The 72089-nt window shown below is 43.8% G+C and overlaps 1 protein-coding gene across 1 annotated transcript; it reads right to left on the minus strand.

The window, feature by feature from the left end:
- Positions 1-7626: 7626 nt before the first annotated feature.
- On the minus strand, positions 7627-35804 carry LOC146817641 (trypsin-like). Its single transcript, XM_085611102.1, has 5 exons — positions 35698-35804; positions 29554-29722; positions 27431-27690; positions 15458-15594; positions 7627-7923 (listed from the first exon to the last, which is right to left on the minus strand). Exons 1-5 carry the CDS (start codon positions 35741-35743, stop codon positions 7771-7773), a joined length of 765 nt encoding a protein of 254 aa, XP_085467228.1. The 5' UTR covers positions 35744-35804; the 3' UTR covers positions 7627-7770.
- Between the last annotated feature and the right edge of the window lie 36285 nt (positions 35805-72089).

The following is a 72089-nucleotide window of genomic DNA, read 5'->3' on the forward strand; positions in this document are numbered from 1 at the left end:
TACATCACTTGCTAATGTTACCAGTGGAGCATGAGAACAAAATAAAATACCACAAGCTAACTGGAGAAGCATGCTTCGAAGTTTCAAGAGTGTTGAAGAAGATGCAAGTTCTCATTATTGATGAGGTGAGCATGGTATCAAACTTAATGCTTGCCTTTGTGCATTTAAGAATGCAACAAATTCTAAAGAGAGACTATGACGTGTTATTTGGAGGAAAACACGTCATAGTTTTTGGGGATCTTTTACAGCTCACTCCAGTTAAAGGACAACCCGTGTTTAATACTGTGACACATGAAGACACGAAGAAGTCATTAGGAAGCATTGGTAATGCGAATATTTGGTCGTTCTCTGAGTACAAAGAACTCACTACCAATATGAGGCAAGCAAACGATGAAGATTATGCAAGTATTCTGAAAGATATTAGAATTGGACTACTCACAGAAGTTGGCAAAAAAGCATTACAGAGTAGGATGCTACATCATTTATTTCCAAATGAAGAAATAGTTGCAGAGAAAATATACAAGAACATTGCTGAAAAAAATACTGTAATCTGCTTAATGCCAACACTACGTGAGTGATCAATATTCAATGAGGAACTTTTGAAATTGGAAAAGGAAGAGATTAAGAAAATGGAAGCAGAGGACAAAATTCAGCATGAAAGAATTACTATTACATTAACAGGCAAACTGAAAAATAAATTGGATTCACTAGAGAAGAACATTTCCAAAACAGCTGGATTAGAAAAAAATCTATATGTTTGCATGAATTGTCGTGTGATTTTAAGGAGAAATTTGGATGTAGAAAAAGGTTTAGTGAATGGAGCTATGGGAAGAGTTGTGGGTTTTATTAATCACCAGAAAAAAGTTGGAATTGAATGTTTAAAAATAAAATTTGATCAGATAGAAGAAGTTAAAGACATTTGTCGTTGTTCAGTTCATTTCTTGCTTATGAAAGACTTATATGTGCGTAGGAAGCAGTTTCCATTTTCTCTAGCATATGCTGTAACTATTCACAAGTCTCAAGGATTGACTGTAGATAGTGCTTTTGTAAACATTGGTTCTACTGTGTTCAAAGAAGGTATGGCATATGTTGCTCTGTCACGAGTAAAAACATTATCTGGTTTATTTATGATAGACTTTGATGACTCAAAAGTTAGTGCTGATACAAACTGTGTAAAGGAGTATAATAGATTAAGAAGAACCTATGCTCCTCATTTAGGTCAGTATCCTGTGATTGAAAAACATGTTGTTTCTCGGAAAAGGAGAATTGAAAATATCTGTAATGTGGATGAACAGAACAAAAAAAAAAGGACAGTGATGTGATAGCAAGGAAAAAGAAAAAGGACAGTGTTGAAGAGGTTGTTGGTTGCCATTTTGAAAATAGCTCTGGTGTCAACTGCTATGCAAATGTAGTGCTGAATGTTGTATTTTATCTTGAAAAGTTGCAAGAACAGATAGTAGTAAATCATGGAAAAAGATTCTGTTCTCTGCTGAGTCTCCTTTATGAGAAGCTAAGTAATGATAAAACTAAATTAGAAAGTGCTTCTGATGTTAGAAATCTTTTAGATGTATGTTCTGGATCTACACAGTTTAAAGAAAATGTCCAGCAAGATGCACAGGAATTCTTAATATATATACTGAGCGTACTTGAAGATGAAGGAGTAGAAGTAGAAAACTTATTTGGTGTCTCTTACAAATAGGAACATTGCTGTGAAAACTGTATGAACACATGCAGTAGTAATGTTGATTCTGAAAGGTTCATATTTTTACCATTACCACAAAGTAAATCAGTGACTTTTAGTAAATCAGTTAAAGATGCCAATCACAACATGGAATGTTCTGAATGTAAATCTGACATGTTTTCCACGTTATTTTTACAGAAATATGGTCAGTATGTAATTTTAATGATGCAACGTTGTAGAGCTGATGGTTCAAAATTGTATACTTTAATAAAGAAGTTTATAGGACAACAATTATCAATTTCTGGAAAAACTTTTGTTACAGTTGCAATAATTTTTCATGAAGGACCTACTGTAACTTCTGGACATTACACAGTTTATCTTAAATGTGAAAAAGGCTGGACACTGTGTAATGATTCCCAATTGATTTTCAAGCAACGTTTGCCTTATGATTTACCCGATTCTTACTTAATTTTTCTGAAACCTAAATTTTGAAAACTAAAAACTGCATCTGAAGAAAGCATTTTTTGTAATTTTAAAGGATTATAATTGAAGATTTCACTTAAAAAGGATTTTGAAATTACTATTTGGCCTAAAGGAAAAGTAATAAAAACAATTGTGGACTCCTTTGACAGATATTATTTTGGCATATGTGCTTTTGCAACAAGGTTTAAAGACGGTTTATCTAGAAAAATTTTATTCATCTAGAAAAGTATTTGTAATATATATGTAATATTTCTAACAAGGTATATTTTAGTGTGGATAGTTTTGGGGCTTTTTTGAAACAATCTTTCATATTGTTTTTTTTTTGCCCGCTGTTAAATGATGAATACAATTGTTTTCACTATTTTAAGTGAAAATTAAAAAATTCTGAAAACAGCAAAAAAAGGGCAAAAAATTGCTTTGTTAAATATGTAAAAACATGTAATGCTTTTTAAAATGTATGATTGAATATTAATACTTTTTTTCTTTGTTTGCAGAACTAGAAAGAAAAATTAAAAAATGAAATTCTGTTCCCTTGCAAATTACTAAAAATGTTTTTTTCAAAATAAGTTATTTTTAAAAAAAATAAGTTAAAAATATTTGTATTTCTCAATCCTCCCTTTTCATGCTTCCTTTTCTTCACCTCTCTTTGTACATTAAAATTTAAAAAAAAAAAAAAAATTAAAAAAATAAATCCCCCAAAAATTTTTGGGGGTTTAGTTTTTAAGTGGCTCTTAAAAGAGCCCTTGAGTTAATGTAGGGAAACAGGAAGAGAAAAACGAAAAAAAGTAAAAACATCTATGGCCTAGTGCACTCATGCGCATCAAATTTTCTCTGAAGGAGATCAAGACTGGTCTCCCCCACAGAAATAAGATGACCGCAATCAGTGCACCATGTGGACAACCTCGCCAAACAAGGTGGACCAACAAGAGGTGTGGAAGAAGGCGAAGGCACCATCGCAGAAGAAGTGCTCGCCTGAGCTGCCGAAGATGTGCTCGGCTGAGCTGCTGCAGATGTCGTCGGCTGAGCAGGTGTAGGGTTTGCTCCAGAAGCTCGACGAAAAGTCACTGGATGCATTTTGTCAACATGCCTCAACATAGTGTGAATACTAAAAGAATACTTCTTGTTAGGATTCCCACGTGACAAGACTTTTTGACAAAGTACACAAGTAACTTTTGGTGCATTCACCTTTTTTTGTCCCTCTGGGAAAGTAAAAAACTGCCATATAAAGCTGTCTTTCTGCTTCCTGTTCCTCTGTCTCTCAAGAGTGTCCTGTTCACTCTCTGAAGATGGTTGCTGCTCAGCCATTGTCTCTCAACAACAGATTAGCTCCTTCTCCAAGGGAATCAGAACTAATAATGAGGGGAGTAGGTGTGGTTTGGGAAGAATCTGGAACTGAAAGTACTTCAAACCAATCAAAAGTGATGATTCTTGATCACATGACTTGCCATGAGGGGATTGAGTGTGGTGTTGAAACAATCAGAAACTGAAAGTAATGAAAACCAATTAGAAGTGTTGTTTTATTATGCACATAACCCGAGGTGCGCGCACTGAGCAAGCTCCGAGCGCGCACGGTGTGATTACGCATGCGTGAACGCGTAGGAGCGCATGCGCATACATCATATGCGCGTACGTAACACGCATACGTTGCACACGCGTATACGCGAACGTAAGCGCGCGTAATTTAAGCCTATGCGGAAGTGAACCGCGTGGAGCGCGTACGACGCATGCGTACTGGGTGCGCGCTCCCAGCGCGCACTAAAACATATGTATGCGTACGTAAATAACGTACGACGGTATTCATAAAAAACTTACGGAAACGTACTAGGTGTGCGCTCTGAGCGCGCACCCCAAGAATTTATATAAAAAAAATTAAAAGTGGAGAAAACTTAATAGAAAAAATTAACTATGTTGTTCAACTTTATCCTAATTAAAAGTTAAAAAAAAATGAGCCAAAACAAATAAAAGGATGCAGATAATATATAAATGAATACAGAGGAATTTAAAAAAAAAAAAATATTTTAAAAATATAATTTAATAATTCAAAAATTAGCATTTAAAAAACCGTACAAATTCACTGAAAAAACCATAGGTTTCACACACGTTATAGTTAGGAATTAGCATTTAAAAAAACCTTGCAAATTCACTTAAAAAACTGTAGGTTTCACACACGTTATAGTTAGCTGGACATTTCTCTCGTAAAAAACCATTGAAATTCCCCCTTTATAGTTAGTTCAGCTAACTATAACTTGCGCGACCGCAATCCACTGCTGATGACGTCACATATTACATCACTCATGACATGGTCAGTGACATCACTCATGACATCACTGATGACATCTCTAGCGTAACGAGGGCACTGCGTTAAGTGGGCGCGCACGCCACAAATGGCGTAAAGTAACTTAGCATTTAAAAAAACGTACAAATTCACTGAAAAAACCATAGGTTTCACACACGTTATAGTTAGGAATTAGCATTTAAAAAACCTTGCAAATTCATTGAAAAAACCATAGGTTTCACACATGTTATAGTTAGCTGGACATTTTACTGATAAAAAAACAATGAAATTCCCCCGTTATAGTTACTGTAGGCAACTATAACTCACGCAACCGTAATCCTCTGCTGATGACATATGTGTCTTTATGAAAAAAAAATATTTGTAATATATGTATAGCTAAAATTTAATGGAAGAAGACATGGGCAAATAAGTGTCTAAATACAGTATTAGCATCAGCAGAGGATTACGGTCGCGTGAGTTCTAGTTGCCTACAGTAACTATAATGGGGGAATTTCATTGGTTTTTTATCAGTAAAATGTCCAGCTAACTATAACATGTGTGAAACCTATGGTTTTTTCAGTGAATATATATATATATATATATATATATATATATATATATATATATATATATATATATATATATATATATATATATATATATATATATATATATATATATATATATGCATAGCCTTGCTCTAAATTCTGCCAGAACATGATAAGACAATTTGTGATAAGAAACAATTCAGCAGTAAAACATAAGGATGCATACCATATGTGAAACCACCATGTTGATGCATGGACATCATTTTTTGGTTCGCAGCTGTGACCCCCGGCTTGCAGCTTGCGACCCCTGGCATTGCTTTTGCAACCACTAGCCTCGGAGCTGGCAAAATCAGTGTCAATAACACAGTGGACTCGTATTGTCATCAGGATCTGCTCTTCTTGATATCTGCCCATTTTTTAAAATTTATAATAATAGAATGTTATTGTGTATTATTCACTATTAGTGTAATACAAAATGGAGCAGCAGGAGCTCAAATGGGACCTTTGCCGGCAGCTGAGGTAAGTAAATGTATGTTGTGTGGATGTATGCGTGAGAGAGACAACAAGCATATGTGTAAGTGTATGTATTTATGTATGAGCATGTGTGTGTGAGAGAAAGTGAGTTAGTGAGAGTCATCAACAGGTGGTGAGTGAGAATGAGTGAAACTGAGTGTCAGTAGGGGAGTATGAGTTAGTCAGAGTGATTGAGAGTAAGAGTGACTGCAAGTGAGAGTGGGTAAGTGAGAATGAATGAGTGAGGATGAATTTGAGGAAGTGTTAGAGAGTGTTAGAGAGTGAGTGACAATGGGTGAGAGTGACAATACATGAGTGTAACTATGAGAGTGAGTAAGCATGAGAGAGTGAGGGTAAGAGTGAATGTAAGAGTGAGTGTGAATGAATGACTGAGAATTAGTGAGTCAGAGTAAGCGAAAGAATGTGAGAGTGAGTGAGAATGAGTGAATTAAGAGTGAGTGCAAGTAAGTAAGTGAAAATATATGAATTTCTCAGAGTAAGACTGAATGAGCATGAGTTCAAATTAGTTTGAATGAGGAAGGGTGAGTGTAAAGAAGTGAGTGAGACTGAATGACTGCAAGTGAGTGTGTATGAATAAGTGCGAGTTAGCAAATATAATTGAGTGTGAATGTGGTGTTATGCGTTTGAGTCCTCTACATTGGGGTATCTGAGAACACCAGCATTAGGTTAGAGGTTGACATAGGTCACCCTAACATAGTGGCACTATCTGAGACCAGATTGGCAAGATAGAAACCTGTTTTTCATCCTGATGAATGCTGTGGACTCATTAGAACCAATGGCAGAAACATGTTGACGACAATAGTGGTGATGGGGTAATAGTTCCCCTAATCCCTACACTGCAGGCAGCCTTTAATACCAAGTAATTCTCTATGAATAAATGTGATTTGGGGCAATGCATTGGTTTTTGACTCCGTTTTTGCACGGGCCCCCACTTAAATGATTAGATGTACCTCCCTGTCTTCAGGTGTAGGCCCACTCTCTATTAAACCGGGTTTTTAGAGAGCGAGGACTGCCTATGATGAAGCATGACACCTGGTGGTGTGTGAGCACAATCCTTAACATTTTCTGAGATGCCTAGCACTCTATCTATATAGTGCTTGTAGGAATACGGTTGCATAATGTAAGTGACCATTAATTCTGGGTAGCTTCTGCAGTAAGTTTGGAGGCTCGCTCACCCTGAAGACCCCGTAGCCTCTAGTTCCCTCCCTTGGATCGTTCTAAGGATCCTCTGTTAGTGAATACTTTTGAGTCTGCCAGTGTCCCTGGCATAATGTAAGTAATCATAAGTTTATAAAGGCACCCATGGCAAAATACTGGCATTTCATACTGGAGGCAATTCTCAGCATGATGGGCAGTTGTGGCAACAAACTGGCACTAGAATACTGGAGTAAATTCATCTCACAACAGACACCCCTGCACAAATGCTGGTACTAGTATACAAGAGATAATTCTTTGCATATGGGGCACACATGGACAAAATCTGATTTTGGCATACTTGAAGAAACTCTTGGCATAGTGGGCACCTAAGGCAAATTATGGTAGCACCGTGGAGGTAATACTTGCCATAAGAGAGGATAACTGTGGCATATGGGGGAGGGGAATCATAACAAAATACTGGCCCAATATTTGACATGAGGTTCAGCCATGGTACATGGACGGCAATAAAGGCAAAATTCTGGTACTGACATACTGCATGCAATTTTTGCATAAGAGGTAGCCATGACACATGAGGGCCACCAAGGGCAAAATGCTGACCCTGGCACAATGAAGGTCATTTTCGACATATGGGGTCACTCATAGCATATTTTGAAAAAATGGGGTCAGTTTGGTGAAACAGCGTCCATGTGTTGATGTAGCTATCCAGAAAGCTGAGGATTAAGCATGATTTACATAAAACAAAAGCAATCATGTGACTTTCATAGAAAAATAAACAACACTAGCAACAATGAACTGCACAATGCAGCCAACCTTTGGTGTATGAGATTAAAGTCAAGACTTTAGTGCAAGAGACATCTATAATTTGCACTATCATGGTGCTGTAGTGCTGGTGCAAGGAAATTACAACACAAGTTAATGGGTTTTCGGCGAATGAATAGTCTAGAGAATTTTTAGGTGCAACTTGAATGTTTATTAAGGAAGTACAGAGAATCATGTAGTTTACTGAACATATAGGAGAAGTCTTGTTATGACATTGTTTTGGGTGAACGAACAATTTTTGTTTTTAGTTTTGCTTATATAATGTCAAAGCGTTAATTGTTAGATATGACTTGATTGATCCACGCATTATAGTTGCAGACTTTGGTGTATACAGTTGGGGCGTCCTTCGAGGCGCACTTGCTAGGTCCCCAAGAGACAACACCCTGAAGCTGTCCGTTGCACTCCAGGGGTCCTCCTGAGTCTCCCTGCAAAAGAAATCCCAAAATTGGCCATTAGATACTGTAATTTGTGTTTCTTGACAAAACAGACGTCCCCTGGTGTAAAAACATTTATTGCAGCCTCTTAGCGAGGAATGGCCTAGGAGTGAACTTTTACATTTAGAATTTTTAACAAGTTAATACGTTTTTATAACTACCATTTTTGTTATGCAAAGATATATGAATGAATATTGCATTATCACTCAATAACCAACAGAAGGACAACTCAGTAAGGTCTGCAGCTGCCATCAGATTCTGGCAACATGATAAAATAACAATAGTCTGGGAAAGTGATGTCACACCACAATGAACACTACCAGTCCGTTTTTTGAAATATCACATGTGAAATAGGAATCTAGGCTTCCCATTGTTCCATAATCTGTTTTATGCAGGCATGAAGAGTTTCATGTGAATTGTGAATTTTGAAACCGCTTCTGTTTCAGCAAAGGGGCATTCCTGTGAGACTGTCTTCATTAGTCTTGCTTTCGCATGTCAAACCAGCAGATGCCAAGCAGTGCAGCCTCACGCGCACAGGCCGTCAAGCAAGCCACAGGCGTTGTAAATCCAGTGACCTCTGACCTTATGAGAGGGGCGGAAATGTGAAGGAACTACACGCATTTCCTTGTCTTTCTGGTGAACCACACGAGTAAAGTAGAAGGTGCAACCACAGTATCAATAATAAAATCAATAAATACATCAATAACAAATAACAACAACTATAATAATAATAGTAACAATAATAATACTGATAAATATTTCTAAAAACATAATAATTATTACAGTTATAATAATAATTGTCATTATTATTATAAGTATTATTGTTGTTATTATTGGTAATAAAAATAATAATGGTGCTGGACATATACAGGAGTATGTCATTCCTTATACACCTTCTGTGAGGCACTGATATGCCCACCTGATACACTTTTCTGATCTCAGGGGTTTGAAAAAGGAAGGCAGACCTGGATTGAAGAGACCTTTTGGGATCAATTGTCAAATAAACAAAGCACCTGATTCACACAGGGTCTCAAAGCATAGACACTAGCTTTCCAAAGTAATTTGATTGTGTTTTGGAAGCTGATGCAGCATTTGCAGTCTCCCGAGAGAGGTTGCGTACCTGGCGTTTAAGCAAGAGCTTTGCTGCGGCATTCTGTACCAGCTGAAGATGCTCAGTGGTGCCGGCAGAAGGTCCTAATTACAAAGCATCTGCATAATCTAGCAGAGTCCACCACCAGTAGCAAAAGGGGATAATGAGAGTTATCCGGTAGAAAAGGACAACATCTTCTGGAGAATCTTCAGTTGGAGGAAATGATGTGACCTTTGCCAAGTATGTTTCGAAGGAGAGTTCATCATCAAACACAGCCCACAGATTATTAACATTATTAACAGGCAAAGGTCAAAGGACTAGAGAGTCAGGCCACCCTCGAGGAATAGATCATAGGTGGACTGCCTAGAACTATCACCTCGGTTTTTATCTGAATTCAGTTTCGTCAGTTTCACTAAGCCACACACTAACAATTGGGGTGGCCGCATTCCTGTTATCATCTAGCCTGAGAATGATATGACTATTATCTCCGTAACACATCCTGAAGTGTCTGTGCTGCCCTTCTAAATCATGTGCTATACATTGGAACTCCCTATTGGGCCTATTTACCTTTTCTGTAAGTCCTTTGTAAATGGCGCCTTAAGTGCACTTATGACATGAAAAGTTAAATGTCAAACTGCTTAGTTTGTAAAATGACTTAATGGGGAAATCAGATTTACTTGAGCAGAAAAGAAACTTTGTAAAAATGTACTTAGGGCTGCCCGTGCTAGAACTAGTTTAAAACCAGTTCTACCATTTATCACACCACCAGCTTGAATATGCATCTTTGACAGCTAGAGTTCAGAACTCTAACTCAGAGTCTGCCTCTGGGCCTCGGAAAAGCCAATGAGTGTTAACTGTTGACCACGTAGCAGTCATTAGCTATCTAAGAGTGGATAGGTATAGCTGGCAAAACACTTTAGCACCACTATCTCTTTTGACTTAGAGATGACAGGGAGGACTTCTCCTATTCATTCCCAAAACTCGCCCACACAGCCTGTTCCCAGTCACAGTAGGGTGGGGGACCATTTCTGCCACATATCACACTTCAGAGCTGGAATACACATCTTTAACTGGGAGAGTAAACAGTAATAGGAAATTACGTTTCTGAGCGAATGTTAAGTTGCATATGTGGAATGTTGGGTGGCATTGGTCTCCTGCGTGGAACATTGGGGTGTGAGGTTCTAGGGATGATAGTTGCTGCCGACTGGTTTGGCTGACTGTGAAATAGAGCTTTTCTCTCCTTACCACAGTACACATATTTTCAGTGGCAATGGGTTGGCTGTCAGTCTCACCAGTCTTCTCCAGTGAGTCTTATCCTTTCCATCTCAAAAGGAACCTCTTTGTGTGGTGCGCTGAAGTGCCTTAGCAGTAGCTTTTAGCACAGTTGAGGACCCAGCACAATGGCGGCGTGCTGTTGTCCATGCAGGGCCCACAGCATATTTGGTGCCTTACTGTGGCAATTTATGGTGAGTCGCGTGTTTCCCTCTCACTGGAATGAGCAACCCAGAACCACACCTCCATGCCCTACTGCCTCTATAAACACAAGTTGTGTGTATGATGCCAGCAGCCATTTTGATAGATTGGGAAGCTTTCCATTCCATATGATAGCCTTGCCTGGCATGCATTCTCCACGTTCCAACTGGCAACCATTTTGTGCTGTTGGGTACTGAATCTGTTCCCAATCTGCCTCAGAAACTTAGTACGTGAGTTTTGGTGACCATCTTTATTTGAGAAGCTGTTCAGGTTTGCTGTGCATTGAGTTTGTGTTCACAGTGACAGGCACACCTAATAACTGTGACTAGTTTATCATACAATTGAGCAACTATGGTATTAGTGGCAGCAACTCACCCATGCTAGGCCACAATCATAGATAAGATACCAGCTAAACACAATGTTTACCCGTTTGGGAACTCCTCCACTTAATTGGCCACAGTGGAGTCAAGCATTTGAGGTATATTTGGAGACATTTAACAGTGACACATTCCCCTCTAAAAAGAAAAAAAGCACTGTTGATATTCAATCCACAAAAGAACTTCTGGATCGGCATACATTTTTACAGCATTCATATCTTCCTGGAGAGTTTATTGAGGACTTTGTAGCTGCCTTGAGTATGTTTACATCCACATGTAATTATGGGATTCAAGGTTGATTTTATGAATAAACAGCTATGTATGGACTAATAATACGAAAATCTAGGAAAGACTTCTAGCCAGTGCAGATCCCAACTTGGAAACAGCATTGACGATCTCTAGAAACATTAAACACTCGGAGCAAGGCATGAAGGAAATTAACAAAAGTTCTAAACCTTGAACTGAGGTTCAACTGATCTATAAACAATCTGATAGACTATCATCTGAGATAGAAAGCGGAAAGGCTCCGCAGAAAGTGGCCAATAGCAGCACCATGTCCACCCGGGACAAGACTGATGGATTGTGTTTACGATGTGACAGCAAGTCTCATTTGAGCATTGTTACATTTTGTGCTGCTGTCCACCAAACTTGTTGTTAGTACGGAAGAAAGGTAATTTCGCACTAGTATGTAAATCAATGTCAGGGCAAAAACAGAATAGTTCAGCGATGGTAAAGTCATTGGAGAATGACCTGTCTGAGGATGATGGCAATTGAATATTAACGCTAACTTCTCCAGGGCATGATGAAACTGTTGGTTTATCTACAATGAATGGGTGTCACAGAAGTCAACTTCCAGAGTGTGGAATTGCCATAAATGGGAAGATCAGTAAATTAATGGTGGATTCTGGTTCTCCTTTCACACTTATGAATGTGAAGGATTTTGAAGGGTTTCACAGGATACAATTACAAGCTCCACACATTGAAATATTTGCATATGGGGGAAGAAAGTATAAGTTATGGGTCAATTTGATGCTACATTGGAGTTTGAGGGCAGTTCCACCGAGCGAGGCTCCGATTTGTTAGGATGGAATTAACAGGGTGATTTGGACATGGTATTGGACCCAAATCATCCTAATGTGGTTATTTAAATGAAAAGAATGTATGATTCAAGCAGTGAATACATCGGTCAAATTGGTAGTGTGAGTGGGTAAGGAAGTATCCCAATGTGTTCAACGAACATTTAGGTAAATTGAAGAGTCCCCAACACCACATTATTTGCCTGGGCAGTTGTGCACATGGTGTGCTAGGTACCTTTGAGGCTACGTAATGAGCTGAAATCTGAACTTAAGAAATTGTGTGATCAGGGGATCTTTGAACCTATTGAAGTCTGCAAAGTCTGATAAGTCATTGAGGTTGTGTGTTGATTTAAGGCAACTGAACGCTAATATTTAGGTTGATCACCAACCATTGCCCCATATTAATGAACTGTTGCCAGCCCTTAAAGGGGCGGTGTTTTTTACATCATTGGATGTGTCAACTGCTTACCACCAGGTAGGGTTGTGTCAAGAATCCAAGTATCTTAAGTCTTTTGTCACGCTTGAAGGTGCGCATCCCTATTTTGAGATGCCATTGGGATTAACATCAGCTTGAGCTGTTTTTCAGAGATTGATGAGTACATTGTTAAAAGATTTTCCCAGAGTCACTTATTTTCAAGATGATATCTTGGTATATGGTCAAGATAAATCTGAACAGGACCAAAGGCATACTTTGACATACTGAGATCTAGTGGGTTGACATTAAAGAAGGATAACTACATGCTTTCTCTGGATGGGGTAAAACCCAAACTAACAATACTGGAAGCAATTGAGAAGGCTCCTAAACATCTCAACAGGGATCAACTTAGGTCTCTTTTGGACTTAATAGAATATTATGTCAAATTTGTGGGACATTTTTCAAGTAAGACAGCAAGATAAAGGGACCTGCTTAAGAAGAATGTAAAGTATATTTAGAATAATGAGTGTGACAAGGTGTTTGAGTCAATTAAACAAGACATTGTTATAGCATGCCCTCTTAAGCCATTCAATACTAATGACACCTGTATCATTTCCACTGATGCCAGCAATTTGGGCCTTGGGGACATATGTATGCAGAAGTGGAGCAATGTTGGTGGGAAAATCATTGCATTTGCTTCAAGTGCTTTGAGACGTACAGAGACCATTTATTCCATGATAGTGAAGGAGGCTCTTGGTTTGTGGTGGGGTGTGCAGTACTTCAAAGATTTTGTGTGGGGCAGCATGTTTATTCTAAGAATGGACCATAAACCATTGGTTGACCAATTTAGCACTAGTGAGGGTGGAAGAGCTGCCCCATGCATTGCCAAATGACAATATACTGCAAGTGTTTCACAACAAATTAGACTATGTGGTTGGTGCCAGGAATGTATTTACTGATTGTTTGTCCAGACTATTGTTATGTGAGTCTGAGCTGAAAATGATGTATGATGACTTGGTAAGGGTATGTGTGGTGAGTTCCATCGATGATACTATGAATGGTGCTCTTCCTATAGAAGAGTGGATGGAAGCCTTAGCAGTTGACAGTGAGATACAAAATGTGCTGGAATTTGTTGCCAGTCATTGGCCTCCTGCTAAAGAAGTTCAGGGGAACTAAATTCCATATTTAAGGGCTTCAGATGAGTTGCCAGTTGTAAATGGTGTTTTGCTTATGTGTGGATTGTTGGTAGTTGCGCAACAAGGTTCTAACTTTAATGTTGGTATTTGTGCCATGAAACCTAGGAATACCTGATGATTTTTTGTGGCTAGGGGTTGATATGCTGTGGAATGTTTTGTCTGTGAGTGTACAGTGTGAGTCATGAGTGATGAGACCCAGGGGACTGGTACAAGTCCTGTTACCCCCATAACCACAGCTAATTTGTCTTGGTATAAACTGCGTTTTGACATATCGGGACCATGCAGTGTCTTGGTAGGCTCACTAAAAATGCTTGCTTATTAATTGACTATTTTGCTAAGTGGCATGAAATCAAATTTGTGGACAGTGTGAATACTGGTGTAGTTATTGATCTATTTAAAGAAGTGTTTCTGAGAGAAGGGTATCCTTAGGAATTGGTGACCAACAATGGCACCCAGTTGGTGTCGCGGTAAATGGAAGAATTTTTAAATCTGTCTGACATAAAACACACCAGAACGTCTTTATATCATCCCCATAGCAATGGGTTGGTGGAAAGAAATAATCGTATTATTAAGAATCAGCTTGCATTTGGCGTTGGTGAATGCTTTGGAAAGGAAGTCTGTGATGAGGTATATGATTTGGGCCATCAGAAGCACACCTCATATAGGCACAGGTATGTCACCTTTCACTATGTTAAGGGTCAGGGATGTCGGAACAAAATTGAGCAAGAAATAGATATATCAAAAAAATGTTGATGTTGTGAAAGTTGGCAGTGTTGTGGATGTGAGATGTGAAGTGCAAAAGAAATACAGCACAATAGGCAAAAGTTGCAACAGATTGATTGTTAAGGCACCTGCTCAAGTTCAGAAAAGATTTTCCAGTTTTTCAGCATCTGTTCAAAAAATGAAGTGAAGGAACATGCAATAATTATCAAGAATGGATGGGTGTTGAAAAAGAGCTTCGTTTAATTGGTGCCCGACTCCAATCCCACCAATGTGCGTTAGAAAATGGGTGTGGGAACAGATGAATGTGGTGAAATTGAATGTGACCAGCACCAACCTAGATTCCTCAGAGAATTATAACTAGTCTTGTGAAGTCTAAGGATTTTGTTATGAAACAGTTATGTATCATTTTTTACCTACATGCGTATGGTACCTGTTGGTTCTCTCTTCGCCTTATGAGATTATGTTCGCGACATGTTTGTATTTACATTTGCCTTCTGTTAATGCTCATTTTATCATTGACTAGTTGGTTATGTTGATCAACTTAAGTTTATTTTGCATGCATGTCCCTTCCAAGTTCCCTATCCCACTATATGCAGTCCTATTCCATATGGTGCTTTTTTTTAATTTGCTGTTTTACTTTTATTATTTCTGTTAATTACATTCTTATATGTTTTGGTTGTGAAGGAAGGGGGTGTGTAGGGTTGCATATGTAGAATGTTGGGTGTTGTGGTAAATAAGCTGTATCTAAAATACAAACTGATCACAACATTGGTGGGTTAATAGCCAGCGCTAAATAAAACTCTGCAAATAACTAAATAAATAAATATTGAGAAAAGTCAATGGAAATATGGTGTCTTCAGTAAAACCTTCTTAGCATATTCCTTGCAGACAGGAAGATCTGTCAAAATGTGACAGATATCTTGTCGGCTGTATTACAAGTGCCATAGGCTGTAATAAACAGTGGGTGAGTTGTACTCTTAACTGTCTCAAGTAGAATGGGGGCAGGACTTTGCTCTCCTTGGCAAGTAACAACACCGGTTTAGCAATGTTTTATAAGCATACTGGGTCACAAAGCTAGAACGTGTTTCAGTTTTTGCAACCTTATATCTCATTCAAATTAACAAAGGACAAAGTTCTGTACTGTAGGCATGAGCAGGGTCGGATGTCTCTCTTACCCCACAGGAACTCCGTCCTCCCTGCATGAATCCAGCACACACCATGTTGTCTGTGTAGTAGTAGGGATGGGCCTGCTTGCACTGTGTACTGGAGATAATTGGCAGATCCAGACACTGGAGAACCCGGGGATAAACCACTGGAAGAAAAACACAACGTTGGAAGAAAATAGTTTAGATTCAACGAAAGATACACTAGGAGCAGACCAAATATAAATGTGTGAGGTTTGCAAATTCTGCAACCAGTGTGAAGTGCAAACATTACAACACTTGATCAAAATGTTTGATGCTAATTAATTTGGTGAGAGAAATCTTTCTTTAAATTGATCTTCTGCTGGGGTGTTTAATCTGCAAAATCTACTGTATGGGATCTTTTTTCTAGCAGTACACTCTTTGTAACTTACATTTACAGATGAAAAAAGTTACACGCTTATTGATCAAAATATTTGTGAAGCAACGTTGAAGAAACGTCTCGTTTCGTGTGTTTTATACCTTCTGTTTCGTTTTATTGTTCATCCAGCAACTGTTAATGAGCAAAAGAAAGTGTAGTGAAGCAGCACATGCTATATGGCAATATGTTATTTCTAGAATCCTACACACCTCCTAGGCAACTTCAAGGTCAGAACTTTAGGGACAGGAGTATCATGATTTGGCTGTCAAAGGTCAATTTAGGGAGCTTCTAAAAATGTTTTAAGTGAAAATGGCTTTATTTCCGCTTTCTCCAGCTGAGAAAATCTATCACTTCAATGCAAGTCAATGGAGAAGTTACTTCCTGCCAGTAGAGTAGCCTGGAGTAACAGACGCATGAGTTACAGGTGAAGTTGAGAGAGGATCGAATTTATTTCATCTTGAATACTGCAAACAAATTTAAATATATTCATTGTAGGGAAAAAAGTATCTAGAGCATTGATTCTTAAACTGGGTCCACATACTCCTGGGGCCCACGGCACCTACTCTACTCAGGGGGTTCATGACTACTTAGAAAATAAATGGACATCAGCAGATTAATAAACTATTTAAACAGAAGAAATTTATATGTAAATTATAAAATTATAAAATGTACAGTAAATATGAAGGACTCTGAAATTGGAGGCAAAAAATAGAGCTTTATGAGGTCTTTGGTGGAGGAACTCCATATGAAACGAGGTAGGAGGGATACACAACTTGAACGGCCTGGATGCCTGGGTGGCCCTGGAGGAAAGATTTGCAGCCCCTGCAGATACACCTTTAAATGGGGAGAGCACACGCATGGAAAATTAGAGGTCCTTTGGCCCTTTGCATTATGCTGTGATTGGATGTGTCCCTTGGAGGTTTAACTGTAATGTCACTGATCGAGTGCCTCCTGCAAATCTATTATTGTTAATGCAATAGAATATCCCTCCAGTTGCTCGCTATGTACTGTGAGTAAGCGCTGCACTGATGGTTGTCATTGATATGTTGAAACTGAATAAATAAAGGATTTTGTTTTTAAAATAGAGCCCTATTTACAAAGGTAAATTTACTAGAGTACACCTACTCATGTGTAAATTAACTACTGTAGCTAATAGTAACTTTGCAATTATTTGCTATTGACCATTTCCTAGTATAAAGTTACCGAGGTGCAGACTGATGTATCTCCACCCTGGGTGGAAACTTCTACACCAGAATTTCCGAGTGCAAAGTTACTACTCGTAATGTTTAACACATAGGTGAAGAGTTCCTTCATCGTGGCAGAGATCTTCCTATTTAAAAGCATACAGAAAATGATTAACGTTTATTATTATTTAAACAAAACTATTAAAAGGTTTTAATATAAAATATGGATGCAAAATGATTGCGTACATTTATTTTCATGCTCAAATTAATAAAATAAAATGTTGTCACACATTAACTTAAATGTTTAATAGTTAATTAAAGTACATTTTATTTTTATATATTATTTTAAGCAATAATAAAAAAAACCACTTACAATAATAATTTTATTTGCAGTTAAGATATATCAAAATATATTAAGATTTATGCATATAAATATTGTGAATTATTTTTTTAACAAACGTTCAACTTTATATGTTTAATATTACATTTTATAATAATTAATAATCCAAGGCAGAGCTGGAGTACATGTGCTACTTTTTTGGGGCCATTTTGGCCATAGTAACTTTATCAGTTTAGTTTGTGAATAGCAATGAAATTACTCTTTTGTGGATCGGGTGTTTGTATTTCAATGTCCTTCCTTAATCCCATTCTTAGCCCTCATAAAACTATCCGATTTAGGTGAAGGTATTCCCATTTTCCTTTCAATCCTCCCTCTCCTTCCCACAATTAATACTAAGATGTAGACCCATGTATGTGGACATTTCCCCACATGTCAGAGACCTTTGCACACAAAAAAGATAGGAGTGGTGGAGTTGGAGTCTCTGCATGTACATTAGTGAATAGTATTTTATTGTAGTACTACTTCAAATAACACAAAGTGCAGTTTTTGAAAAAGCCCCAAAGTTGGTAGCCTTAGCTTGATTTTTGGGAACAGCACGAGCCGAGCGTATAGAGACAAGTATGGATGACTGTGGCATCAAATGAAGTAATGCTATGCACAGACAAAAAGAGAACATCCATTACGAGCAAAAAAGACATATTGCTTCATCTTTTAGAAATAAAAACACATTTTGTGTGCTACAAATTGAATCAAATATTTTAGAATGTGGGCATTTGTTTCAGATATAGGGCCCGATTCCGATGTCGGACGGACCGGAGTCTATCCGACATTGGTCAGGAACTGTAACTGACCGACCTCCTGTCGTCAGTTACAGACCTGCAAGTAGGATGCAACCGAACCTAGACCGCCATTTGGCAGCCTTGTACCCATGGGGGCCCTACTGGGGGCCCCCAAAGACAGTTTCCCACTGCCTTTTCGTGTCAGAAGGACCGGCACAAAAAGGCAGTGGGAAACTGCCATTGTACTCCCTCGGCCGGAAAGAGGCGGCCGGGGAAGTACTGAAGGGTTTCTGGATGGCGGATGGGCTCTCCGAGCCCGTCATAAGCCATCCGTAAAACCGAGTCGGATTCCTTTCCGACTGAGCCCATCAGAATGGCTCAGTCGGAAAGGAATCCGAACGGCACGTTCTGATGTGGGCAGGAGGCCTCCACCGACGGTCGAGCCCTTCCTGCCGACATTGGAATCAGGGCCATAGTTGTTTCTGTATTTGTGTATATTATTTTGTGGTTAAAATCATGGACGTTTTTAAGGTTGGAGTCTCAGCTTCCAACAGTGATTCAGTAGGGGTCATAGAAGTCTAAAGGGTAAGATTAGCTGGTCTAGAGAAAAGGGTGATGCACAGAATGGTCTTCAAAGATCTGTAGGATCAGGGCTGTTGTGACTTGTCGTGCAGAGAGTTAGAAGCTCGGCAAAGAGTGGACAAATAAGCTTGTGGTTCTGTGCACGAGGATCAGATACAGGGACAAGCATGGAGTTCTGCAGTTTTTTTTACAGTATTTTAACTTGGGTTGTTCCAGAAAGTGACCGTGACAATATCTCTCTGTAAGCATAATGCAGAGTAGACCAGACTGAAGAATGGTTTTGAATATGATGCAGAATATTTTACTCTTTATGCACTGCATTGACCAATCCAACAAGGCTCAATGATGGGAGCATCCGGACCACTCTCCATAGTAGAGTCAGAGGAACTCAGTCATGTGGCAAATAACGTGCATTTCCAGGTCTATTGCCATTAAGCTCCCTCTTCTTCTTCCAGTGACCAAGGTCATGCATGCTTCTGTTCTGCCAAGTCCTTACTCTTTTTCAGTTGGCTATAGAATGTAACTTCCATTGGCTGAAAGGAATGGACAGGGCGGGTGCTGAATGCATCATTTGATCAGCCTGTAAATGGCAATTATGTTACTTTTTTGTCTAGTTTGTGCATGGAAAGTTACTGGGTGATGTGTTAAGCCAGAACCAAGAAAAAAGCGGTCACAAAATATAAAATGCCCATGCATTTTCCATAGACTTTTTTTTAAAGAGGCACTACCTGAATGTAATTACATCAAATTCGGCAGGAAGCTAGGGGCCTGATTACAAGTTTGGCGATCCTCCTGTCGCAATGGCCACACCGCCATGCCCGTAGTGCACCCGCCTGTTGGATTACGAGTTTAAACCATGGAGGTGGCGGTGCTCTGGTGGTCTCATGGAGGTGGCCTGTTAGCCTCAGAGGAGAGTCTGAAGAGCAGACCGCCGTCGTGACAGCGCCTATAGCACATTCCTGCATTGTGTGGCAATCGCCATGTCGTACATACCACACCGTGTAGAAACGTGGGTGCAATTCCAAGGTGGCATGATATGTGCCCCCGCATGCAACCACAGGTCCATGAGTGACAGGGGACAGTCTTATGGTCCCCTTAGTTGCCTGTATGCCCCCCTTTTCATGGCAGGCTCAACCCATGAAATAGGCGGTGGACAAACAACTCGTAATATGTTCAGCTGTGCTGCAACGGCACCACCATATTGCTGCCCCCTTCCACTGCGCCTCCACCGTGAAATCCTGGCGGAGGTAGATCCGTTGGCGGTCAGACCGCCACACTCAAAATAATGTGGGTGGAGCAGCAGTCGTGGCAGTGGTCGGACCACCACCGCGAGTCCTAAGGACCACCATACTTCAAATGAAAGCGTGCCTTTATGATTTGGTGTAGATCCGTTTTGGAGATAATAAGCTTAAAAATGATTTGCTTCGCTGGACGGTTGGGTTCAAGGGACTCTCGCAAGAGTCCCTTGAATCCAATTTTAAAAAACAGAGCTTGCTGATTGGGACCAGGGGGCCTTTTTACCCTTCAGACATCCTGCTCAGCCAGTAACTACAATTTGTGCCCTAAAGTAACTATTACTCGCTCCCTCACCATGTAGACAAAAATGAAATTCTGTTTGGCAAAGCGAGAGATCTTTGGACCAACACTAATTGTCCACAAGACATTACTTCTCTACTCAAAAAAACAATGAATAATAGATTAGCAGCTCCTGTGGCTTATTTAATATTCCTTTGCAATTCTTTTTGTAAACTGAGTGCCCTGGTGCCCACCTGGGCCACGCATACTACCAACATTATTGGGGCTGCGAGAGGAGCCCTAGTGCCCCGTGGCCCTGGCTGACTCTCCAGCAGGCACCCATATCAAGTGCCTGCAGCAGGGAGCATTGTCTTTCAAAAGTGGATGATCCAAGGCGACCTGGAGTTCCCACATTACTAAAATCATTGGGAGCTGTTGGTGCAGCCCCAAAGCCCCTTCGGCCCCTGTGGCCCCTGCAAGCTCCCCAGCCACCACTGGGGTGGAGGTGGAATTGTTTTATTCAAAAGTGTGTGACCCAATGCCCACCCAGGGCACCCACATGTTCCTATTTGTTGGGGCCACGGGGAAGCCCCAAAGCCCCCACAAACCTTGCTGGCTCCCCAGCTAGCAGCCATAGTGGTGCTGGCGGGAGCTGGCTCACTCACTTTGCTCCCACCCAGAACGGAGCAGTTTTTTTGCAATGCTCTCGCCCGGGTGGGAGTAAAGTTGTGTTATCTGTTCGGAAGAGTGCGGGCAAGGTATGCTCCCTTCCCCTCAAATTGAAAATGGCCCCAGGGGATGAGGTCCACTGGGCTAGGTGAGAATCTTGGGAAGTTGAGCTGCATGACCTCTCCCCTAATAATAAAGCCAACCCCAAAGGAAGGGGTTCCCAGAGCCCCATAGTGACTTAGGGAGGAGGGACAAATAACCCCTCCCAAAAATAAAGCAATGTGCCACCCACCTCACCCACTCCTTAGAGCCTCCACATATTTGTGGCATCATTAAAAAAAAAATTGGGGGGCCCAGAGGGGCCACCACCCTGAGCAATCATTTTTTTAACTTAATTCTAGGACAAGCTACTCAATTCCTGAGTCCTAAAATGGCTGCCCCAACATCTTTATTGATATGGTGTCATCAAATAAGATGTTATGTTAGGATCTGAAATATTTATACATTTTAAGCCTTAATTTCTCAATAACTACTGAATGAATTTACACCAAAATCATGATTTTTGGATCAAGAGATACCCTTCTGCAAAATTTTGTGTAATTCCATTCAGCAGTTTTTGCGCTATCACTATTGAAAAATGAATGGATAAAATAAGTTTTGTGACCCCCTTTTTTATTCACTCCCCACTTGACGGATCACCCCAAAACTTTCCAGGACGGAGCTGATGTGGATGAGGCTAGGATATGTTAAACATAGGAACTTTTCCTCTTTTAGGTGCATCATGTAGTGTCCAGTTTCTCTGTCCAGCAGCAAAAGGAAATTCAAAATTTTGTAAGGAGAGCCCTCATGCACCTACCCAGGAACCATGATTCATCCTCGGACCTCTTCACTCATCAAGAATCATTATAATGACAAATGGGCTTCCTACCTCGGGGAAGCACTTGCACATGGCATAGATCCCCTTTGTGTCTCAAGAATATCTCTACTAAGGTGAATACCCAGGAGGCGATTACAAATGAAAAGGTTGATTCCTGGAGAACAATTAATTCTGCATTGTCAGGTTGACATTGTTCTGTCTATTGAACCCTGTGGGGTCTGTGGCATTCGTCAGGACCAGCAATTCCTGTTAAGTGCAGCTCCATGCCCCATGCATTCCAGATATCTTTCACTCATGTACACATCTTGTGATTAGGGAGGAATTCAGAAATACTTGCAATTAGTTTTCCTAATGTAGGACCCTATTGGTTATCTGTGGAAGGCCCCATGGAGGTACACCGTGTGGGGTCCCTTTGAAGTCACACATTCTTCAAAGTGAGAGCCCTGTATTTGACCTATTCATCAGTGTGTCCATAAATGGGGCCCCATTTGTCCCCCCTTCAGAGACCCCAGTAACAACTTTGCCAATGCTTGCTGTACTTGCAACACTATTGATATATGGTGTTTTAAATTACATGATAAAAACCTTCTTGGATAAGTTCTCTGTATCTTTATACCTGAGGTTTAGAGAAAGACACCTGAATGAAACCAATCTGGCAAGAACTTATGAGCTGTCTACTATGATACTAAAGTTAATCTTAATTAGCAGTGTTGAGAGAGAAAAGGCTAGCATGTTGAAGCATTGACTGGACATTTATCAAAGCTCCTGTGTTTCCCATTTTAAGGAAACAAAGGACACTGAGTGCTATAAATGGTGTGTAATTAATAACACACTCCCCTCTAAACCCAAAACACCAACATTCACCTCTGTGGATGATTGTAGGAAAATACCTCCTTTTTTGCATGATTGCCCCCATTTTTTGTGAATGGATTGTGCTGTTTTTATTTAGTCTGTGCTCTTGAACTCAGCTAATCCAGGCCTCATTTCAAGTGTTCTGTCTCCTAAAGCATGTTGCAATTCTCGTAATAGGTATATTTAAGTCCCTAATATATGGTACCAAGTATTCCCATGGCCTGTGTGCAAAATGTCACTAGTGGCCTCAGCACACATCTTGCCACCCACTACAGTGTCAGTGCAAACATGACTGCAAGCCTACCATTGTAGACTAGCTATGCAGTTTTAAATTGCAACTGTGACCTGTCCACATAAATCTTTTTGAATGATCTAAACTTTCCCTTTTAGTATGAATAAGTCACGCCTATATAGGCCTTACAAGCCCTAAGGAGTGGTGCATGGTATTTAAAAGTGGGACATGTAGAAAATTACTGTCACACATGTCCTTACAGTGAAAAGACCATGAAAGCTGTTTTCGCTGTAGCAAAGCTGGCTGTTCCAAAGCAAAATCCTGGGCTACAAGAGTACAGTTCATAATGCTAATTGCCGTTAGGAAACAGCTAAAAATATAATTCAAAGACTCTTTTTAATAATCATTCAAAATTCAATATAATGGTAAAATCGAATTTGTGATAACTATTAAGGCAAAGGTACTTTTAGACAGTAACCTTTTCTCTGCCTAAACCTCCAGATGACCATTTGCATGAGCTTCAACTGGTGGTTGATAGCCCCCTTGAAGAAGTGCAAAACCTGCTCCCAGAGCAGAAAAAAGTCTTGGGTGTGGCAAGTTGTTTCCGTTTCACTGGCAGGATGACCATCTAGGCTGTCCCCAGGAACCTATTTAATTTCAAAGAGACCTACCATGTCACAGGACAATGTTAGCTGACACATGGGCAGGGCTCTTCTGTGCTCCCCAGTCAGGCGGGCACCAGTTCCAGGGATCTTTAACCCCATAGGATAGGGAGGAACAGGAAATCACCTGTATCACCCGGCTGATGTCAGGCATAAATCTGGTATCCCCAGTGCCCTCCTGAGAACATTATTGGATCTATGGAAGATCAGGAGAGGACTGAAACTATTGTTGGAGACCTGAGAAGAACCCTGAAGAACTGGACCTGCTCTCCTTTTTGTTCTGAGGACAAAATGTGGACTCTGGGGGTCAGTTGACTGACCACCTGTTAATCTAAATGACTTCAAAAAGCGGCAAGAAGCCCCATTTACTGAGGGGCCCAACTGACCAGTTCCAACTGGAACTGCACTGGATCCTGCTGAGGGCTTCTGCTGGAGTGAGACTTGATCCCCAAGTGTTGTTCCTGATGTCCTGGGACCTTTGACTGTGTCTCATTGTACTCCCCCTAACCTCCTAAACCACCTGGGACTTAGAAACATTTTGGCTCCAAAGACCTCCCAGGTCAGGGACAAACCTACCAAGTCAATCCGAAAAAGGTGAGCTGCTGCTCGGTCAAAGATTTAGCTTTCTCCTGCTCTGAGCTTTTCCTCAATGGCAAATCTGATTCAGCTGGACTTTGTGGACAGGGTATCCAGTCCTGATGTAAGAATCCAAGCTCCAAAAAATTGACTACATCTGAAACGCGGAAATCTTCACTGGGCGAAGGTCACAAAAATATATGGACCACCTGAGGCATGAATTTTTAATTTTTCAAACTCTGAGCTTTCCCTCCAAAAGCCAACGGCTTCACTAGGACCTTATCTGATGGCTATCCAGCTTTGTGGAGCCCCTTACAGCCACAGCCTAGTGCATTGCCCAGCTGAGGATTTTTGAGTTCCATTTCAGTGGTTGAGATAGAGGGTAAAAGTTCTGACCAGGTCAAATCTAGTTTCCATAGCTGTCAGCTCTAAATTGTGCCTTTGATCCTGGTCAAGCGCAGCCAGATGACCACGGTTGGCTCTCAATGCTTTATTGTACTATTTTTATTAAAAACTGGAAAAATTCATATCTCCATTTCCCCTTATTGTTGTTGTTTTGGTGCGATTTTGTTCAATAGTTTTTTTTGCCAAAGATGCTGTGTTATTGGCCTGTACCGAACATCTATACACAAGCTACTGAGAGATTGCGAAAATTATTGCATGTACAAAAATCTGGGGATTAACACTCAAAAAAATAAATGTATTATATTAAATCCAAGGTGAAATTCAAAAAACATATTTAAAATCTAAGGCAGAGCCCTAGATCACGTTGACTATTATGATTAGCTGGTGATTAGATTTGACGAGAAGTTGTTCTTGGCCAAACAGGTTGTAAAAAGTGAAACAATCACTAGTCAATGTGCAAGTGCTGTTTTACAAATGCAAATGAAGATCAATAGACCCCGCCCTTTACGTGCAGTGCTATGGCTGTATTAAGGCTGAAATTGGACATGCACAATGTTGAAGCCCATCTAGCACTTAAACAGACCTTGCATTGAATCCCAATATGGACTAAACCCAAGCTTGCTATTCATTTAAAAGCCCTCGGCAAAGCAGTAACTCATGCAGACGCTTCCAGGAAACTAATCCCTCTGCCTGGTATGAAATGTACTTGGACCAGTTATTTCCAGAGGTAAAAAGATCATTGTACATGAGGTTCAGAATGGGCACACTGCCAACAAGGAGGTACACCAACAACAGGTCCAACCACCTTCAGCCTCAGGTGCCTGTAACTGCAAATAAAGGCTCTGATGTATTGCATCCTGGTGGCATCATAAATCTATGCTGCCTGGAAAGAGACACAGCTTTGTTTTCCAGAAGATCATTGTTTTCTTTGACTTTGGGGGTCAGCAGGATTGCACCACAGATGGCACAGACTTACCATGCTTCGCCTGCTGCCGAGCGCCTATGTCATCAGTGCCTAAACTTTACCTCACTTTATGCATTTTGAACCTGGGATGACCCTATGCAACAATCATCGTTTGACACTACAAGGTGACTAGTTGCCTAATAGTGATCTCCCTCGACTGACTATCCTTAAACTGACAAGACAAAAGTCATTAAGAGGCCAGAGCCCTGCAGGCTCACTATTAGAGCCTGTGGTGCAAGGAAAACTGAGTGGCAATAATTCTTTATGCATGTCCACAAAGGGCTGTACAACCACTAGATCACTGCATTTTAGGTCCACTTTGAAAAAATACTCTCACGAATTAGCACCAACATCTTTAGAACATACTTTCGCTGTCTCCACGTTTGCTGTAAGCACTCTGACGCGGTTGCAAGGCCCCACATGCGCTATAATAAAGCCTCAAAGAAATCAATGACATCATCGTTATTCATTCAACGTAGATGTGCGCAAGGGAGAGGAATACCTCGACAGGAAGCAGCTCTATGCATCACACATCTGGCTCCTTCCGCAAAGGAACAGAAGCTAGAGATTAACAGCACTAACCTGCACCAACTTTGGTGAGACACTCTGCAAAATGTCAAGTAAGCATTTAAAATTGAACTGCATGTACCAGGATGCAAAGGGGCGAACTGTGCTGGGAGGTAGCAGTGTGCTCCCATCCCCCTTCTCCTTCCGCAAAGGAGTCCACCTCGCTGCCTGCTGCCGGAAGCAGGTCGGATACATTCACTTTTCAGCTTCATCAGAAGTATTAAAGGCGCAACGACACCCATGCATCTCCTCCCTTCACCCCGGCATGCATAGGCAGTAGATACGTGAACTGTACTCTGTGGCTTCACCAGCTCAGCAGTGAAAGCACTAACAGAGGTCATTCAAGGGTCAGATACCACAGTACCTTTGTATTGGTACTTATACTTGGAAATAACGCGTGCTTTTTCAGAAAATCCATTAGACACTTTCTCAAAGTGCTGCTTATGTCATATGGCTGCAGTAAAGTGCAGCTGCCATCTCTTACCAAGGGATACTATGCGAAGTAAAATGTGCATGTTCCAGATGACATAATGATGACCGTGATGTTCGCATCTCAAGCTAGGATTTCCCACCAGTGTTACCTTTAATGGAGAGGTGTTCAAAACTGGGGGTGGCCTCCCTGGGGTGCCTAAACGGATCACGGGTCGGTGCAAGGCATTGGCTAAGATGAGCACCATGGTCAAAACAGTGTGACATCTTTTGTCACTCATGTCCTGGCTGGGAGTGGGTGTCAAAGGGAGAGGAGCTCTGAATGAGCCTCTAAGGCCCTCCCCCACATTCCGGATAAAAGATCGCACTATGGATTGGTTGACACTAGGGAGACCAGACTGCCCACAGCATGTTGGCGACCATGTATCCGATCTCATTTTTAAAAGGGATGACTGAACACAACTGCAATGTTTGACTTCCTAAATATATTTAGAAATACAAATTAGATAGATTCGTTGCGAAAAAACATTGTTGTCATTTTGGGGCACCACAGCGATTTTTGTTTACATGAGGGGTGCAGCAATAAAAAGACCACTGCTTGAACTGGTTGCATTTCTGTTCTTCCACAGCTAGACTGTTTACATGACCCCAGGTACCTCCAGTTGTCCCATGTCAGGTGTCACACACTCTTGTGCATTTATAACTGTAAAATAAAACGACAGAAACGAGAATGCAAAGCAAAAATCAACTTACAGCAACTTCCTCGCATCTTCTGAAATTCCAGTTCTACAGTCAGCTTTGAGACATACAGCCAACTGCACTGAAGGACATTGCCATTTAATTCCAGCATCATTTTTGAATTTGTTGATTGCAAAGTGTACAATGAGACAGACAAACATGTATACTATACATCTGATTGCACACGTAGAATAGTGGATTTGTGCCATTTTACCTGAATCAGGCACTGTATTTCCCCACCCAGATGTGAGGCACCAGGTACCAGCTGCTGCACAGCTGGTTGGCAGTGCAATTGGAGAGACGAAGTGGGTGTACTGTGCCGGCTTGGACAGCTTGACCATCATGATGTCGTTATTTTGAGTCTGGGAGTTGTAGTTCGGATGCTTGATGACTCTAGAAACTTGTATGGCTTGTTCTGTGCTTTCGGTGTAAGTCGTGTCATACTCACCAAGGTAGGCTACCAAGGTGTTGGCCCTAGCAAGGAAAACATGGATGGAAAATTAGTTAATTAAAAAAGAGATAGAGACAGAGTGGAAGACAAAGGATGGATTGATCGGATAGCTCGTTTAGACCTATTGGGGATGTGCAGTCATGCAATTGTGCAGAAACTGCAGACTGCACGTTTAATACACCTTTTGCAACATCAAGTGAACTTATATTATCGCCTTTCACATGTGGTGATGCCCCATCACAGCATAGGAAAGCCACGCACATTCACAAGAGCAAAATAGGTGCTAGTTTGCAGCTTTAAATGCAGAAAAATTGTATTACCACCTCGTGGTGTTACTGCAAATTTCTTGACCAATTTTAAATGAGGACAGGAAGGAGGGAAGGAGTGACAGAGAGAATGCTGTATAACATTTTTACATAAACAATTTGCAAGACTGTGGTCACACTGTAAACGTTAACACTGTTGCGCTCTTTCTTACGACAGGTCGTAGACGACCATATGTCTACATATTGAAGTAGGTATCATAAGAGTCATACATGTCTCATTCCACCAGGAATAGTCCCAATGAGCCTAAGAAAGTTCTACTGATCACTATGCTGAACAAATCAACTGCTCACCCCTTGGAAAGGCGCACTAGATACCCATCTAGGATCTGACCTTTCAAAACAAAATACCAGCGAGCCAGGTCACCTGCCAGGCACAAGTTATATTAACATGAATAGACTACTACACGACGGGCAATCAGCCTCCTAACCTGTAAGGGCACAGAAACCCCAACTGCTGACATCAGCGAATAGTTGCTCTTCTCCTTCAACGTTTGCAAAATGGAGATTTTGTTTTATTTCAACTTTCTGTTGTCCATTGGGCAGTAGACCACAAGATCCTCTGTGATCATTTGAGTTTCTAGAAAAGTGGGCTCGATAATTGGACAATCATTTTATTTGCTCCATTCAGACTACATTCAACAAATTAAATGGGATCATCATCATCATCGGCTCTGAAACACATCGAATGCAGGGTTCACCAAGACAGTCCAAAGGCCAGAGCAGTATTTAACACTTACATGAGCCATCTTATTCAGATCATATCCCATTTCCGACTAAATTTCCTCTGCATGCTTTTGGAAATACAAATTTACTTAATCTGTGGAATCGCCCAAGTGTAAGAAATGGATATCAACAAAGAGGTAGCCAGAAAATGTAAATACCCCTCACTTGAACCATACCTCTTCTCACACGCCGAGCATCAGGCAAGCAAACCCTACTCTTAGGAAAGTTACCCTCACACTTGAATCATCCATCTATCCCTCAATATGTCCATATATCTATCTATCCATGCATTCACACACCCGTCCTTTCATATTCCCCATCTTTCAATTTCTTATCTGTCCACTCATTCACCCTTTACCTTTGACCCTTTTGCGATTGCATCCATCCTCTCACCTTTCCATTTATCCACCTTTTTGCTCTTCCATCCTAGCTGTCTTCACTTGTATGAAACAAGCACTCAAATCCTAACAAGCAGTTTCCTTCTCAAAAGGCAATTGGAAGTATGATCCTCCCCAGGGCACAACAAAATATCTCTTTTGCTCCCCAGATCAACAAACAGCAGCGTTGATCCTCTTTGACCTCTCAGCAGCCTTCTACACCATATCCCACCACACACTGATCGAAAGACTCCACCACATTGGCCTCCAAGAGGATGGGCTCAGATGGATCACTTCCCTCCTCACCAGAAGAACCCAGAGGATCCACCTCCCACCTTTCACCTCTGAACCCAAGGACATCAAAAGTGAGTGAGATCATTGGGCAATGGCCATCATTCAATGGTTCAAGTCGGCATATTTTTACAACTGATATATTGTACAGGAGAAGAGAAACACTCACGTCTGATAGCAATGGGCGGCAGATACGATCCAGTACTGATTGATCAGAGAACCTCCGCACCAGCGACCTCCATTGTACATGAAGTAGACCTGCCAGGGCACGCTGCCCCTGGCGCAGTTGTAGCCATTGACTACATCATTGATATCTTCAACCTTTGTCGGGTAGGCAGCTGCAAGCAGAAATGACGGGTAAGACAACTGGTCCCATAGCTATGGAATCAAATCACTCATAGAGTCAGTAACTATCACTGTTACCTATTAACGTTTCCACTCAGGATTAGTAACAGAACCTGAATGGTGCAGTAATGCCAAGCTCACTAAAGAACAAAAGGTACTGATGATGCTAGATGTGGCATTACCACTTCAGAGGTTGTATCATGAACGGCTGCGCTGGCTCGGTGCAGAGCAGAGCACAGCTTCTTATGTATTTGTAGTGCCCAAAGGAAATTCATTTAGCTCGGGATTTCTTTGAGTTAGTGCATGAGCAGCTGACAGAAAAGTGCAGAGAGAGAGAGGCAACATTTTAGGTTTTTTCATTATAGGAAGAAATACATTATATTGTATTAACCTTCCATTCAGAAGCATAAGTCTGAAGCTGTTTAGTACAACTGCGCCAATGGTACCAGTATTTCCAGAATGTGGTATTACAACATCAAATTACGGGGCATTGTTACTGAGGTTAAAAATGTTGCTGGGCTTACTTTTGTAGAAACATTGACAAAATAATATTGTGGAACACTTTCATTGATGATGCATTTCCGCAACGAGAGTGGTGTTTTTTGAAAAAAGAATTGCAAATTAATAATTCTCCCTTCAAAATGTGCTATAGTCAATTGAGGTAGAAAGAGGCCTCTGTTAAAACTGTAAATAATAAAACACGCAGGAAACGGTGAGAACGTTTTAAAAAGTCATTCACCGTAAAAAAAGGAAGAGGGTTGAAAGAGGGGGTGACATCCAATGGGCCTTCCACATTGTTCAAGAGTATTCAGGAAAATAATCCCCCAAAATGAAACGAACAAAGTTACGGCCAAATGTGTTTTTCAAACTACATTTACAAAGTGGACCCTAAATAATAACAGTAGTGCAGAAATGACACACGTCTGCTTTTTAGGTCTGGCTTTTGAGATAGCTTCAGCTGTGTTGCCAGACTATTGTTTTCCCCCCAAAGAAATCGTATGTAATATACACACAAAGAAGAGGTTTTGGTCAGTTGACTTGACCCATTGGTCTGCTAAATGGTCACTCACAGTTTGCTTCCAACGACCACAGCATAGGGCAGAGGTCTTCAAACTGTGGGATGTAGCCCCCTGTGGGAGGGCGGATGTATTCGCAGGGGAGCACAAATGACACTGTAAATACTTGTAAATTAGTTTTCCAGGCTGCCTTTATTTACATGCAGGGTTGAAGTGCTAAAAAAGTAGAGCACTGTCATCCATGCAGTAGTGGTGGGGTCAAAGGCTTACCTAAAAAGAACCAAATATTCTGTGACTTATTGTTTTTTCACTTTCAGTTAACTGCATATAAAAAGCACAAACCTTAATGGCAAGTTAAACAAACAGTGGAACATGTATTCTTTCACATCATGAAACTTCAGTTGGCTAATGTGAATGCTGCAGATGTCTGTATATGGGATCAAAGAGCTAAAGATCTGAATTCTTATTGGTGCAGTGGGGAATAGCGACTAGTGTATTCATAGTGCTGCGAGATCCCATCCTGTAACAAAAAGCACTGTGAATATGTAAGTCATTATTTTAAAATTGTCTTATATACAGTATAAAATAGAGTGCCACAAACTGATTTATTGTTTAAGATAAAACAAGTGCTTTTAAAGTATATATTTTAGTAATAGGTAGACTGTGCATAGTCCAAGTATGTTTATAGTGCCCGTTAAAAGTACGTTTTTTGGAACTCCGCTGATTACACCCTTGCTTTCATTCTCAAAAAGAATAAACCTTTGTCACCGTAAAAAATCACCTGACTCCTCCGATTAATGCCTAGACTGTGTCCCAAGCAACCTTTTTATCTGCTGATTAACCAAATGCACACATTTACATTCCTCTTAGGTAGCAGGCACCCTGGTAAGGAGACCTGTTTCAGCTCTTTTTCACTTCTTCAGCTCCACAGCACCAGAGCCCCCAAACCATCTCCCACCTGCCCTCCTTTCACTTTCACCAAGATCTACATTAACCATTTAGGGTCAGTTTTTTTTTAAACAAAAAAGTATGTACAATTAAAAAAGCATGGGCATGTTGCTCCCCATAGAGCCCACCTACTGGATCTCTGTCCAGATGACCTTCCAAGTGAATCGAGGGGGGTGATGGCAGAAAGGAGACCAACAGATTTGTATTGACTTGAGACCCAAGCCCTGTTAGTCCAGCCAACTGGGGCCTTAGAGTTATGTCCCAGGAGAAACAGGATAAGAGCAAGATCTATGCATAGTGTCGAAGAGATGGCTCAGAGTAGGGGGTGCTATGTGGGGGTTATTTTTTCATTTATAAATGGACAGAGACAGCTTTCTCAGGGGGTGATCTGAGGAAGGTGGGTAGAAATTGTGGCTTATTTCTTTAAAGGACAATCACTGCCATTAGTGCAGCGACACAGGCCAGGCGTGTGAGTGATCCCTGCACCCAAAATTTGACTGTATTATTAGCAAAAAGGGGTTTGGGCCCAGTTTTCTTGCTTGCATTAGATGACAGGTAACCTGCACTGTGCAGGGAACAAGACCAAGAGGCTAAATGTGGGACATTTTCCAGCTTTTCTTTATACAAAGGAGCAAATTACCTATGCTGGGCCTCGGGCCTAGGAGTAATGGGCCAGTGGAATGGGCAGAGGAAACAACTTGCTTCGAAAGGCTGTAATTTACACTGGTTCCACAGGTGCAGTGCCACTGCAACCCAGAGGATTGAGGAACCAACTAAACCACAATCATGGCTGTTTTACTATCTTTCCTTGCTTCCTTTAGGGCCAGCTGCACCTTTTCTGCACCAGGTTTGCTTTGGGCTTTGGACCTATGGTCCAAGGGAGGGGAAAAGTGAAGCAGAGGAGACACATTAGCTGAGCCTCAGAAAGAGGTGGCAGAGAGGGAGATGATGCAATATGGGGATCCTGTTTTTTTAAAAAGTTGATAAGGCGACTGCTGCTTTGCCAGGCAATAGCTTTCGTTAATGAAGTAAGTGCATTGGCACTGGTACCCAGGTGTGTGAGAGGCCCGCTGCATCACAATTACAATTTTCTTACATAACAAAAGGGGCATGGGGTGGGCATGCGGCCTCATTTTCCATGCTAGCTTTAGGACAGAGGGGACCTTTACTGCAAGGAGGGAGCAACACATGGGATCTTATTTCTTTCTGATCAGGAAAGGGAGTCTGTTTCAATACTGGAGTGATGACCAGGTATGGTGGGTGATGACCAGGTATGGTGGCCCGATATAGTGAGGAAGGGGGGCTAAGAGGCAAAGGGACAGCCTGCTGTTCAGGGCTGCAGCCATGGATGGCTTTTGGCATGGGTGAGCTGGACCCACGCCCGGGACAGTTAGATTCAGAAGGCCGCACATGCAGCCGACCTTGTGAGCTTCCTTGAATAATGCTTCCATTCCAGGCTGCCAGTTCAGTTTATTACCACCAGGCTGGCTATAAAACTTTGTTTTCTTTATTTTCCTTAGCCTTCCTCTGATCCCCTATATCTCACACCCCATTCCTCCTCCCTTCACCATCCCATGGAATCACTTCCAGTCTAAAAACTAAATAGGCGGTTTAGGTAAAGGGACAAGAGGCAAATGTGTGTTCACAGGTCAGTCACTGCTCTGAGATATTGAGCAGGACGTGACCTATAAGCACAAACAGGACCCCTACTAGGACCACCAATGGGAGGGGCAGATGGGGAAGGGGTGGAGGAGAAGAATCGGAAGTGGTGCCAAATTTAGTTTCATCCAGGGCGCTGTCTGAGAAAAGGCCAACCCTGGCTGCTGCCATCATTAGCGAAGCAGTTGCATTGGGGCCCAGGAGAGTGACGGGCTCATAACACCCCACTTAAGAGGCATAGCATTTTTGGTCAATTTCTGATTCTGTTCTATATATTGGCTCTTTCAGAAGTCTTGTAATTAATATAGATTAAGAGCTGTAGAAAAGGTTTTACTGAGAAGACCCACCTGCGATCACCTCTGCCTCTTCTGTTCCCCCAAATCTTGCCATTAAATTTTGGAGGGATCCCGATTTCAACATTTTTTACTTAAGGGGTCTCAGAGCACAAAAGTTCAAAGACCTCTGGGTTAGGCAATGGCTCAGCCCAATATACCCATCCGCTCCCTTCACTTTGAGGGAATTCACAAAGTTTTAGCAAATCTGTTACACCTCGCCAAAAATAGTTCCATTCTCTTCGGTTGCACAGCTGGTTCAAAGTGTGCTTTTTTTATTTGACGTTTTTATATTAACTTCAAATGGCTGCTGTTTGTTTTGCTTGCAGTCCTTTCTAAAGTTTAGCTTGTAAACTGTTTAAGTATCAAGGCAACATTGTAGCTAATTGCTTTTGAGTAAATGGTTGGGTGGCAATTTATTTTTCTGTCCTTAACGTATAAAAACAAAAAATTTGTGGCACAATTGAAAAGCTTCTTGTTTAGAAAACATCTCAAGCAAAACCGCTCCATTCATGGATGTTTTTTTTTTAATCAATATTTTTGTTAAAATTATAATACAGCCTCGTTCAGGTGATGGTACATTTCCTTTTTGTCTTTTTATTTTTTTGTAGCATCTGCTTGAAATGAAAAAAACTGAAAATTAATCATTGGACCAGATTGCAAAAACAAGACATACTGGATTTATAAATGGTTGCCTTATGTGTTGGGAAAATGTAGGCTACCCTTAATTTGTACGTTCTTTTTGAGTTTACTGCAGGCATGATCATATAGTTGCTGGTGTGTTTGCGTCCAAAGAAGACTTTCGGGGAGAACAATGTAACATAACTCGCTCTACTTCATTAAGTTTGAGCTTGGCAAATGGGAACTGCTTCTTTAACGTTATCACCATAGAAAATACAATACGTTGATTCTTTTTGTGCACAGCCAACTTGTCCCACAAGGACTTTCAACCACTTATCAACTGAAACCGGAACATTTATTAAACAAGGGGCAACTCGGTCGAATTTATTTTACCAAGAATTCTTGGATATCATTAGGAGTTCCCTCCACAAATGTAAACAAGCATTAGCAAAGTCAATAGGTTTGTTGTTGGCCGCCAGCCTTTTTTTTTGGCATTTAATGGAACTGCTTTGTTTGTGGATGTGCTCCTTGTGAAATAGTAAAAATGCCATCCCTCACAATGAAGTTAGCCAAGGGCTAAGGTGGGCAGACCCATTGCTCCATGCTGTAGAGCGTAGTGGTCGTATCAAAAACGTGAATGACATTATAGCATACCAATCGATGAAGAGCGCTAGCTGAAAGCTCCATAAGGACATTCAGCGCATACTTTTAGCAATATCAAAACGTCTTGGCTAACACCTTATCTAAAAAAAATCAGCAGTAGATGAAAATGACATGTGAGCCGAAGTGTTTTAGAGAATGGATAGTTTGACAGTCACCAAATTGCCCATGGTATAATTGCATCATTCTTTAAGTGACAATTTGCAGTCTATCATATCATTTCTCAAAAGGAAACTGATGAAAATAGGTAGGACCAGGAGATGGATCAATGGTATGAGAGAGCTCCAGAGCTGAGCTTGTCTAGCCATACCGTATCCAGTTTGTGCTTAGTTTATGTTGTCTCATAAGTACCTGAACTATCTCCTTTGGTCTGCGATTCCTGAACCCCGAGAATTTATGCACCTACTGATTGTATTTGATAACATTAACTAGTGATTATTATAGTCGGAGCTAGTTTCTACCACAGGAAGGATGCTTCTATTACTTGTTACTCCCATAGTCTCCCTTTCTAAGTGACGCCAGAGGTCTGTCCTTTACCGGCTTACTCTCACTCTATGGCCGGCATATATTTATCAAAGGTATAGGATACCGAAAGCCACAGGTTCAAGAAGAAAGTGAGTCATCTTATCAGATACATTTCAAACGCAGAGTAAAAAGTTCTGTATAAAGATCTAAAGCCCTAAATTCCACAGGGATGTGTTTCGCACATTGACACAATTTTCATTGGCCTACCTGCCTGATGCCCCAGTGTCAGAACCACCAGCAGAAAGAACTTCATCCTGGAGGTATGGTGTTCTGCTGTGTCTGCCTACAACTGTTAAAATGGAAGGACCTTTTATACAGTTTTATATCAGGTCTCCTGCGTCAGAGATAACATAGAACTTAAATAACATAGAACTTTCTGCGGAACATGGGCTGTATACCCTATCTTGCCCAAATTGTGATCTGGTATCCGGAAATATCTCCTAATACAAATAGTGAAACAAAATCTGGCGCACATCCCAGAAGCGGAACACAATAGATTAGTGTGTCTCACAATCTCGGCCGAGGGTTGGCCAGTGACATTGGCAGCAAGAATAGCACGAGTCCATGGCCAAACATGACCAAAGGTTCAAACTGTTGATATCACTGTTAGAATAAACCCAGACAGGCACACAAATACATAAAAACTCTCCTGCAAGGACAAAGATGTTTATACTCATGACCTTTTTCCAACAAGCATTGGCATAGCCAATAGGTCTCGCCTTTGGGACCTTAAAAGTGTTTAGTTATCCAGCACAATATCCTTGGTGCAAAAACATCAAGTGTTGCATGGCTAAACACTTCTAAGGTCCCAAAGGCGAGACCTATTGGCTATGCCAATGCTTGTTTTGAGTCAGTGGCTTGTGCAGGTATGCCACTGTGAGGTAGAGATGCTGCAAGTGCTTTTACAGAAGCCCCTGTGACATTGCGCCTCTTCAAAATGTATTGTGGGTCTGGTGTAATACTTCTATCCCCTATTCCCGTCTTCTCGCACCCAATGCATCCTTAAATGTCCCATGTACAGCTGGGGCTGACACTCCTATTACCCCTGCCCTCCAGTGACACTTTACCTGCTATGGGTGGTGGTGGATGTGGTGGTGGTGGTGGATGTGGTGGTGGACATGGTGGTGGTGGACGTGGTGGTGGATGTGGTGGTGGTGGACGTGCTGGTGGTGGTGGTGGACGTGGTGGTGGTGGACATGGTGGACATGGTGGTGGTGGTGGTTGTGGACATGGTGGTGGTGGACGTGGTGGTGGACATGATGGTGGACATGGTGGTGGTGGATGTGGTGGTGGGCGTGGTGGTGGTTGACGTGGTGGTGGTGGAGGACGTGGTGGATGTGATGGTGGTGGATATGGTGGTGGTGGATGTGGTAGACGTGGTGGTGGTGGTGGACGTGGTGGTGGATGTAGTGGTGGATGTGGTGGACGTGGTGGTGGAGGTGGATGTGGTGGTGGTGGATGTGGTGGTGGTGGACATGGTGGTGGTTGACATGATTGTGGTGGTTGTGGTGGCGGATGTGGTGGTGGACGTGGTGGTGGACGCGGTGGTGGTGGATGTGGTGGTGGTGAATGTGGTGGTGGTGGTGGACATGGTGGTGGTGGACGTGGTGGTGGTGGTGAACGTGGTGGTGGTGGACATGGTGGTGGTGGACGTGGTGGAGGATGTGGTGGACGTGGTGGTGGTGGACATGGTGGACGTGGTGGTGGTGGTGGATGTGGTGGTGGTGGATGTGGTGGTGGTGGTGGACGTGGTGGTGGTCTTGGTGGTGGACGTTGTGATGGACATGGTGGTGGACCTAGTGGTGGTGGACATGGTGGTGGACATGGTGGTAGTGGTGGACATGGTTGTGTTGGATGTTGTGGTGTTGGACGTGGTGGTGGTGGATGTGGTGGTGGACGTGGTCATGGTGGTGGACATGGTGGTGGTGGAGGTGGTGGTGGTGTTATGTTATGTTATGCCAACTTATAGAGCGCTCTAATACCCGTAGGTGTCCTGGCGCTGTAGCAGAAAGTCTGGAGGGGCCATGAACAAAACATACCAGAGGCGAGGAGGAAGTCTAAACTGAGAAAAGCCAGGTCTTTAGACCTCTTCTGAAAGAGAGGAGATCGAAGGAGGACCTAAGAAATGCAGGGAGTTCGTTCCAGGCCCGGGCCGCCTTGCGTACAAAGCTCCTTCCACCCCAGTTTGATTTTTTGGCCCAGGTAACTAATGCCAGTTTGGCATCGCTGGAGCGGAGAGATCTCCCGGGAATGTACCACTGGATACGATTTCTCAGGTCCAGAGGGCCGGTTCCATGAAGAGATTTGTGAACTATACAGAGAGATTTGAAAAGAACCCGCTGTTTCATGGGGAGCCAGTGCAAATCACGTAGTCCTTTACTCACGGACACAAATTTGGGGGTGTTTGTTAGCAGCCTGGCTGCCGCATTCTGTGCCATCTGGAGTCTGTTAAGATGTTTGTTGTGAACCGTGAGAAAGAGGCTATTGCAGTAGTCCAGATGGGACAGAACTAGGGCAGAAACAGCAGACCTGAAGCTGTCGGTGGTCAGGTAAGGCTTTATTTTTCTCAGCATCCTAATAGTCAAGAAGCACGTGGATGTGACTTTATTAACCTGTTTTTCAAAAGAGAGTTTATTGTCTATGATCACCCCCAAGTCTTTAACCTTCAAGGCGGGAGGGGGGGGAGGGCCCATGTCACTGGGCCACCAGTCTGGGGACCAGAGACAGGGCCTGTTCCCGAACAGGATGACCTCTGTTTTGCCCGCATTAAGCTTTAAACAGTTGGCCGCCATCCAGCTGGTGATAGCAGACATACAGTCTTGACAGGTAGAAGCTTTAATTACTTCCGTCCCCTTATTGAGGGAGATCACGATCTGGGTGTCATCGGCATAGGAGGTTGACCTAAGGCCGTAGGATCGTATAAGGGGTCCCAGAGGTTTAACATAGACATTAAAGAGCGTCGGGCTCAACGAAGACCCCTGAGGCACTCCACAGGGAAGGACAAATGATTTGGAAGAGAAGGTGCCCATATCCACGTTTTGGGTTCTGTTGGACAAGAAGGACTTAAGGAGGGTAAGGGCGGTGCCCTGAATGCCGACCTCTGAGAGTCGCTCTGTTAAGACAGCATGGTGAACCGTGCCGAAAGCCGCTGACAGGTCCAGTAAGATCAAAATAGCTGAACCTCCCTGGTCGACGGCTTCCCTTATCTCTTCGGTGGCTTTCAACAGAGCTGTTTCGGTGCTGTGCCTGGCCCGAAACCCATACTGGGAGTGGTCCAGCAGAGTATTGGTGTCAAGGAAAAGACTAAGCTGCGAGTTCATCGCCTTCTCCAATACCTTAGCTGGTAAGGGAAGAAGGGAAATGGGTCTGTAGCTGTTAGGGTCTTTTGGATCAAGGTTGTTTTTTTTTATGAGGGGTAAAATAGAAGCGGTTTTCCATGACAAGGGGTATTGCCCAGTGGCCAAGATCTGATTAAGAAGAGGAGTGAGAGTATTGGCGGTGGTATCAGGAGCCATTTTGATAATAGAGGCAGGGCAGGGGTCATTCGGAGAACCGGAATTACAACCCAGCAGCAGGTTAACCACCACCTGATTAGACAATGGCAAAAAATGATCGAAGGTGGGGAGGTTGTTAGGTGGTGACACGTTGGTGCTAACATCCATGGGGGGTCCTGCGGGCAAGTTAAAAGAAGAGAAGATGGCGTCAACTTTAGACAGAAAAAATTGTGCAAGATCATTGCAGAGCTCAAAGATGCTGGCCGGGTTAGGTTTAGGGGGGGCAAGCAGGGCAGGGACCGTTTTAAAAAGTTGTTTAGCAGAGGATTTAGCTTCAATAATTTTTTTAGAAAAGAAGGCCTTTTTCTCAGTGAGCAAAGAGTTTTTGTAATCGAGGAGACGGGATCTATACCTGTCTTTATTAATGGAGTGGTAGCCGTTCCTCCATAAACGCTCCAAGTGTTTACATTCTGATTTGAGCTTTTGAAGGCTCTGCGTGAACCAAGGGGCCGATGGGGTTCTACGTTTGGGGATACACCATTTGACCGGTGCGAGGAGACAACAAGCTGATTTAATCCCGTTAGTATAGGCTGTAGAAGCGTCTTCTATACTAGACGTTAAGTCCGGGACTGAGTTGGTCAATATTTCATTAAAATTAAGTGGATTGATGTTTTTCCAAGCCCGGATAGCTAACCTGTCACTGGGAGTTTGAGAGGCTTGATCAGGGGTTGACTGGGCAATCTCGAAGAGAATAGCCGAGTGGTCGGTCCAAGGTAAAGACAGGGTGGCCGAGATAGAAAGAGAGGGTGAGTTAGTGAAGATCCCATCCAGGGTATGGCCGGCCCTGTGAGTGAGACCAGATACTAGTTGGTGGAGGTCGACGGCACTCAATGTGTCCAACAAACGGGTCGTATCAGGATCCGATGAATCATTTAAATGAAAGTTGAAGTCGCCTAAGGCGGTAAAGGAATTGGCACAGAGGCCATCTTCCAACAGAAGGCCTATCGAGTCTAGAAAAGCTGCTTTGGAGCCTGGGGGGCGATAAATGAGCATCACTTTAAGAGAATCATGGGGGCCATACCGCACATTGATAGAGAGAGCTTCGCAGGAATTGTTGGACGCGTCCACAAACGTGGGGCTAAGGCTTTTGTGATAGATCACCGCCAGGCCTCCCCGTCTTCTCAGAGGGCGGTCCAGACTATAGCTAAGAAAGTCCGGTGGCGAGGCTTTAACCAGATCTGGACCCGACGCATTGTCTGTCCACGCTTCGGTAATAAAGGCCATTTTGACCTCCTGATCTTCAATCAGGATGGAGCATTCTAAGCTATGCTTCACTAGCGACCGAGCGTTAACGAGGAGACACTTGAAAGGAGATGCCTTCCTAGGTGGCTCAGGTCTTAGGTAGCCATGTGAACGAATTTTGGTGGGTGCAGCAAGAATTAAAGGAAGTTTGCCAGAGCAGTTAGCACAGTAATGGGGCAACGTGTCAACTGGTATAGAGGGGGAGAATCTGGGGCAGGGTAGTGGATCGATGGCGGGATTGAGCCGTAAGAGATTCTCCATAGCGTAGGATATGCGTAATCCTTGCGTGGAGGCAGGGGTCGTCGCCCTGAGCCCGGCACGAGTGCGGATGGGCGCAGACGGGCTTGCCTTTGGCGCACCTTCGGCGCGCCGTTGGCACGCCCGCTGCGCGCGTCCACTGCGCGGTCGCTTCAGGGCGTGTATTTGTATCATGAGTGACTGTAGCGGACTAGAGCGCTAACTCAAAGATGGCTGCCGCTCACCAGGTCCGAGGGGGTAAAGACCGGCGAACCAGGCTTCAGCAGCGCCCACAAGGTAGGATATTTAAGCATAGTACAGTGTAGCAGAAAAATGCTAGAATTTAAAAGATTAAAAGAGGCAAGTGCCGCGATGTGCAAAATAGCAAGTATACGTTCAAACAGCCTGAAAAGGATACCGTGAACTTACAGCCATTCACTCGCACCAGCGGTCAATTCACACACGCACCTGGAGGGTATTGAACATAACCCTCCAGGCAATCACTGCTGCGCGGTCGCTTCAGGGCGTGTATTTGTATCATGAGCGACTGTAGCGCGACTAGAGCGCTAACTCAAAGATGGCCGCTGCTCACCAGGTCCGAGGCGGTAAAGACCGGCGAACCAGGCTTCAGCAGCGCCCACAAGGTAGGATATTTAAGCACAGTACAGTGTAGCAGAAAAATGCTAGAATTTAAAAGATTAAAAGAGGCAAGTGCCGCGATGTGCAAAATAGCAAGTATACGTTCAAACAGCCAGAAAAGGATACTGTGAACTTACAGCCATTCACTCGCACCAGCGGTCAATTCACACACGCACCTGGAGGGTATTGAACACAACCCTCCAGGCAATCACTGCTGCGCGGTCGCTTCAGGGCGTGTATTTGTATTATGAGCGACTGTAGCGTGACTAGAGCGCTAACTCAAAGATGGCCGCCGCTCACCAGGTCCTAGGAGGTAAAGACCGGCGAACCAGGCTTCAGCAGCGCCCACAAGGTAGGATATTTAAGCACAGTACAGTGTAGCAGAAAAATGCTAGAATTTAAAAGATTAAAAGAGGCAAGTGCCGCGATGTGCAAAATAGCAAGTATACATTCAAACAGCCAGAAAAGGATACCGTGAACTTACAGCCATTCACTCGCACCAGCTGTCAATTCACACACGCACCTGGAGGGTATTGAACACAACCCTCTAGGCAATCACTGCTGCGCGGTCGCTTCAGGGCGTGTATTTGTATCATGAGCGACTGTAGCGCGACTAGAGCGCTAACTCAAAGATGGCCGCCGCTCACCAGGTCCGAGGCGGTAAAGACCGGCGAACCAGGCTTCAGCAGCGCCCACAAGGTAGGATATTTAAGCACAGTACAGTGTAGCAGAAAAATGCTAGAATTTAAAAGATTAAAAGAGGCAAGTGCTGCGATGTGCAAAATAGCAAGTATACGTTCAAACAGCCAGAAAAGGATACATGAACTTACAGCCATTCACTTGCACCAGCGGTCAATTCACACACGCACCTGGAGGGTATTTAACACAACCCTCCAGGCAATCACTGGTGGAGGTGGTGGTGGTGGATGTGGTGGTGGTGGATGTGGTGGTGGACATGGTGGTGGTGGATGTGGTGGTGGTGGATGTGGTGGTGGACATGGTGGTGGTGGACCTGTTGGTGGTGGATGTGGTGGTGGACGTGGTGGTGGATGTGGTGGTGATGGTAGACGTGGTGGTGGTGGACATGGTGGTGATGGACTTAGTGGACATGGTGGTGGTGGACGTGGTGGTGGTGTTGGCAGTGGACGTGGTGGTGGATGTGGTGGTGGACGTGGTGGTGGTGGACGTGGTGGTGATGGTGGACATGGTGGTGGTGGTGGTCATGGTGGTGGACGTGGTGGTGGTGGATGTGGTGGTGGTGGATGTGGTGGTGGTGGACGTGGGGGTGGTGGTGGACATGGTGGTGGTGGACGTGGTGGTGGTGGTGGAGGTGGTGGTGGTGGATGTGGTGGTGGACATGGTGGTGGTGGATGTGGTGGTGGATGTGGTGGTGGACATGGTGGTGGTGGACCTGTTGGTGGTGGATGTGGTGATGGATGTGGTGGTGGTGGTAGACATGGTGGTGGTGGACATGGTGGTGATGGACTTAGTGGACATGGTGGTGTTGGACGTGGTGGTGGTGTTGGCAGTGGACGTGGTGGTGGATGTGGTGGTGGACGTGGTGGTGGTGGATGTGGTGGTGATGGTGGACACAGTGGTGGTGGTGGTCATGGTGGTGGACGTGGTGGTGGTGGATGTGGTGGTGGTGGATGTGGTGGTGGACATGGTGGTAGTGGATTTGGTGGTGGTGGTGGACGTGGTGGTGGTGGACATGGTGGTGGACATGTTGGTGGTGGGGGACATGGTGGACGCGGTGGTGGTGGTGGATGTGGTGGTGGACGTGGTGGTGGATGTGGTGGTGGGTGTGGTGGTGGATGTGGTGGTGGTGGATGTGGTGGACATGGTGGTGGACGTGGTGGTGGTGGACGATTATTGAGTAGGAGGGTGCTGGTAGAATGCGGAAGGAGAGGAGGATCTCGAAGGGGACACATGGGAGAGCAGAAAGAGGATGAATATTAGAAACAAAAAGCACACATGGTGGTGGTGGTGGACGTGGTGGTAGTGGATGTGGTGGACATGGTGGTGGTGGACGTGGTGGTGGTGCTGGACGTGGTGGTGGTGGACATGGTGGTGGAAGTGGTGGATGTGGTGGTGGTGGATGTGGTTGTGGTGGATGTGGTGGTGGAGGACGTGGTGGTGGTGGTGGATGTGGTGGTCTTGGTAGTGGACGTGGTGGGGGACCTGGTGGTGGTGGGCATGGTGGTGGACATGGTGGTGGTGGTGGACAGGGTTGTGTTGGATGTGGTGGTGGTGGGGGTGGTGGTGGATGTGGTGGTGGACGTGGTGGTGGTGGTGGACATGGTGGTGGATGTGGTGGTCGTGGTGGTGGTGGACATGGACGTGGTGGTGGTGGATGTGGTGGTGAATGTGGTGGTGGTGGATGTGGTGGTGGTGGTGTACATGGTGGTGGTGTACGTGGTGGTGGTGCTGGTGGTGGTGGATGTAGTGGTGGACTTGGTGGTGGTGATGGTGGATGTAGTGGTGGATGTGGTCATGGTGGTGTTGGAGGTGGTGGTGGTGGATGTGGTGGTGGTGGTGGACATGGTGGTGGTGGACATGGTGGTGGTGGATGTGGTGGTGGACGTGGTGGTGGATGTGGTGGTGGACATGGTGGTTGTGGGCATGGTGGTGGTGGATGTGGTGGTGGATGTGGTGGTGGACGTGGTGGTGGTGGTAGACGTGGTGGTGGTGGACATGGTGGTGGTGGACGTGGTGGTGGACATGGTGGTGGGGACGTGGTGGATGTGGTGGTGGTGTTGGCGGTGGATGTGGTGGTGGATGTGGTGGTGGTGATAGTGGTGGTGATGGTGGACATGGTGGTGGTGGTGGTAGACATGGTGGTGGACGTGGTGGTGGTGGTGGTGGTGGTGTACATGGTGGTGGTGTACGTGGTGGTGGTGCTGGTGGTGGTGGATGAAGTGGTGGACTTGGTGGTGGTGATGGTGGATGTAGTGGTGGATGTGGTGGTGGTGGACGTGGTGGTGGATGTGGTGGTGGTGGATGTGGTCATGGTGGTGTTGGAGGTGGTGGTGGTGGATGTGGTGGTGGTGGTGGACATGGTGGTGGTGGACATGGTGGTGGTGGATGTGGTGGTGGACGTGGTGGTGGATGTGGTGGTGGTGGATGTGGTGGTGGACATGGTGGTTGTGGGCATGGTGGTGGTGGATGTGGTGGTGGACGTGGTGGTGGACATGGTGGTGGTAGACATGGTGGTGGTGGACATGGTGGTGGTGGACGTGGTGGTGGACATGGTGGTGGTGGACGTGGTGGATGTGGTGGTGGTGTTGGCGGTGGATGTGGTGGTGGATGTGGTGGTGGTGGTAGTGGTGGTGATGGTGGACATGGTGGTGGTGGTGGTAGACATGGTGGTAGAAGTGGTGGTGGTGGTAGTGGTGGACTTGGTGGTGGTGGTGTTGGATGTAGTGGTGGTGGATATGGTGGTGGTGGTGGACATGGTGGTGGTGGTGGACATGATCGTGATGATGTGGTGGTGGTGGACATGGTGGTGGTGGACATGGTGGTGGTGGACATGGTGGTGGTGGATGTGGTGGTGGACGTGGTGGTGGATGTGGTGGTGGTGGATGTGGTGGTGGACATGGTGGTTGTGGGCATGGTGGTGGTGGATGTGGTGGTGGACGTGGTGGTGGACATGGTGGTGGTAGACATGGTGGTGGTGGACATGGTGGTGGTGGACATGGTGGTGGACATGGTGGTGGTGGACGTGGTGGATGTGGTGGTGGTGTTGGCGGTGGATGTGGTGGTGGATGTGGTGGTGGTGGTAGTGGTGGTGATGGTGGACATGGTGGTGGTGGTGGTAGACATGGTGGTAGAAGTGGTGGTGGTGGTAGTGGTGGACTTGGTGGTGGTGGTGTTGGATGTAGTGGTGGTGGATATGGTGGTGGTGGTGGACATGGTGGTGGTGGTGGACATGATCGTGATGGATGTGGTGGTGGTGGACATGGTGGTGGTGGACATGGTGGTGGTGGACGTGGTGGTGGACGCGGTGGTGGATGCGGTGGTGGACATGGTGGTGATGGATGTGGTGGTTGACATGGTGGTGGTGGATGTGGTGGTGGTGGTTGTGGTGGTGGACATGGTGGTGGTGGTAGACATGGTGGTGGTGGACATGGTGGTGGTGGACGTGGTGGTGGACATTGTGGTGGTGGACATGGTGGTGTTGGACGTGGTGGTGGTTTTGGCAGTGGATGTGGTGGTGGACGTGGTTGTGGATGTGGTGGTGGTGTATGTGGTGGTGATGGTGGATGTGGTGGTGGTGGTGGACATGGTAGTGGACGTGGTGGTGGTGGATGTGGTGGTGGTGGTGGTGGGCGTGGTGGTGGATGTGGTGGTGGTGGATTTGGTGGTGGTGGTGGACGTGGTGGTGGTGGTCATGGTGGTGAATGTGTTGGTGGTGGGGGACATGGTGGGCATGGTGGTGGTGGTGGACATGGTGGTGGACGTGGTGGTGGTGGTGGATGTGGTGGTGGTGGACATGGTGGTGGTGGTGGATGTGGTGGACATGGTGGTGGACATGGTGGTGGATGTGGTGGTGGACAATTGTTGAGTAGGAGGGTACTGGCAGTATGCAGAAGGAGAGCAGGATCTCGAAGGGGGCACATGGGAGAGCAGAAAGAGGCCGAATATTAAAAACAAAAAACGGCGAGTAGATAGAACATGAAACAGATTTAACAGGCTGGTCCCTTCTTATAGCGCATGTGAATGTTCCTTAGCACCCCGTTTTTAGTAAACAGGGGTACCATGGGGAGATTAATTGATTAATCATGCATAATGATCGCTCTGTACAGCCCAGTACTGCATTTAAAATTTAAAGCGCAATGGTGTGTTAATTAAAAAAAACACGTCATGCCTGCAGTGAGAATGGCTCATGTAATGTAACTGGGTGTCTTGTAAAGATCTCTACTACTCTTGAGTTCAGTTTGCGCTGCATGAATGTGCTAAACAAACAGCCAGCAGACCTTGTAGAGCAAGAGCCTATTAGATCCGTTCATGTAGAGCACACACAGCAATGAGGGCTCTGTACAGCCCAGTACTGCATACTACACAACAAACAAATATCCGTTCATGTAGGGCACGCACAGCAATGAGGGTTCTGTACAGCCCAGTACTGCATTTAAAATTTAAAGCGCATTAAAGCGCAATGCTCCTTTAATTAAAAAAAAATTAAAGCACCTTAAAGTGCAATGCTCTGTTAAAAAAAAAAACCACGTTGTGCCTGCAGTGAGAGTGGCTCCCAAAGAAAAGAAACAAGCAGTCTCTGCATGGTAACAGGGACCAGACACGCGCAGCGTTTACTTTTGCTTAAACGCGTGCATGTTTTGCATTGGGTTGTTTTGCCACTCATGAATGTTTGGCGTTTACCTTATGGGAGCGAGCAGTGGCAGGGCGATAATTGTTAACAGATGGCGCGGCGGCAGGGCAATAATTGCTAACAGATGGCGCCGCTGCTCGCTCCCGCAAAGGAAACACCAAACATGCACGAGTTGCAATACAAACCAACGCAAAACATGCATGGTTTAAGCAAAGGTCCTGAGCGATAGCAAGAGGTCTCCTCCTTACAGCACTTGTGCGTTGCATAGGCGAGACCTAAAAAACAAGTTCAATTGTTGTTAGAGATTCGCACAAATTGTGTGCCCTCCTTGACTTTAGTATTTTCATAAGTTGAGGAAGGTTCCAAAGTCTAACAAAGTCCTAGCAGAAAACTAACAATTGAGCAGATGCAGCTAAAATACAATTTCATTCGTGAGAATAGAAACGACACCATAAATAAGCATTCTTTGCAAAAATATACCATCCTTATGAATATCATGTCTGCACATGCTATTGATGGTCACTGTACTCACATCTGGGGCCATATCATGAAGAGCTGCGCTGGTGCAGAGCCGAAGGTCTTTTTGTGTTTTCTTGCACTGCGTAAAGTGCATTCAATTAGCATCGTATTTATTGAAATAACACAGCTCAGAAACAGAAAGAGATAAACTTTGCTCACAGTTTTCGAGCTATACTGTCTAAATATCAGGCACTAATTCAAACAAATATCGGCACATGAAAACAGCCAGCGCAGTCCATGCTGATATGGTCCCTCGTCAGCTTCATATCAGAGGTGGGCGGAATTTGCGAAATCCACTTTCGCAAATTATCGGGAAAATGTTAAAAATTATCGCAAACACGCGGAAATATCGCGAAGATGTGGAAGTTTTTTTCCCGCATGTTCGCGAGATTTTCTGCATGGTTGCGGCTCGCCAACTTACCCATGTGGTTGCTCGCGGGCGCGGCCATCTTGTTTTCAGTTGTCTCGCGGTGCATGATCGCGAGAAGAAAGACGTGATCGCGCGACGCATGACGTCACTGCGGGCGCGAACTGTCGCGAGACAGCGCAAATGGCTAAAAACAATACAACATCTCATGGAGAACGCGACTGGATCAAGAAAACTTGTCCGCGAACGCAGAGATTCAGGTAAGGCGATCGCGCACGTGCGCGAGAATGTATTATTTTACAGCGCGAGCAAGAAACAAATTATAGCCAAGCTGCGGAATGCGGAAATTTTGACATTTTCGCGCTTTCCGCGGAAGGCGAAAATGTCAAATTATCGCAATTTCCGCAAACGGAACGCAATTTTATCCCAGGCCTACTTCATATACTCTGAGGCTTTTTAATGGGATTTTGATGAAGGGCCTTCGCCAAAGTGACAGGACAGGAATACACTGTAATTAACCACTACAGAGCATACATGTCCTTTCTCCCTGCACTGGCACCATGGTGCAAAGGTGCCTCTGTTGCGTGCAGGATTTTTTTTTGTGCAGGAAAAGGCACCTTTCGGCACTAAAACAATCCTAAGAGGTGTTTTTCTCTTTCTGTGTGTGCTGCGGAAATGCAACACACATGGAAAGGGGAAAAAACAAAGAGAAAGAAACATTTCTCTACGTTACACCTCACCTCAGAAGGCGTACAGATTTGTCGCTTCACCAGGTTTACATTACTTTGTAAATGTGCACCAGAATCAAATTCCATGGGTGTTACATGGGAATACCCACTGCAACGCCCATGGAACGCTTCCCGGGATCAGAGTAAGGCGATGCAGCGCAAATCGCAGCGTCGTCTTACCAATGATTTATGAGGCCACTCAAAGCCATGCTTTGTAGCTTTGCGTGGCTTCAATAGGAGAGTCCTTCATCACACATGTACCACTTCACATAGTGCAAAAGTGATGCGGGCCTCTCATAAATAAGCCTCTTATTCTCCTCACAAACTAAGGGAATGTGAAAATTAACTTCCAGTGACTCTTATGATCAGAACAAGCCCCACACTGAATAGAAGATGAAAAGGGTGTCCAGTGATTGCTGGGTTTTAAAACTTGAAAATAATTTATGTAGGTGTTTAATACGGTGCCAAGATGTCACCTTAATGCCACCACAGAGAAATGCAGAAAAGCAATGAGAAGCTTAAAAGCATGGAAATGGTAGAAGTGCATGCGGGGCCAAACCTAATGCAATTTGATTTACTCTTAACCAGCTTCTCTGTCACTACCTTTCTCTTTTGAAGTGTTTGGTGTAATAGCAGCAATTGAAGGCCACTGCACTACTGGACCCACACTGTGTGATAATATGGATGATTTGTCTACTGAATATTGACCCAGAATATTGTGGTATAGGAAAGTCAAGGACAGAATATCGAGGGACAAAATAGCAAAAGGTAAGTGTACACAGGAAAGTATAGGTGTACAATTCCTAACTCCACATCTATGGACCTTGAAGATATATGTACCATGTTGGTTCAGAAATTTGGAGTTAGGAATAGAAACTCTAGACTTACTGAGTGTATTTTTTTTTAATATTTTGTCATCGATTCCATTTTGGATCCATTGTAGGTCCACACAGCGACCAATCACTAGTTGGAGCACTCTCTTGCAGGTAAATTTGGAAATGGGTTAGGAAGCTGGGTGTCTGTTGCTGTAACCCCCCACTTTTTGCCAGACTACTGATGCACTTTGACTTAATGTGCCCTGGGTCCCTGCCATTTGGGTTCCCAGGGCCTGTGTTCTTTCCCCAAAGCTGTACCTTGTACCCCCAATTGGCACCTCTCTGGCCACATGCCAGTCTCTTGTAAAAGGTACCATGGGTACCAAGGGTGCTGTGGCCAGAGAAGGCCTCTAAGGGCTGCAGCACACACACACTGCCATTGCAGGCTGCGTTGTTTGGTGCAGAACAAAGTGAAGAGTCGACATAGTACACATCCCTGTGTGCCATGCCTACAACCCACTGCCCTGGCATGGGTCAACCACCACTCCAGCTGGGTGCACTATACCAGTGGTGAGGGTACAGGTGCATGAGCCCTGTACCCCTACAGTGTCTAATCCAAATCTTAGACATTGTTAGTGCAGGAATTCCATTAAGACTATATGGTACTGGGAGTTTGTCATTAGGAACGACACAGCGCCATAATGGCTTCACTGAAAACTGGGAAGTTTGGTATCAAACCTCTCAGCACATTAAACCCACACTGATGCCAGTGTGGGATTTAATGAAAAATGCACTCAGAGGGCGTCTTAGAGATGCCCCCTGAAAAACGACCAGCCTCTGGTGGGTTCTCTGACAGGTGCACACTAGCCTGCCACCACAAGACATGTTTCTGGACCCGTAGGGTGGGAGCCTTCGCTCCCTGAGCCCAGAAACAAAGCCTTTCCTGTTCAAGGTGTTCGCACCTCCCCCTAGACCAGGATGAACCAGCAGTGGCAGGGAAGCTACAAAGGCATTGCAGCCTTTGTAATGTGACCCCCAGCCTCTCCTGCTATCAGGAGAAGGCCCCCTTGCTGTCTCCTCTACTTTTCGGCAAGAAGAGAGGTAGGAAAAAATAGCCAGCCGAGAGGGTGTGCCCACCTCTGCCAACCCCACCCCTCAGGTGGGGGAGGCGAGGTGAAGCCCACTCTCCAGTGCTCGCCATCTTGCAGATGGCAGGCGCTCCCCAATGAGTATTAGGGATTGTACTCTCTCCCTCACGTGGGGTTAGCCTAAGGTCAGTAGACCATTGGCTACTGACCTCAAGACCCCTAAAGCCCCCTTAAATGCAGTATTTAGGGGACAGCTCTGAACCAAGAAGTCAGACAAGAAACTACAAGAAGAAAAGTAGAAGTCGCAAAATCAGCTGTTTCAACAGGGTGGAGGGAATCTTCAAGTTATTCAGTTTGCGCCACAATTTACTCATGTCTATATGATCAAAAGCAGATCTATAATCAATAAAACAGAGATACAGGGATAGATTATCCCCCTTTGTGCATTAATTTGTATGGAGAGGTTTAGAATGTTGATAATAGTGCCGGTATGCTTGCAGAAACCTGCATTTTTGCTGGTCAAAAATGTTAACTCCTCTAAGATGAGCCTGGCAAAATATTTGGCAACATTTTCGATAAGGGCTACCAATCTGTAGTTCTTTGCATTGTTCCTATTGCCGTGTTTATAAATCGATAATATGATCGAACCCCTCCTCGAGGCCGGTATTACCTCCTCCCTTATAATTTCCAAGAAGATCAGAACCAGGCCTTCTGCCCAATAAGACAGATCTATTTTGAATAAGGCAGTAGGTATGCCATTTGAGACTGGTGCCCCTTCCCATCTTACTTTGAATAGCTGCCTCGTGATTTGCTGTGCCGAGATTGCAAGCATAGATGTTACAGATTTTCTGTGTGATTCATGAGTTGGTGCCTCTTTTGCAACTCCTGCACTGGTATTCGCTTTCGGATCACTGTTGAAATGTTCCCACAGAAACCTCGCCCAGGCCTCTCCGTTAGGTGCCAGCTAACCCCACAGTAAGTGGGTTTTGGAGTGTGTTGATCATGTGCCAAAAGCACACGCTGTTGTTGCTCTTCACATCCTAGATAAACTTGGCCCAGACCAGTTTATTTTTCTTCAGTCCGCCTTAAGTTGTCTCAGTTCCCTCTGCAAGTTGACATCCAATGCATGAAAATAGAGCTTTGTTAGTCTTTTTTTATTGATTTCTTGAAGAACCTGATTTGCGCATACTGTGCATTAGTACAGCTCCCTTGTCGAGGTCCTTCCTGTATCGTAGGCCTAGGCTTCACTGAGGATGCATGAGCTTTTCCTAATGCCTTGTGACGTTTTCCCAACCAGCTTTAGGATTCAAACTTAGCATTTGTAGTTCTTGCAGTGAGGTATTTGCTGATGCCTTCAGATTTTCTAAGGACCGGTATTTATATCTTTCATTATTCCCTGTAGAAATAGAGTGAGGAGCTTCTACTGGATGAGCAGGGATAAGGCCTGTGCTGTAAGCATATTTTCTTCTGGAAGGTGATCGCTAGTTTCTTAGCTGATTTATTCTGCCTTCTCCATTTGTTGCCTGCCTGAGGTGGGACATGTCATTAAAGCGATTGATTTGCCAAAACGTCGTCACCCTCTGTTGTTCCCAGCAGGTGCAAATTGAAATCACCTGTGATTATGAATTTAGATATTTGCTTCACTTCTTATTACTTCACCTACCAGTAAGTTTACTCCCTTGTCTTGTCTCGTGGGTGCAGATATACATTTATTATCCCCAGCTGCATGTCTTTCTTTTCACATTTGACTGTCACTCTAAAAGCGCGTATTGCATTTGTTGTAGAAGACTTTAAGTCCAGATCTTTGATGTTGTTAATGCTTTCTGTTGATGAATATATTGCGGGACCTCGTTTGAGGTGTCCGAATCAGGCTCCTTTGCAGGCAGGTAGATAGTAAGCCAGGAAGCCCAGTAGATAGAATGGCTGGTCCATCCAAGTCTCCTGTAAGAGAATAAGGTCAAAAGATTGGAGGTAGAGTAGCAGCTATGGGCCCGCTGTTTTGGGTGCCAAAGCATATGTATTCAAAGAGCATAGGGATAGGAAGTCCTTGCAGGTTTGTAAATGATTACTACTGTGTCAGGGGTTGCTACTTTGTCCTTTTATTGCTCTTGCTAACCAGGCCCAATCCTGAGTAGCTTTGCTCTGGTGGGGTTAGGTATGGACCACTGGGGGCTTGATATGGTTTATGTAGGGGGTCGAGCTCTGGGCACCTTTTAATACAGAGTAGATGCGCTTTGTGGAATGGTAATGGCGGGATCCTGAGTGGCGCATTGTGGATTGCAGTGGCTTAGAATGCAATGGCATAGAGTGGAGTGACGCAAGGTGGAGCAAAGTGCCGTTGATTGTAGTGGAGTGCAGTGATGCGGGGTAGAGTGAAGTGGTGCAGGGTAGAGTGCGGACGTGTAGAGTATAGTGACATAGAGTGGGAGTGGTGTTGAGTGCAGTGGTGTGAAGGGCAGTGGTGCGGAGTAGATTAGAGAGGCGCGGAGTGCATTGACGTAGAGTGGAGTGATGCAGAATAGAGTGGCGTAGAGTAAGCTGACTATACACACATACAACGTTATTATCCAAACGTACCCAATATTATATCCGTAGCAAGAGAATGGCAACATTTATATCCATAGTGAATGGCTTATAGGAACTTCGGAGAATTCAGGGTATGAGTTTGGTCATTGGTGTCGGAATGAGAGATGTGGGGGTCAGTGACTCCTCAGTCGATTTTGAGCTTTCCCTACTGTCCACTGAGGTTCCCGTAGGGCCAGGAGGCCGATTGAGGTTTCATGCCCATTCCGTTTTCGACCTCTCAGCTTTGACCATCAGCAGGCGCACCAGTTTTCCTCACAATGTTGTCAGTGATGGTGGTTCTCTGAGGGCTTGGAGGACAGTTCACCTGAGAAAGGGGAATATTGTATGAGGGGCCTGTAGAAGGCGAACGTAATGTACATGGGTGGAAATTAAGGTGGGAAATACAAAGGGGAGCATATTGTTAGTGGAGCATGACTGCCATACTAATATTAGGTAATCCGTGACACACTGCTGATGTTCTTGTTTAAGAGCCTCTTTTCCAGGGTCTGTGGCTCAACAGACGTCTGCTCCAGTGCCTGGGTCACTTGGCTTGTGTCCCTGTAGTCGTACTGTGTCGCAGTGTCCCCCAGTCATTTTCCATGATTCTACAGTGTATGTTCAGCCTGTGACCTATGTTATGTTATAAGCATTTGTATAGCGCCTTCTACAATGAGGTCATGGTACTGAAGCGCTTTTTCGTCCAGCTAACATTTTCATACGCTTGTGATATTTCCATCACTTGACTGCGGATGTATGACGTTACAACGCACACTATTACAACGCATGCACTTACAACGCATTTTTTACAACGCATAATCCATTACAACGCATGACATTACAACGCATGACACTACAACGCATTTTTAAAAAATACCTTTACAACGCACTACCATTACAACGCATACTACCTTTACAACGCATACCATTACAACGCATAATATTAAATTGCATTTAAGGTAAGTATTAGATAGTATAGGGGTAAAAATTACTATTCTAACTCCAGGGGGTGCAACAGTTGGGTAAGTGTTGGATAGTGTAGGGGTAAAAATTACTATTCTAACTCCAGGGGGTGCAACAGTAGGGAAAGTGTTGGATAGTGTAGGGGTAAAAATTACTATTCTAACTCCAGGGGGTGCAACAGTAGGGAAAGTGTTGGATAGTATAGGGGTAAAAATTACTATTCTAACTCCAGGGGGTGCAACAGTAGGGTAAGTGTTGGATAGTATAGGGGTAAAAATTACTATTCTAACTCCAGGGGGTGCATCAGTAGGGTAAGTGTTGGATAGTATAGGGGTAAAAATTACTATTCTAACTCCAGGGGGTGCATCAGTAGGGTAAGTGTTGGATAGTATAGGGGTAAAAATTACTATTCTAACTCCAGGGGGTGCATCAGTAGGGTAAGTGTTGGATAGTATAGGGGTACAAATTACTATTCTAACTCCAGGGGGTGCATCAGTAGGGTAAGTGTTGGATAGTATAGGGGTAAAAATTACTATTCTAACTCCAGGGGGTGCATCAGTAGGGTAAGTGTTGGATAGTATAGGGGTAAAAATTACTATTCTAACTCCAGGGGGTGCATCAGTAGGGTAAGTGTTGGATAGTATAGGGGTAAAAATTACTATTCTAACTCCAGGGGGTGCATCAGTAGGGTAAGTGTTGGATAGTATAGGGGTAAAAATTACTATTCTAACTCCAGGGGGTGCATCAGTAGGGTAAGTGTTGGATAGTATAGGGGTAAAAATTACTATTCTAACTCCAGGGGGTGCATCAGTAGGGTAAGTGTTGGATAGTATAGTGTAATATTATGCGTTGTAATGGTATGCGTTGTAATGGTAGTATGCGTTGTAATGGAATGCGTTGTAAAGGTAGTTTTTAAAAATGCGTTGTAGTGTCATGCGTTGTAATATCATGCGTTGTAATGGATTATGCGTTGTAAAAAATGCGTTGTAATGGTAGTGCGTTGTAAAAGTTGCGTTGTAAAGGTTGTTCCCCCTTGACTGCATATGACTGTTTTGATGTGTGCACTTTGTTATATGTCTAGGGTAGTCATTTTAGTGTCTTTAATGTAAAGGTGAAATGAGTTGACTTCTGCTCCACATTTTTGTACTCTGTGATGTGCATTTGGGTGGTGAAGGGCTTTGCTGTTTGTAGTTGGACTGGGCTGTCGGTTGTTTGTAGCCAAGGTGTACAGATTCCTTCCCACACAACAGTGTTAGACAGGTTTGTGGCAGTGATGCGGTGTTGTATGAAGGTGGGTGTGGTAGGAAGGCTTCCTGTACCACCTCATGTATTCTTTCAGCTGGCACTGGTGCTCACTGCCTGCCAGCTGTCAGTGTGGTGTGTAGTTGGTGGCAGCAGGTGTTCTTGAATTCTATCCTAGGCTGAGGAGTTGTTCAGAGTTCTGTCTTAATGTGTGCTCTCCTAACGAACTTGCTGTTTTCTTGGGCATGGATGTTGTCATCACTCTCCTATTTCCCAAGTATGTGGCCCGTCTGTGCTGTGTTGGATGTGTGTGCAATGTTGTGCCTGATGCATACCCTTGAGGTTATGCATATGGTGTGCAGTAGGCAATGCATACATGGTACTGTGCTGGGCATGTGGCAGTTTAGCATAACCATTTATGCACTGCTCTCCACAAACTAACATTTCTGTTGCCAATTTTTTAATAAGTGTATTTATCGTCCACTCAATGCAATTCATGTTATAAGTCTCAGAAGGATGAAAGGCAGTGCTGGCCCTGTGTCATTGGAACCTTTCAGCAGGATGTCACAAACAGGTCTCCGCAGCAGATTTTCAACCCACTGAAATCATCACCAGCTTGTAAGCACTATGCAGAAGAGAGAGGCTCTTCCAAGCCAACTTTGATTTAGTATCACATACTCAATCATCAGAAAATACAAACACATATCTTTTTATTTGTACACTGGGCTTCAAACTGATAGCCACGTTCCAAGCTATCTCTTTTTTTTTGGTATATGTTTATTGAGAAGTACATGTCAGTTTATAAACAATACATAAAAAAAGGGAGTATAAACAAATCAAATTATGGCCACACAATAAATTACTATGAAATGTTACCTTCTCAGATTTTTAAATATAAAAAGGATAATAGAGATATCAAAAGATACAATGGTTGAGGTACTCATAAAACCTTGAAAGGAAGAAATAGGAAAGGTGGACTAGGGAGGAGATGATAAAGATAGTATACAGTATGTAGTAAATCATGTATTATAGATAGTTGGAAGATAGTAGCGATAATATCATACAAATATATTATTTCAAGTGAAGATATTCCCACTAACTCAACAATTTCAAATAGGTGAACAGTAAGTCCTAATTCAAATAACAGTGTTACTGGCTACAGCATCAACAGTCCTAATGATAACATCAACAGCATGAATATAAATAATGATGATAATGAATTAATAAGGAAATTAAAACAGAAGTAATTCACTTATTGTAGTTCTTAACTAGAAGAAAAATCTGAAATATTACCAGAAATAGAACATTTATTAGCTAGAAAGGGGTTCCAAATTTGGATGAAAGTTCCAACATTGTCCTGCAATCTAAAAATGAGTTTTTCATATGATGCTATTTTATACATTTCAATAAGCCATTTGTCATATGTAGGGCATTGTGCTGTTCTCCAATGTCTTAATATACAATTTTTTCCTACAGTGAGTGCAATAGCTATCAATCGTCTTGTATGGTTTGTGAGATTTGGGAGATCAGTAACATCATGTAATAGAACTAATTTTTCCGTTAAAGGAATGGACACTTGTATAGCTCTGTGTAGAGAGGCAGTTATGGAAGACCAATATTCCTTCAAAATTGGGCATCGGAATAAAATGTGTAGTATATTGCAGTCCTCCTCTGGGCACCTCCAACAGGTAGATCGGTGTAGTAAACCTGCTGACTTGAGTTTTTGTGGTGACCAGTACCAGTTATGAAGAATTTTGAAAAGAGTAAATTTCATTCTGGCCTCTCTGATTCCCTTATCCATGTTCATAATAACATCCTCCCATTCCTCATCGGAATAAGCTACAGTAATTAACCCTTGCTATTTGACATGAAGCTGTGCAAGTAATGGGTATGAGTGTAATTTATGCACTATGAGATTATAAAATCCAGAGACTGCGCCTTTGAATATCCCCCAAATTTGTAAGTATTGTAATACTGGGGAATCCTCAACTATCCACGAAATAGGGCTTGTTTTAGTTGTAAGTATTTCCCCTCTTGGGAGGCAGGGAGTTGAAATTCTATCTTAAGCATTTCAAAGGTTTTAAGCTCACCTTCTAAAGTGAGTAAGTGATCCAATGTTAGAATACCTGCTCTCTCCCATATATCCCAGGATATAGTCTGTTTACCTATTCTAATATCAGTGTTATGCCATATGGGGGCCTTTCCATGCAGTCTTGGGTCACTCTTAAGCAGTTTGTGGGCATGTATCCACATCTTAAGCATAGATTGAATAATAGGGTTGGAAGTTTGTAAAGCAGGTGATTTATGAGTGTAAAACATGTGCAAACCTGTACAGTTTGTCTTTCAATGAGAACCCATAGTGGGGGATCATCCTGTCTGGGCCAAAGATAAACCAATTGAGATAAATTGAGGGCTGTATAGTAATGCTCAATACACGGTAAACTAAGACCCCCATATCGCCTGTGAGCAATCAATTTTGAGATTTTAAGCCTAGGTCTCAGGGATCCCCAAATAAAGGTTTTAATTAGGCCTGAGCCAAAATTCCGTTCCGTTTGCGGAAATTGCGATAATTTGGCATTTTCGCATGCCGCGGAAAGCGCGAAAATGTCAAAATTTCCGCATTCCGCAGCTTAGCGATAATTTGTTTCTTGCTAGCGCTGTAAAAAAATACATGCTCGCGTGCACGCGATCGCCTTACCTGAATCCCCGCGTTCGCTGACAAGCATTCCCGACCCGGTCGCGTTCTCCACGAGATGTTGGATGTTGATAGCCATTTTGAGCTGTCTCGCGACAGTTCGCGCCCGCATTAACGTCATTTGTCACGCGATCACGTCTTTCTTCTTGCGATCATGCACCGCGAGAGTATGAGAAGATTGAGATCTCGAACACGTCATTCTCCACCGCGAGCGAGAGAGTGAGGACGCGGGCACGTCTAATCGAATGCGAAAAGGAGAAAGAGACCCCGAACACGTCATATCCAACGCAACAGGGAGCGAGAGAACGCGATCAAGTAATTTTGGACACGCCATCGACATCCAGCGGCAGTAATGTGAAGCTCGAGAACTCGAACATGTAAAATTTTCAATTTGGAGAAGAATATCAGCTCTAGCAGCATGAAACCTTCTGCAACTGATGATTTTGGATGAAAACAACTCCTCAGATTGAAATTTGGCTGTCCTTTTTTGTGCAAGGAGCCCTTTTTTAAAAAGGTGGGGAGAGGGAGGAAGTGACACAGAATCTCCAACTTCCTGTTCCTGTCCAGCAGGCTCCTCCCAGTGCTTTCTCCATCTCCTGCTCATTCTGCCTTTGGATTTTGAGCTGGAAAGATCACTCTTTTTGTCTGCTGCATCATTGCAATTGGATTTGAGGATTTTTTTACTTGGATATTTCACAAGTAAGTGGTTGTTGTGTCTGTTTGATTGGGGACATTGCAGTTCTTGTAACTACAATTTATTTTTGGTAACTATCATTATTCCTTTTTTTAAAAAATGTTGTGGGTAGTACTAGTCAGTAGTAGGCCCGAGCTAGTCATGGGCATGGCCTAATGGGTGCGTGTGTGTGCATGATGAAGCAACTGTTCCTTTAGTGTTTTTTGAATGTATTTCATTTTCAAGCATCATTTAAGGGCATGGATGGCATTGGATTAAGTTGGGGAAGTGTGTTTTTTTGGGGTGGCCTTTCTGATGTTGTTGGGCCTGGCCATGTGGCTGGTGGCCATTTTGAAGCCTAGGCCTGCAAGCTTGCCTGGCCTTGTCTGCCAACAGGCCTTCTTTTTCATCCACTAGGATCAGAGCAGGTAGCCACAGCTTTATTAATCAAGTGTTTTCTGTGTGGTCTGTTGAATTTAGACATCATTTAGGGCATGGATGGCATTGGATTGAGTTGGGGAAGTGTGTTTTTTTGGGGTGGCCTTTCTGATGTTGTTGGGCCTGGCCATGTGGCTGGTGGTCATTTTGAAGCCTAGGCCTGCAAGCTTGCCTGGCCTTGTCTGCCAACAGGCCTGCTTTTTCATCCTCTAGGATCAGAGCAGGTAGCCACAGCTTTATTAATCAGGTGTTTTCTGTGTGGTCTGTTGAATTTAGACATCATTTAGGGCATGGATGGCATTGGATTGAGTTGGGGAAGTGTGTTTTTTTGGGGTGGCCTTTCTGATGTTGTTGGGCCTGGCCATGTGGCTGGTGGCCATTTTGAAGCCTAGGCCTGCAAGCTTGCCTGGCCTTGTCTGCCAACAGGCCTGCTTTTTCATCCCCTAGGATCAGAGCAGGTAGCCACAGCTTTATTAATCAAGTGTTTTCTGTGTGGTCTGTTGAATTTAGATATCATTTAGGGCATGGATGGCATTGGATTGAGTTAGGGAAGTGTGTTTTTTTGGGGTGGCCTTTCTGATGTTGTTGGGCCTGGCCATGTGGCTGGTGGCCATTTTGAAGCCTAGGCCCGCAAGCTTGCCTGGCCTTGTCTGCCAACAGGCCTGCTTTTTCATCCACTAGGATCAGAGCAGGTAGCCACAGCTTTATTAATCAAGTGTTTTCTGTGTGGTCTGTTGAATTTAGACATCATTTAGGGCATGGATGGCATTGGATTGAGTTGGGGAAGTGTGTTTTTTTGGGGTGGCCTTTCTGATGTTGGTTGTCTTAAAGACATGCTTTTGTTGTATGTGTCTGGTGTGTTGGTGTGCAATGCATGCACCCTGCAGACCTTTTTGGGGCCTGTGAATGTTCGTAGTCCCATTTTGTTGCATTAAAAAGGCAGAGCAGTGTGCTTTAGCATGCAGCCTTTACCTGGCTTTTATAGGCCTTTTGTCAGCTCCTGGTGTTTCCCAGGCCCCCTGCTTGTTTGTGTTTTGTGAGTGTCCATGTGGCTGGTGGCCTTATTTTGTGTTATTATTGTCCTGCTTTTGCCATAGGCCTGCATGGTTTTCCTATTGGCTATTTGGCTTACTGCTTCCATCCATCCACCCCCTTTGCCAGCAGCAGCTCCATGGATGCCGAGATGCTCGAAAAATGTAATGGCAAATAGGGTCCACCCCACTTCCATTACATTTTTATTTTGGTGGTTATTATTAACTTTCCTATCCTTCCTGAGAGTGTAGTGTGTGACTGTACACAGTAGTATAACATAGCCCTTGTTAAAAAAAAAAGTTATAAATGGCTAGACTATATTTTTTGTTTGCACTAGTACAGTACTAAGTAACTGAATCACAACAACAAATGCAACATTTCACTGATGTTCTTCTCCTGGCTTATTTGGTTTTAGGTGCACAAAAGACAGGAGGTGTCATCAGCATCACCTGGCTACCCGTTGTACTGCCAGCCAGACAGAAGTCCTGCTGCACATCACGTCCACGTGTGACCAGAACTTGTTGTGCATCTGCATCCTGCCTGACATCTGAAGAAGATGGCCCCAAAGAAAGTTACCAGGTCCAGTACCAAGAAAGTTGCCGGTGAGAAGAAGGAACAGAAAAAGGAAGTGCCATTAACCACGACTGGTGGTGTGCCGGCCAATGGTTTTTTTGGCACCCAAAAAGTTACGCCTGCAGCAGCGTTGTCCGTGAACCAAGCTGGGAGCTGCATAGCGGTCCAACCACACCAACCTAGGCCCAAGGGCTTTAGTGTCGCAGAGGTAGCCAGTCTACTAACGAGCAGCGATGTTGAAGAAATGTCATTACCACAAAGTAGTACACAATCAAGTTCAACGCAGGTGCAAACTCAGCAGATAAGTGTTCAGCCGCAACAAGAACAGCAGCAGCCACAACAAGGACAGCAGCAGCCGCAACAGCCCACCATAGTAGTTGTTGCTCCTGATGTAGGGGCATTTCAGGAAATCGAGCTTTCTGCAGACAAAGTGGAGCAAAGTCAAACCACTGTTTCAGAAGATCTATTGTCTTCCAGACCACCAGCAAGGAAAAGGAGGCTTAGTCCATCATCTTCTTCTTCAAGCCCCGCTTCTGATGTTCGTGATGCCACTTGGGTCCCACCAGCTCAGTCTGAGAGTGATATACGCCACAAGACAATGCTTCTAAAAAGGAAGGTCCCAGAAGAACTTAGTTATGGTGATAGATGTAGAAGAGGGGGGTGATGATGATGATGTTGATGAAGATGAGCCAGTCATCACACACATTACGCCCGCCCCAAAGGGATTGGAGACCAACATTCTCACCCTATCCAGAAAGGCTGCCACTGAGCGGGATGTAAAAAGAACTATTGATGGACAGAATGCAGAACAATGTCACACATTCACCCCAGTACAGAGATCTGGGCCTAAATCCATCGTTTTTTTGCTCACCATGCCATTCCAGTTTGGACCCAGCCATATGTAGCACGGATATCACCAACACAGCTTACACCACCACTACCTCCAGCTGCCATATTTTCCAAGGCCCGGCAGAGACCTACATCCAGCTCAACCATCTCAGTAGGTAGTGGCAGTAAAAGTCACAGTCTAGGTGCACAGGATCACATTTCAAGCACACCCTCCAGGTCATCTGCTTTGAAAGTGGCACATCCAACAGTGCCAGAAAGTTCTCCTCCCCAGTTTGGGACTTTTTTTCTGTTAGCACCAAGGAGCAGAACGTTGCTATATGCTCAATTTGTCGTCAAGGTGTTCGGCATGGTAAGCTTGGTACAAACTATGGTACCGGAGGACAAGCAAGTCATCTCAGAATACACCACACTATCGTGTGGGAGAATCACCTACTTCAGTTAAAAGAAAGTAGAAAAACTCAACCCATTGAAGTTGGTCAGGAAGAATCAGGGAGCGATATTATTGCGGTGGAAGGTGAAGAAGAGGCAGGCATTTCTAGCCCTGTCCCCAGTAGTGCAGTGGTATCGCCCACATCCTCCTCAGTAACATCAGAGTGGCACCGCAGTAAGAGCCATACTCTGAGTCAGGCTGAGACACCAAGGCGACCGAGTACCGCAATGAGACAATCTGTGTCGTTGAGCCTAAGTGGGTTAATGAAAACAGCACCACAAAGGAAAGTAATCCAGCCTACCATTGAGAGCATGTTTAGGTTGGAGGGGCAGTTCCAACGCAACCACCCAACGGCACGGTTGTACAATGCGAAGCTGGCTAAAATGATAGCGCTGGACCTTCTTCCTTTTTCATTTGTGGAAGGGGTGGGTTTCCTTGAATTTGTGTCTGCCATCTGTCCTAAATGGAAGGTTCCCAGCCGGTCATATTTCGCTAGAATTGCTGTTCCGGCACTACATCATGATGTGCTGGAATTGGTTGGACAAGCTTTCCAGCAGTGTGCTGTTCACAATATCCACCTGACAACAGACATGTGGACCAGTTGCCAAGCCACAGATTACATGTGCATCACTGCACACTGGATCTCTTTTGTGGGGGTTAGAGATAAGCTATCTGCACGAGGTGCTGTTGACATAGCTGCGATTTTTGAAGGTACTTGGAAACATGCAACTGTAGCCATGTTCGCCATGGAGAAATCTCATACGGCTGAAAACATTTTACACGAGTTTCGCAGCAAGGTTTTTGAATGGCTGCGGCCAAGAGGGCTTGGTATTGGTTTTGTTGCCACAGACAATGGCAGTAATGTACTCAAGGCCATGGCACTTGGTTCCTATTTCAGGGTTCTGTGTTTGGCGCACTGCATAAACATTATAGTTCAAGACTTTCTGAAAAAAGAACCCATAGTCAGCAATTTACTGGCCATCTGCCGAAGAATATGCACTCATTTCAGCCATTCTTTTAAAGCTCGGAAGCAGCTGAGGATCATCCAACGTGAACATAGAATGCCAGTCAAGGCACTCATCCAGGAGGTGGCAACACGCTGGAACTCAACGTATTACATGCTTGATCGTCTGTATGAGCAGTACAGGTCACTCCATGAATACGTCTGGAAAAGAAAAGGGGATGCTACTGTTAAAGGCATGAACCTTGAGCTGGAGCAATGGAGCCTAATTAAATGCCTGACTGAGATGCTTTGTCCTTTTGAGGTCTTCACACGTGAAGTCAGCAAGGAGGACTGTACAATGGGCCAAGCTATCCCATTATTGCAAATGCTAGAGCATCAGCTGAATAATGTGTCTGAATCATACAAAGGTGTAGAGGACAAAAGGGAAGCTCATGACTTGGTGGAGAGCTTATCCCGTCGCTTAGCTGAAAATGTAAGGATACAAAATAAAATGTTGTCACAAGAACATTACATTTGTGCTACAATTCTGGATCCACATGCAAAATTTGGACTGAAGACATTCTTTGCTTTTTCCGAGATTGATGTTGCCCGCTACAAAACTTGCATAGCTGAAGCGGCCAGTAAGTTGGAAAACGAACGGCTGCTAATTAAAAGCCCGCAAGATCAACCCACAAGAAGTACTGCAGCAGGCCATGAGGATCAAGTGCAACTTCGTCGGCTGAGGGCAGTGCGTTTGGATCACAAGACTCACCATCACTATCGACCACAGCAACAATAACTGGATCAGTAGGCGGAGTACAATCATTACACGATTGGTATGTAAAGTTAGGCATTAATAAGCACAGTGCTGATGCACAGAGAAAAGAGACCGAAACCTTACCATCAGCAACCCTGAACATTGAGCGGATGGTCCAGGCCTATCTGGACGACCCAACAGAGTTGTACATTGATCAAAACCCATTGCAGTATTGGTATAGGAAAAGGTCTGAATGGCCGCAGCTCAGCAGGCTGGCGATAAGCTATGTGGCTTGCCCTGTCGCAAGTGTCTCTTCCGAACGTGTTTTCAGTGCTGCTGGTTCCATTGTAACATTGAGAAGGACCAGTCTATCGCCAAAAAATGTGGAGAGGTTAACAATGATCAAAATGAATCAGCACTTCATACCACCGAATTACACAATACATGAAGCAATGGAGGAAGATGAGGGCAGCGGCTCAGGCGACGGAAGTATTGTGCCACATGATTATCTACTACTGGCTGAACCCCCAGAGTTTGAGGACGAGCTATACTTCCCTGACAATTAGGCTTGCACTTACTGTCTTCCTCCCTTTTTTCCCCCTTTGTTTGTGTGTCTGTCGTTCCGGTTACAAACTTGTGAATCACAACAAATCCATTACTACCGTCTTCTACTCTCCTAATTTAATATACAAGTTTCAGGTGTCTGCAATTTGACAGTACAGTCCTCCGAATCCAGCTCCTCCGCTCCATCATACTGAATCTCCTGCTCAATTCCATTTCCCTCATAAATGATGATTGGATGATGGTAAATAATACAACAACAAATTCAAACTTTCCTAGTCCTTCCAAAAGAAGTGGAGCATGAATCAGATGACTACTATAGCTATCCTCCTTTCAGAGCCTAGAGAGACTGGCCATTAACTGAAAATAAGATGGAACAGGTAATGATTGATGCCATGCATTGGACGCAGAGTCGCAGACTGAATGATTTAGATTTTGTTGTGTTTGTTGTGCATAAATTTATGTAATTGTGCACTGCCACTAATCAACTTTCTACAGAACACATTAAACTTAACTCAAGGTAAATTCAATTTTCCCCTTCTTGCAAATATTAAATTTGTACTTCTCCTACAGCTAGGTGATACATTGCTTTTAATTCAATACAGGAAGGGGACTCACTCAATCTGTGCAATGAGTATAATTGACACAACAGCACCGTCCATCATGATGATGGCAAAATAGACGGCCCGTTAACTTAAGATGAGAAGGAACAGGTAATGACAATTAATGGCATGCATTGGACACCTGACTCTGAGCGATTGGTCTTTGTGTTTTCGTTGTTTGTTTGTTGTGCACAAAGTGAAGTCAAAGTGTACTAGTAATCTATCTTTCTGTACACACTAAAGAATGACTCAAGTCAGTAATATTTCTACTCTTGTTGTGTAATAAAAATTTTACTTCACAGTCAGTCAGTAAAAGTATCGGAGATGATGATGAAGTCAGGAGGACGTTTCATGAGTGGCATAAAACGTAAAAGCCTAAAGGTAAACACGTCAACAACAACCACAGCAGACCCAAATGTCTGTGTAGAAGTGGAATAGAGTGTAGCGGTGGGATGACTGCGGTGCATTGATTTTACTAACTTAAACTGTAAAATGCTATGTTTGGAATGGATAATGTGCTTTGCGTTTGTCCAACTCTTTAAAAAAAAAAAAGTACTCTAAAGTCTTAACGTAGGATGTGCTTCTGCTAAGCACTGTGGGCCTGCTCTCTCCTGTTATTGTTGAAAGTCAATGCTGGAAACAGACTAGAGTAGAGATGATGCATACATGCCACCTCGGAAAGTGTTCTTGTTGCACTACACCATAACTTGTGCATTTGTTTCAACTTTGTTTCTCAAAATCCCCTTTGGTTTCGCATCTACAATTACAGGCCGGGCCTTGCCCTATACTTTGGAAAACATTACAATGCACACTTACCTTACCAATAAATCAAAAAAAAAATTCCAGCCGGGCAGTGGCGAGTGGCGAGGCGACACAACCAAGATTGATGGACGAGAGGAGCAAGAGGAATGCTGAGATGCAAATCCAGTCCACATTTTTTACCAGGATAACACAGTAACAGTATCCACTTTAATCTTCTTTTAAATAATTTGATTAATATTTTGTATACAAGCTTTACAACAGTGTGTTCTTGGAGTTGATATTATCATCATTAGGTTTGCTCTGTGTTTACGATTCTTCCCTACCAATATTTAAAATTTCTATTTGCTATCTGTAAAAGTATTAAGGCCGGAACAACAGAACAAGAACTAGAAGTGTATGTAATCCGGGTCTCTCATCATCATGCATGCATTTCCTTTTTCTCCCTTAACATATGGATATGGTAGTCTTCAATGATTGTCGTTTGTTTGTCCATGCATACTGTTTTTCTATGTCAAACCTTTCCCAAAAACCCCCTTCCCATCCATTCAACAAACCCTAACCCTCTTCCCCCGGGCTGTGTGACTTATTGTCGAGGTGTGACTAAATTAAATGTACACCAATATTTAATCACACACTTGCTGGGGTGGATGTGGCGAAAGCAACACTACTTCGATTTCAAGGCAGAGCGATGATCTTCTTCTGCTTGCCCAGTTGCCCACCCATGAGTAGGATATTTCAGAGGTTATTTTATTTAACAAAGGAACATATACCTCAGCATGAATTGCCGCCATTGATTGGATTTGTTTGTTGTCATTCCTCATATACAGCACTAACTGTTAGGCTGTAGGCCTAGTCAAGTGACTCGACACAACTATAGTTTGTAACTCTGTCTAGTAGGCTATCCCAACCACCATTATGTTTTGTTGTAAAATATTTTAGCATATTATTGTTGCTCGGTAAGTTCTGTACTGTACTTCATTCTACTACTCCTCTAACAGTCTCTGAAAGGCGATTGACTGTCTCCTTTTCTTCTTTTGCAAATGCTGCCGCCCTGCTAGTTTATACTACTACTACTATACTACCACCACCACCACCACAATCATGGCATGTATGAAAAAGGAAACCATCTTCACCATGCAGCCATTGCTGTGCCACAGTTGGACATAAACATCAAGCACCGGTAAGAGAGAAGTTTGGGGGAGGCAGAATTAAAAATGGACATGTTGTCAATGATTTCATTTTCACACACCAGTCCAGATAAAGAATGCATAGACTAGAGGACAGACTGAAAGTACTAGAAGGACAAGTCAATGAGTAAGGTGTGTCGCATCTATATTTTTGTGTCTTATACAGTCAGCCAATTATTTAAATCAAACACAGGCTATGGGCGGCCATGCACCAGCAAGGAAACAGTGTGATGTAAAACAGTTACTCCACCTACAAAATATTAACAACATTGCATGTAACATAGAAAAATATATTTAATTTACCCTAACTAAAATAAACTAAACCCACAAAAGCTGACCCAACCCCCTCCCTAACCCCAACCAATGTCCATAGGAGAAAAAGTCCGTAACGCCCAAACAAGTTCCCACCCACCCGCCCAAACAAGAATTAAAAAAGGGGCAGAACAAGATGACAGGGACTAAGGTGTGGGGCGGGACTCAAGGAGGACATGCATCTGGCCCTCTAAACGGGCGACGTGGCGTCTGAGTGCGCGGCAGTTGCAGCCACAGTGGGGGGGGGCACCGGAGATGGCACTACAGTGGCGGCGGGCAGCCACCAGACGGTGGCGCCGTACCGCTGGAGGGCGGTGGCTGGGGCCCGGGGCACTGGAGGAGGCCTGAAGAATTGCTGCCGCAGTCTCCTCCTCCTCCTCGGCTAAGACCACCAGCCGCCGGTCGGCGGCCAACTCCTTATGATTTAGTTTCAGAGTAGCTGTGTATCAAAAAGAAAAAAACAAGACAATTGGAAAATATACTCTTAGAAAAACAGTAAGACAAGTTAATTATTTATACACATAGTGGCATGGTAGAGTAGCACTGTCTATAAAGCACAGTAGTACATAACATTTTAAATCTCGCCCGTCCTTCTTCCTTCCACCCGTCTTTCACTTTTTAGTTGAACAGTGAGTGCACCAGGTGCTCTTCTCCATAAAACTTTCAAAGCGGAGTTGAAATCAGATAGATGAGGCCATTGGTTACTCAATACTCCCGCTCCTATGCCAATTAAAGGGAATTCTAGTCTTCTAGTTCACTCTTCAAACGTCCCCAACAACTCATACTTACTTACGACATCGGATGGCGGGCGGACTTTGTCCGCCCGCCATCCTCACCCTAAAAAGGGTGGGGGTCCCGTGGGGACAATTAATTAGGATGATGCGCCCGGCACAGTGGCAGGCGCATCCTGTTTTTTTTACATTCTGGTTGGCGTTGCCGAAAGCAATGCTAAAAATACATGTTGTGCTGCTTTTCCAAGCACAACATAATGGGCCCCGCATGGAGCCTGTCACGTTTTGCTTTGAAAGGCAGGGGGGTACCATAGCATAGGTAGGTAGTACCCTCCATGGGGGCCCCCAAGCATACTCTGCAATGTCTGCATGCCTTTCCGTGGCAGACGGCAATGCCGCCACGCAAAGCCATTCCAAAATGCAGATTATATGGCTGGCGGTGTGTTCAGAGAGACACCACCACCTTATTGAACCCTTTTCCGACTGGTCGACATGTGGGGGGTCTGAATATTTTCTACAGGGATGGCGGGAGGTTTGCCCCTGCGGTGTCGGCAGTGAACACCACCGGCCCGGCGGGGGCAATACGCCCGCCATCCTAATGGGGCCCTAAGTCGCAACTGTACAGTATACATATACATACAGTACACCCTTGCAGTGAGTGTACTGTCAAGTTCAACAATAGTTAAGGATTATGAATCTAACTTACCACCGCCCGCCACTGGTGCTGCCACTCCCCCTACCGCTCCGTTGCTATCTGCAGCAACTGCCGCATCCTCGCCCTCAGCGTCGCCTTCGCTGGCCCCGGCAATGGTGGTCTGTAGTGCGCCTAGAAAACATTACACATTTATTAGGTGTCATATACACCTCCCCCGATTGATCAGTAGCAAGGTTGAAAAATGAGTTAATACTAACATACATCACTAGTACAAATCAGGTAGTAGTAGAGTAGACACTAATAGTTGTATATGATCATTGTAGCCTTTGCTTAATTAGCCCTAGCCATGCTACCATTTTACCTTTGTGTCTTTTATTTTTGCACATGTGACGTTACCTTGTGGACTCTTCTATAAGACACCTTTGAGCCCACATGACCTGCCTCACACTGCTACTGTCTAGTCTACGCGCTGCGTACAAGCGGTCAACAAAAACATTAACAAGCCACTTTTTTAGGAAGTACTGGTGTACTCTTAGTCCATATTGCTTATCCATAAATGCTACACTTTTTGACACAGCTGAGAAATGCTTGCAAGTTGCAATATACTAATGCACACCATTTCATTTTTCGCATTACAGACGGAAGATTCCCTTCTACGAACCAGAGCTTCTGAATGATGCAAAAACTACCAGTACTAGGTTCTTCTAAGGTGAGGGGTCCCTTCACTCACATCTTCATTTATACATTTATATAAACTAAATTCCTAGGGGATGGTGGTGCTGCCTTCCACCACTGTTCAGTTATCATGATTTAATTCCCAACTGTATAAGTGTAACAATGTATATTGTTTTAATGTTATTGATTTTCCGGTTGGTGCTGCATTTTATAATAAAACAATGTACAGAGCTTCGTTCTCAATTCAAAATAAACATTTTGAACTTACATAGACTTGGGGGTATTTGGTGTGGACTAACTTACATGAGTGAGCAAATTAAAGTAAGGGTGTGCATGTGCATTGCTTCCACGACTGAGAGGTTGGGTGTGTTATGTTCTGGGTTGTCTACTTGTTGGGTATCTTGGGGGGAGGGTTCGGAGACCTAATAGTTATCACAAGACAGTACTATAGTCGAGCAGTGGAATTGTGGTGGGTGCTGAATTTCTGATTGAGGTGTGTGAGGAAGGTCCAACCTACCATCACCAACATCCTATTTTCTGGTGCAAATGTCTGTGTATGTGCAAGATCCCTACAACAGTAGTAGTATGTCCTATAGGCTATCATATCAAAATAGTAATAAATCTGGTTGGGCTTTTGTTGCTGTGAATTTTCAAAGCCTCAAGATTAACAAAGACTCAAGATCAATAAGAGTAGAATTAGTACAAGACGACGACCCAAAGGATTGGACTCAATGGCTCGAGCTACTGGTGAATATGAGTTTTATATTACAACCTTTCACATAAAGAGTGGCACTGGCCAACTCGGCAAGACTAGCTACTACAGTACAGACAGACTGATAGTATTAGTAGTAGTAGTAGTACTGAGAGTCATCATAGCGGAGGCAGGGATAAGATTTTTGAAACCGTACAGATCGAAGGATAATTGTTGGTAAAAAAATAGCATTTGGAAACAAACAATAGTTCGTGAAAAATATGGGGCAGTAAAAGTTATGGAATAAGAAATATTATTAAAAACAAGAAGACTTGCTGGGGCCAGCAGAGGAGCCCTCATTGGTGTCCTCCTGGTGCTGTTCGGACTGTTGTCCCGCCGAACCGCCACTCTCTGTCTGTCTGCCCCTGGGTGCTGAATGATGAACAGGAAAGATATAAGAAAGAGACAAACATTGATGGATGGTGTCAAACAAATACAATATTTTTCAACAACGGTCAAAAACACTTATGTAAACAACAATTGCAATAACTAAATTGACCGATCTCATCTAGTCAACAAGTAATATCGGGGGATTCGCAGATCGACTACTTAAGTTACTATTTATCAACAGTAATCCAGTCTTCCATTCTGATTCCAGAATACTAAGTTACAACTAAGCCTAAGTACGACGTACCACCCAACCTAGCCCACCTACTCCAGGCATGCCAATTGTACATTAAGTATGCATTTCCACTTTATTCCTCAACAATACATATGGTCAAATCATGGAGGACACATGACTACATTTTTTGTATACACCAAATTTTGGGTTGATTGATTGATGCTGATGTTCTGCTAGTGCTAAGCCAATTACCACCACTCATTGAACAAACTAGAAAAGGTTCTAAACTTCTAATAAAGACTGCCGTACTAGCAGCACGTCACGTAACTGAGGGGGCATCACACATACCACTAACAAATTAGAAGCTCATACAAAGTACCTAAACCTAAGTATCAATCCGCCCCTATCTATTAGTGACAGGACAAAGTAAGGAGTGGACTAGAGTCACTGTAGCATTACGTAACTTAATTTCTCTAAAATAAAGTCGTAAAGAATCACGCTAAGCAAGCGCAAACGCAAAGTTGCAAACAAGTAAGATTAGTAGTAGCGCAGAAGAGCGCCTGTGTCATAATCACAGAAGACTTTTAAACGTAATTAACCTGGAATGTAAGCAGCAACATTCTAGCTGGTTGGAAGAAAAAAAAGATATTCGCAATATATAACACAGAGCAGAAGAACAGACACAAAGTTGTAATAATTAAATAGGTACTCACCAATCCCCGGGACCTCCACTCCTAGCAGGTCCAGCAGGTCCTGCTCACGGTCCAGGATGTCAGACCACCGGTGCGTGAGCTGCGCCTGGGTGCGCCGGACCCCAGAGAAGCGCGACACTGCCCGGCGCACCTTCCCCCACCGCTGCCGACGCTCCCGGAGGCCGTACCCGGACCCAGGCCTGCCACCTGCTGCCAGGGTTGAGGGGAGGTGGCGCTGCACAAAGAAAATTAGTGCAGGGAGGGGGTTGATCGGTTATGGGGCTCACTTGCGATATCCTCGCAACCTGTTCTTGTTTATAGCTATACAAAAGAGAAAACTGAGTCCTTCAATATCCTCATTGAAACTGTGAGACACCTGCACTTTCTCGCGCCGCCGTACCCCCGGGTTGACGGCACTGGGCTGTGTACTATACGAAGCAATGCAAGTGATACATACTGCGCGGCCTGCCCGAGGGGTTGTAGGTTGGAAGCTGTGTATTGTGGACTAATGCAATAAAGGACTTTAAAAAAAAAAAAAAAAAAAAAAAGAAAATTAGTGCAGCCAACTCCACCTCCCCAAATAAGGCCCGTGCCTGCACCTCTTGTGGGCGCCGCCTTCCATAAGGAAGGCGGTCGCGGCTCTGGCAGCGTCGTCCACCAGCCCTACACTTAGACATGGTTCTGGGGTAAGAAAAGGTAATAAAATTAAAGAAGTAAAGGAAATAAATAATAGCAGGCAATAGAAAGAGAAAAAGTAGCTAAAAAACAAAAAAGAAGAAAAAAAACAAAAATATAGAAGCTGGAAAATAGTAAGATAAATAATAAATAAGAAAGATAAAAAAAAGTGGGTTTAAACCAAGGATTGAAAAGATTTGGAGAGGATTGAAAAACAGGCCCCAGAACCATGCAATAGAGTGAAAAACAAGATGGCCGCGCCCATTGCGACCACGTGCGCACGTTCGCGCGATATTTTCTCCCCGAGCAAGCAAAAAGCAACACGATCAAATAAGAGCGGTCGCGAACAGGAAATATCGACCACGAACGGGCGCGAACATGCATTGCGCTACCCGGAACAGGAAGTAAGCATCGCGAAAGGGCGGGACAAATGAAAACAAGATGGCCGCGCCTGTGAGCAACCGCATGGGTAAGTTGGCGACCCGCGGTCACGCAAAAAATACCGCAAACAGGCGGGAAAAAAACTTCCACGTCTTCGCGATATTTCCGGCGTGTTTGCAGAGATTTTTAGCATTTTCGCGATAAATTGCGAAAGTTAATTTCGCAAATTCCGCCCACCCCTAGTTTTAATACCTTTGTCAATATCTCGCAATATTGATATTTTAACTGTCAAAGGCAACATACCTAAACCATAAGTGAAACGGGGCACTATAATCATTTTCACTGCATGTTCTCTACCCCAAAAAGACAAGTTAAGAT

This window comes from Triturus cristatus, chromosome 6 (assembly GCF_964204655.1).
Source record: "Triturus cristatus chromosome 6, aTriCri1.1, whole genome shotgun sequence".
NCBI classification, from domain to species: domain Eukaryota; kingdom Metazoa; phylum Chordata; class Amphibia; order Caudata; family Salamandridae; genus Triturus; species Triturus cristatus.

What these genes read in the sequence shown, in the direction of transcription:
- LOC146817641 (XM_085611102.1), bottom strand. Translation starts at nt 35,743, where the DNA reads ATGAAGTTCTTTCTGCTGGTGGTTCTGACACTGGGGCATCAGGCAG. An exon ending in GCCGCCCATTGCTATCAGAC is followed by an intron (nt 27,691 to 29,553) that starts GTGAGTGTTTCT and finishes TTTCCTTGCTAG; the next exon opens with GGCCAACACCTTGGTAGCCT. An exon ending in GAGGACGGAGTTCCTGTGGG is followed by an intron (nt 7,924 to 15,457) that starts GTAAGAGAGACA and finishes TTTCTTTTGCAG; the next exon opens with GGAGACTCAGGAGGACCCCT.